The 72,089-nt window shown below is 41.9% G+C and overlaps 1 long non-coding RNA gene across 1 annotated transcript; it reads right to left on the bottom strand.

Annotated features, from left to right (window-relative positions):
• Positions 1-38,627: 38,627 nt before the first annotated feature.
• On the bottom strand, positions 38,628-42,882 carry LOC140855578 (uncharacterized). The gene is made up of 2 exons (XR_012138530.1): positions 38,984-42,882; positions 38,628-38,797 (listed from the first exon to the last, which is right to left on the bottom strand). It is a non-coding gene; the product is annotated as an uncharacterized lncRNA (long non-coding RNA).
• Between the last annotated feature and the right edge of the window lie 29,207 nt (positions 42,883-72,089).

The raw sequence follows: 72,089 nt of genomic DNA, 5'->3' as shown, positions 1-72,089 counted from the left end.
CTATTTAAAAGGATATCTGAAAAGAAGAATCGAACTTTGTTAGACATGGTTCGATCCACTATGGGGTTTGCTAGTCTATCTGAGATTATATTTTAGAGACTACTTGATATGTGCTCAAGAATGTTTCAAGCAAATCAATCATCAAATCTCCATATGAGATATAGACTTGGGTAATTTGATATTCTCTTATTTTAGAATTTGAGGTATCAGACTTATGTAAAATGTTCACAAATCGACTAGCTTGGATCTTAATCTGATAAATATTATATTAGGGATATTCCTTTTACCTTTCTAATGGATATGAGATGTTCATGAATCTTAAGACATTTTTTTTGAAAAAAAAATTTCTTGATGAAGAAACTGATGCCGTTAAGAATAAGCTTGGTGAAGCTTGATAGATAAAGGAACCGACTCTAACATAAACTAATAGAATCGAAGTTGATTAGATCAAATCTGAAGCCCGATGTAAAGACATCCTTGAGAAGATACGATAGAATTCCGTGTCAGTCAGATAGATACTTTGGTTTTTAGTTTTGGAATGAAGATTTGATCTCTCATATGGATGGCATACAGGGATCTAACTTTGAGAAGTGGCTTGGAGCCATTAAATCTGAAATGAAGTTCATGAAGATCGATGATGTATGGACATTCGTTGATTCACCTGAAGGAATAAGATCCATAGGATGTAAGTGGATTTTAGATGGATAAGAGGCATAGACAGAAAGGTGGAGACCTATTAATTCTGTCGGTTGCTAAGATATTTCATCAAAGTTAATAGTGTTGACTATGATAAGATATTTTTTTTCTGATGGCAATCCTCAAGTCCACTCGGATTGAATCAAACTTCTCGAAGTTGGAACATATATTTTGAATGTATGGATTCATTAAGAACAAAGCAGAATCCTACATATACAAATAGACTAATAGTTATGTAATAGTATTCTTTGTATTGTTTGGGATAAAATTTTTTTAATCGAAAATGACATCCCTATATTACAGGGAATAAAAGCTTGGTTGTCATCTCTGTTCTCCATAAAGATTTGAAAGGTTATGAGAACCATCCTTAAGTATTTATGAAATACTAAGGATCAATGAGTCGTTTATGGAGAATCTGACTTAAAATCTATAGAATATTAATTCCAGTTTCTAGTCGGATCAAAATGATAAAATTGTGTTAGATTATATTTTTACTCTAAAAAGAGGAACAACATGTTGGAAAGATTCCATGCTGTATTCAATAGCCAATTTTATTTGCGATATAGAGTTCTTTGCGGTATTTGATACTGGTAAAGAAGTTGTTTGGTTATGAAAATTTATTAGCATGATTGGAGTGGCACCATTCATTGATGGTCCAGTCCTTCTATATTGATAGCAGTACTAGAGCCATAGCTCAAGCTGAAGAACTGATGTTTTGTCTAAGAACTAAACAGTTTCTGCATTGCAATCACTTTATCTAAAAAGATTGAGGTAAAATCGATCTTAGGAAGATCCACTGAAAGGAGAACTTAGCCGATCCATTGACTAGAACAATCAGATCAAAGGAGTTCAATGATCACAAATGAAAGATGAATATTTGATATCGATCTGATTGGCTTTAGTTCAAGTGAAAGTTATTGAAAAATACGTCCTAAAGTCAATCATCTAGGTTGTAGATGAATATGCTCCATGCATGTATATGAATTATAAAATGATAAATATTATCTGGCAGATTCATCATAAAGAACATATCTTCTTAAATAGAACTTATATGTTATGATGAAATCTTTAGAGCTATTTTCAAAATAATAAAGGAAGATTTATCATATGGTTCTTAAATTCTACTCGCGATCAAATGATATAATTATTACAAAGACGATAATCGTATCGAATGTTGGTCATTGTGTGCCATATTAGTTAATTGTTCTCTTAACCAAGGCATGTGGTGACATGGGTATGGCATATGGATAAAATATAGGAGTATATTTTACTGAACGTAACCAACTCTAGAGCACTCTGCTATCAAGAGTTACTTTGATGGTGTTGGTGCAAAAATCCGCCTGCGCCGGAGAAGCTGGAGTTGAGGAAGCTGCGGTCGCCGCCGGGACCTGCAAGGGAAGTCTAAACCGGAGGTGGGGTTGCTCCGGCAAGACCCTCCGACGCTCAAGTCAGTTCTCTGCCTCAACAAGAATGGAGTGCTCGAATGGAGAGTTTAGCAGAGTTTTGAGATAAGGCAAAAGAGCTTAAAGAATAACGTATCTGAGTCCCCCTTTTATAGGCGGGAGAGGCAACGGACTGATGGCGACGTTTGTAACCGCCCGGTAGTGGGCCGCCCATGGTCAGGGGAATTGATTGCGAAAGATAATGGAGCAGACACGTGGCCATCATCACAGCCCGCCACATAGGGCCTGTTGCAGGTAGTGGAGCGGCGTCCGTTACTGCTAATTGTCAGCGAGTAGTGGGATCGTGCAGCACCTGCCGCAGGGAGCGGAGCAGCATCATAGCTGTTGACACAGCCTGTCAGTGAGTAGTGGGATCGTGCAGCACCTGTCGCAGGGGGAGGTGGAGCCGCGTGGAATCCGCTACAGGAAGTGGAACAGGATCATGGCAGTTATTGTTATCTGCCAAGGGACACAGATCTGTTGATCAAGGCTCGGCAGTGGTCGGAGTTCGGCCTTTGTAGGAGTCCGGGAGGAGTCCCCCTTTCGGTCGAGGTCGTGGGTGGAGTCCGGCTCCAGCAGCTGATACTGAAGTCGGAGACTGAGGACGGAGCTTGGCTCCCAAAGGGATCCGGGCGGAGCCACCCTGCTGTCGATGGAGGAGCCCGGCTCCCGTAGGAGTCCGAGCGGAGCCGTTCTGCTGTTGAAGGAGGAGCCCGGCTCCCGTAGGAGTTCAGGCGGAGCCGTTCTGCTGTTGAAGGAGGAGCCCGGCTCCCGTAGGAGTCCGGGCGGAGCCGTTCTGCTGTTGAAGGAGGAGCCCGGCTCCCGTAGGAGTCCGGGCGGAGCCATTCTGCTGTTGAAGGAGGAGCCCGGCTCCCGTAGGACTCCGGGCGGAGCCGTTCTGCTGTCGATTTCGGCTGCGGGTAATTTATACCCAACACCAGTCCCCCTACTTTCGAGTTTGAATTTCAAGCGAAGGAAGTATACAGAGAGAGATGTGCGCAGCCGAAATTGTCCCTTCGAACCCTGCGCACTGCCGCCCCTATTTAATGCACGCACGTCAGAGTCCGTTTTTCGGTGAAGGTGACTTGAAAAGTCTTTTCGGAACCCCCGCTGAAATGCGATCCCAATCGTCGCTTTGCGGGAATGGTGAGCGGTCAACCCTCGATGGTGGTGAAGGGGATAAGCGCGCCACGCGGCACACATCAGTTGGCCCAGGAATACCCTCCGCCATAACTGCGCCAGGATCCATCGGCTATTTAAACCCCTTGGCCCCTTCGTAGCTTCATTCTGGCGTTGTTCTTTCACCTGAGAGCCCTGCTTCTCTCGCCCCAGTCCCTGTTTCCCTCCCTTATACCATGTTATCTACTCGGGAGGCTGTCCTCGAGGGAATTCTTAGGGTTTGGAGGAAGGAGAGAAGGAGAATGGCGGCCGGTGAGAATCTCCTTCGCTCTAGAGGGAGCCCAAGGAAGAATTCCTTCAACAACAGGGGTTTAATAACGGGGGCTGTCGGGGAAGCTATTCCGCCCGCGAATCTCGGGGCAGCAAGGCGGGGTGATACCGGTCAAGAGGACAGAATAGGCGTCATAAGCCATGACGGGATCCTTGACGCCGTCGGGGCCGAGAGACCAGAGGCGGTCGGTGTTGACGGTGGGGCAGTAGAACTTGTTGCGGGGGCGGTGGAAGTAACGCATGCCGACCTTGCCGGAGCGTCTCGGGTGGCGGCCGTCGTTGCCCCCTCTGCCTCCGGGGATCTACCCCACCCCTTTCCTGCCAAGGTTGGGACCTCGGGAACAGAATGAGGCGAGATGGGCGAGAGCTGTTACACGCACTGGAGAATGCGATTGAGAAGGATAGAGATGGAGTTCGTAGCTCGGAGCGGTTCTCGGTTCGTCCTGCCCGAACCGTACCCGCGATACTTGCGATGACGTGTATCTTCTTTTTTCCTGACCCATCGGGTCCTGTAATGTGTACTTCTGTTAAATGAAAAAGTGATTTCAGTACCTTGCTTGCATCTTGTGTTAAATAGTTGTCTGCCGGACTTCTTTGTTTTCCTTTCCTTCTCTTTGTCTGTGTTACGTTGTTCCAAGGTCGTCGGTGACTTTTTCAGTTCACGTGGGGTCGTCATTTGCCGAGCTCCTTTTCGTCTTTTGTGCCGTTCGGGGATACCCACTTGTCAGGTTCGCCCGGATTCTTCTCCGCTGAAGTCGGGGCTAAGGTCGGCTCCCTTGATAGTCCGAACGGAGAAGCCCTCCGGGAGTTGGAGTAGCTCGATTCTCGTAAGAGCCAGGGCAAAGTTTTTCTGCAATCAAAGTCATAAGTAAAGTCCGGCTTCCGTAGAAGTCCGGGCGGAGTTGTCCTGTAGCTGTCGTTGGCGGTGGAGCCCGGCTCCCATAGGAGTCCGGGCGAAGCCTTTGTTGCTGTCGATGGCGGGGCCCGGCTCCTGTTGGAGTCCGGGCGAAGCCTTCTTAGCGGCGGAACCCAGCTCCTGTAGGAGTCCGGGTGAAGTCTTCTTTGTGGCGGAACCCGGCTCCCGCAGGAGTCCGGGTGAAGTCTTCTTTGTGGCGGAACCCGGCTCCCGTAGGAGTCCGGATGAAGTCTTCTTGGCGTAGGGACCCGATTCCCGTAGGAGTCCGGGCGAAATCTTTTTTGCGGCGGAACCCGGCTCCCGTAGGAGTCCGGGCGAAGTTTTCTTTGTGGCGGAACCCGGCTCCCGTAGGAGTCCGGGTGAAGTCTTCTTGGCGTAGGGACCCGGTTCCCGTAGGAGTCCGGGCGAAATCTTTTTTGCGGCGGAACCCGGCTCCCGTAGGAGTCCGGGCGAAGTTTTCTTTGTGGCGGAACCCGGCTCCCGTAGGAGTCCGGGTGAAGTCTTCTTGGCGTAGGGATCCGGTTCCCGTAGGAGTCTGGGTCTTCCACTTTGCTCATGTCAGGACGAGGTTCTCCTCCTGTTCCTGACAGGGCTGCGGGGGCACATATGGGCGTTGCAAGGCCTCTCCCCCCATCCGGTCTAAAAGAACCGGACCTTCGACTTTGCTCAAGTTAGGGCGAGGTTCTCCTCCTGTCCCTAACAGGGCTGTGGGGGCACATATGGGCGTTGCAAGGCCTCTCCCCCCATCCGGTCTAAAAGAACCGGGCCTTCGACTTTGCTCAAGTTAGGGCGAGGTTCTCCTCCTGTCCCTAACAGGGCTGTGGGGGCACATATGGGCGTTGCAAGGCCTCTCCCCCCATCCGGTCTAAAAGAACCGGGCCTTCGACTTTGCTCAAGTTAGGGCGAGGTTCTCCTCCTGTCCCTAACAGGGCTGTGGGGGCACATACAGGCGTTGCAAGGCCTCTCCCCCCATCCGGTCTAAAAGAACCGGGCCTTCGACTTTGCTCAAGTTAGGGCGAGGTTCTCCTCCTGTCCCTAACAGGGCTGTGGGGGCACATATGGGCGTTGCAAGGCCTCTCCCCCCATCCGGTCTAAAAGAACCGGGCCTTCGACTTTGCTCAAGTTAGGGCGAGGTTCTCCTCCTGTCCCTAACAGGGCTGTGGGGGCACATATGGGCGTTGCAAGGCCTCTCCCCCCATTCGGTCTAAAAGAACCGGGCCTTCGACTTTTATAAGGTTGCCCTCTCGTTTTTGATACCGCCCGCTTGAATTGTCCCAAGACAAATGGGCACGCATTTTTTGATTAGGACGAAATCACTGGTAGTACATCCGCAAGTTTTCTGAGCTCCACGGTCGCGGGAGGTCAGCTCCCCCGAGTTTCCTGAGATAATAAGTTCCAGATCGGACTACTTCCTTGACCTCATAAGGTCCCTCCCAGTTTGGGGCAAGCTTCCCCTGGTCCTGAGGTTGTGAGACCGCAGCTCGTCGGAGCACTAGATCCCCTGCTTTGAATGCCTTGTTCTTCACTCGGGCGTTTTAATATCGGACAACTTTCTGTCTGTAGGCTGCCATTCGAACCTGAGCAATCTCCCATCTTTCTTCCAGTAGGTCGAGGTTGGCTCTGAGACTTTGCGCGTTTTGGGGTTCGTCGAATGCCACGACTCGTGCCGACGGGAGTTTAAGCTCGATCAGGATGACGGCTTCCGTACCAAAGGCTAGAGCAAAGGGAGTCTATCCTGTAGGCAACCTCTGGGTGGTCCGATAAGCCCATAGTACATGATAAAGTTCGTCCGCCCAAGTCCCTTTTGCTCTTTCGAGCCTGGTCTTAATCCCCTGTAAAAGGGTTCTGTTTGTTACCTCGGCTTCGCCGTTCGCCTGGGGATGGGCCACTGATGTGAATTTGTGGGAGATGTTTAGGTCTTCACAGAATTCAGCAAATCTGGCTCCCGCGAATTGCCGTCCATTATCAGTGATGAGAGTTCTAGGCAAACCGAACCTGCACACAATCGATTTCCAGATGAAATCCTGCACTTTCGCTTCAGTGATTTTGGCTAGTGGCTCGGCTTCGACCCATTTGGTGAAGTAGTCGATCGCTACAAAGAGGAATTTCCTTTGACCAGACGCCATGGGAAAGGGGCCAAGAATATCCATTCCCCATTGCGCAAAAGGCCATGGGGCGCTCAAGGGTGTAAGCTCGGTAGCAGGTTGTCTCTGGACGTTGGCGTACCTCTGGCATCGATCACACTTTTTGACATATCCAATTGAATCATTGTGCATTGTTGGCCAGTAATACCCTTGGCGGAGTAGCTTGTGGGATAGAGACCTGGCACCTAAATGGCTTCCGCAAGCTCCCTCGTGCACTTCCGATAAAGCGTAGTCAGCTTCTGAGGGTCGGAGGCATCTCAAGAGAGACAAGGAGTACGATCTTTTGTATAATTTGTCCTCATAAAGGATGTACTGGGAGGCTTGATTTCGGAGTTTCCAGGCTTCTTTCGCATCCTGGGGGAGAATCCCATCTCTAAGATAGGTTATTAGCGGGTCGACCCAGCTGGGCTCGTTGTCGATCTTCATTACGAGTCGTGGTTCTTCCGTACTCGGTTGTTTTAAAACTTCAAAGAGGACGCCCTTTGGCAATTCGGCCGGAACCGATGTCGCCAGTTTGGAGAGAAGATCGGCTCTGATGTTCTCCGACCTTGGAATTTGCCTGATGTCGAAATTGCCAAAGGCAGGGATGAACTCCTTCACCTTTTCGAGATATTTGGCCATACTGTCCTCCCGTGCTTCAAAGCTCCCGTTGACCTGCCCCACAACAAGCTGGGAATCGCTGTGCACCCGGAGTTGACCTATTCCAAGCTCCTTAGCGATCCTCAATCCTGCGATCAGAGCTTCATACTCCGCTCCATTGTTCGTTGCGGGGAATTCGAAACGCAGAGCATACTCCACAACGACTCCCTCCGGGCTGGTCAGGATCAGACCTGCACCCGCGCCTGCCATGTTGGACGATCCGTCCACATGGAGGGTCCAAAAGTTATCGGACGAACTGGCTTCTTCGTCGGGGGAGTTCGGTTGAGTCCTCAAGTCGTCAATTTTGTTTTGCTCAGGTTCGGCCTCCTCGGGGATGGTGCATTCTACTATGAAATCCGCCAACACTTGGACTTTTATCGCCGGTCTAGGCTTGTTGATGTCGAATTCTGTGACCTCGATGGCCCATTTCGCCATTCTTCCGGAGATATCAGCTCGGTGTAAAACCGCCTTGATCGGTTGGTCGGTGAGTAACGTCACCGTGTGCCCTTGAAAGTAAGGTTGGAGTCTCCGAGCTGCAATCAACAAGGCGTAGGTCAGTTTTTCTAATTTAGTATACCTGGTCTCGGCGTCCCTCAACACGCGACTAATGTAGTAGACCGGTCGCTGGACTTTCATTTCCTCCTTAACAAGGACGGCTGCAAGGGCTGTGGGAGAGACTGCCAGGTACAAAAATAATTCCTCCTTGGGCTCGGGCTTTGCCAGCAGTGGGGGTGAGCCAAGATAGCTTTTCAACTCTTCGAATGCCTGCTGGCATTCAGGGGTCCAACAGAAGTTTTTCGGCTACTTGAGAGTTTGAAAGAAGGGCAGACATCGCTCGACCGACCTTGCGACAAAGCGATTGAGAGCCGCAACTCTTCCTGTGAGGCACTGAACCTCTTTGATCGATCTTGGGGCAATCATATTTTGGATGGCGCGGATTTTCTCCGGATTGGCCTCGATCCCGCGCCCTGATACCATGAAGCCCAGGAACTTTCCCGAGGTTACCCCAAAGGCGCATTTGGTCGGGTTCAGCTTCATTCTATACTTTCGAAGAGCCCCAAAGGTTTCTTCAAGGTCGGCGACATGATTCCCGGAAGACCTGCTTTTCACGAGCATATCGTCCACATAAACTTCCATATTTCGGTCGATCTGCTCCTTGAAGATTTTGTTCACCAGTCGTTGATAGGTTGCGCCCGCGTTCTTGAGACCGAACGGCATAACCCTGTAGCAGTAAAGGCCGCGATTAGTGATAAAAGCAGTCTTTTCTTCATCTTCCGATGCCATCCTAATCTGGTTATAGCCGGAGAATGCATCCATGAAAGTGAGAAGCTCATGGCCCGAGGTAGCATCCACCAGTTGGTCGATCCTGGGAAGGGGGTAGCTGTCCTTTGGGCAAGCTTTATTCAGCTTTTTGAAGTCGATACACATCCTCCACTTACCGTTTGCTTTCTTGACCAAGACAACATTGGAGATCTACTCTGGATAATTGACCTCCTTGATGAATCCGGCCTTGAGAAGTTTATCCACTTCCTCGGCTATCGCTTTCTACCTCTCCGGGGCATGACTCCGGATTTTTTCTTTTGTTGGCCGATGTTTAGGGTCGACCGCCAGATGATGTTCCATGACTTCCGTCTCAATCCCCGACATATCCGTCGGGACCCATGCGAAAACGTCCGCATTCCTTCGGAGAAAGTCCACGAGATGCGTCCGCACCTCCTCCTCCAGGTTGGAGCCAATTAACACCACATGCTCCGCATTCCCATCATTCAAAGGAATTGGTATTAGATCCTCGATCGGGCCGCCCCTATCTTCAGTGAGGTCGTCGCGCGCATCCAACCCGTCGACTGGACAGAGGTCCGCTTGATCGCTTCTTTGCAGAGCAATATTGTAGCAGTGCCTGGCCAGCGCTTGGTCTCCCCGAACTTCTCCAATCCCCTTGTCAGTGGGGAACTTCAACTTCAAATGGTAGGTTGAAACAACGGCCTTAAGGGCATTGAGGCCGGGTCGGCCAAGAATTGCATTGTAGGCAGACGGCGCCTTTACCACCAGGAAATTCATCAGGGCTCTGGACTGCTTTGGATGCTGACCAGCGGTCACAGTTAGAGCTATTATTCCTTCTGTCGGAACGGCGTCACCAGTAAACCCTATCAAGGGAGAGCACATCGGCCTTAGATGACCGCCAAGAGTGGCCATTCTCGAATAGGCGCTGTAGAATAAGATGTCGGCCGAACTTCCATTGTCGACGAGAATGCGACGGACATCATAATTTGCTATGTTCAAGGAAACTATGACCGCATCGTTATGAGAAAATTGGACTCCCTGGGCGTCTTCTTCAGTGAAGGCTATGGGCTCTTCAACCTTTTGCCGCTTGAGGAGTGCAGCAGATGTGCTGGTTGCCTTCGGCCGGGATTCTCCCGAGATGACGTTGACGGAATCCGGCGAAGGCTGGTCATCCGGCCACCCTTTATCATCAACCATAGCCGGAGGTAGCTGTGAGGAAACCTCACGGGAGGGCATCGGATGGGGAAAAGAGGATAGGATGCCGAAAAAGATGGCCGGAAGTGGGTCCGTTGAGCGCTCCTTCAAGAACAAGGGTGCTGCGAAGGTTCAAGCCCTTCTTCTAGCGCCAATCCTGTTGGTGCAAAAATCCGCCTGCGCCGAAGAAGCTGGAGTTGAGGAAGCCGCGGTCGCCGCCGGGACCTGCAAGGGAAGTCTAAACCGGAGGTGGGGTTGCTCCGGCAAGATCCTCCGACGCTCAAGTCAGTTCTCTGCCTCAACAAGAATGGAGTGCTCGAACGGAGAGTTTAGCAGAGTTTTGAGATAAGGCAAAAGAGCTTAAAGAATAACGTATCTGAGTCCTCCTTTTATAGGCGGGGGAGGCAACGGACTGATGGCGACGTTTGTAACCGCCTTGTAGTGGGCCGCCCATGGTCAGGGGAATTGATTGCGAAAGATAATGGAGCAGACACGTGGCCATCATCACAGCCCGCCACATAGGGCCTGTTGCAGGTAGTGGAGCGGCGTCCGTTATTGCTAATTGTCAGCGAGTAGTGGGATCGTGCAGCACCTGCCGCAGGGAGCGGAGCAGCATCATAGCTGTTGACACAGCCTGTCAGTGAGTAGTGGGATCGTGCAGCACCTGTCGCAGGGGGAGGTGGAGCCGCGTGGAATCCGCTACAGGAAGTGGAACAGGATCATGGCAGTTATTGTTATCTGCCAAGGGACACAGATCTGTTGATCAAGGCTCGGCAGTGGTCGGAGTTCGGCCTTTGTAGGAGTCCGGGAGGAGTCCCCCTTTCGATCGAGGTCGTGGGTGGAGTCCGGCTCCAGCAGCTGATACTGAAGTCGGAGACTGAGGACGGAGCTTGGCTCCCAAAGGGATCCGGGCGGAGCCACCCTGCTGTCGATGGAGGAGCCCGGCTCCCGTAGGAGTCCGGGCGGAGCCGTTCTGCTGTTGAAGGAGGAGTCCGGCTCCCGTAGGAGTTCGGGCGGAGCCGTTCTGCTGTTTAAGGAGGAGCCCGGCTCCCGTAGGAGTCCGGGCGGAGCCGTTCTGCTGTTGAAGGAGGAGCCCGGCTCCCGTAGGAGTCCGGGCGGAGCCGTTCTGCTGTCGATTTCGGCTGCGAGTAATTTATACCCAACAGATGGGATATGGGTATAAGTGTCCTTTTGACCTGAGACTACCTCGATGACTTGCAAGCAACTCACTGTACTTTGATGTCGGACTATCTGAATTTTTAATTTTATGACTGAAGATTTCTGGGTATAGTCAAGTACTTGTGAAGTCTGAGTGCAAGTCGAGATGGAATTGGCCAGTCCAGATAAAATTGAAGATGATGCATCATTGTGTTTCAATTCAGTAAAACTTTGACTAAAGTAGTCTTAGTGAGGAGTTACAGAATTTTTGAGATTGAGACATAATGTGGACTACTCATCCAGGGTTGACAGTTTAATCTTAAGTCATCTTTAAGCATCGAGAGTCAAGTAGATGAATTATGCAGTAACTATATCCACATAGGTTCTTAAGTGTTGCTGAGCATACATTCGGCCTATCTAGGTGTCGGGTCCCATTGCTAGATGATTATATCGATTGGTATAGAAATTATTCTTATACTACCGACTTAGATTCGAACCTATGGGGTCACACACATAGAAGTACCTGTCTAATTAAATGGCTGATCGATGATTATGAATCGTTGAAAGGTTTAATTATCAATGTGATTGATGATTAATCCTATGTAAAGATTACAATAAATTATTTACTAATGATTGATAAATTAAAAAAATAATTAACTAATAATTTGATTATTAATGGACTCAATTTGATTGAGTAATGAGGATTGGATCAGATCTAATTGAATTGGATTCAATTAGATTTTCTTTGGATTGATTGGATGTAGCTCTAATGGATTACAGGGCTTGTTCCAATTGATCTTAGGAATGTAAATCAGATTTAATTGGATAGAGTTTAGTTTAATTTGATTTAGGTTTGATTGGATCAAATTTTATTTGATAATAGGCTTGATTGGATCAAGTCCTATTAATTAAAAACCTTCATGATATCTAATAAGATGAGAAGAATAAATCTCTGGATTGATGGAGTTTTAATCTAACTAATTTTCAAATTGGATTAGGATCTAATTGGTTTCCTAATTGGGCTATGATCTAAATAGTTAGTTTGTTATAACTAATTCCTAAGTTGGTTAGGATTGGATCCAAGAATTTGTTAGAGTTTGATTAAGAATCATGAGTCCTATTTGGAATAGGACTTAACCAATCCAAAACCCCATCTACTTAAAGTTTTTCCATGCCTCCTCTCCTCTCTACCATGGAATAACCCATGCCCCAAAGGATGCTGCACCCCTTGCTCTCTTCCGTAAGAAAACAAGGCATCCCTCCCCTCTTCTTGTCGCCTAAAAAGGAGGGGGCATCCAAAAATTGGACGCCCCAAATCTCACACGCCAAGTTCTCATCTCATACCTCTTTGGAAGGAATTTTTGGGAGCTTTGCTTGCTGGTTCTTAGGCATCAAAGAGATTCCCTCTTGCTAGTTTTACAGCAGAAAATTGGAGAAGAAAGATTCTTCCCAATGAGAGGAAGAGAAGGAAGAAGAAATGTCTCCTTTCTAGTACGCAGCCTTAGAGAAGAAGGTATTCTTCTCTTATTTTTTTTATTTTTTTAGTATAAAAATTAGATTAGATCTGATTTTTAACATGAGAATTTAGAAAAAAAATATTAAAAAAATTTGGTTGGATGTTTGGGGCTTCCTAGGGCTCTAGATCAAAGATAAAAAGGGAGAAGAAAATAGAAGAACGGTTCTTCTCTTGGATCTTTCCTTTTAGTTTTTCTAAGGTATGAAAATCTATATTATTTTTTGCATGAAAGATCAGATTAGATCTGATTGTCATCATAAAAAATCAAAGAAGAAAAATTCTTCTTAAAGATACAAAAGGAAGAGAGAAAGGTTCTCTCTTATGCATGAGAGAATTGAGAAGAATGGATTCTTCTCTTGATCTCTATCATAGAGATTTGATACGTGGATCTAGAAAAAAAAAAGAATTTTTTTTTATTCTTCATTTTCTTCATGTTCTTCTTAGATCAGCCAACAGTATGGTGTCTTCATGAGCTAGCACTCTTGGAGAGATCGATCAGCACAAGAGCTTCGTATGGATATCCATAGAGGCTGGACGTGTGTGCGGCTGCTGAGCATCATGAAGAACCAACTATCATGAATTTTGGATGGATGTTCTGCTACCTGCACTTGGGTATGGAGTTTGAAACTCAATTTATAATTTAGATATGATCTAATTTGATATAGATGTGATCTATATTTGCTGAATATTAGATTTCAGATTTATATACATGCATGTTAGTTCATGTCATAGATTCTGTATGGTAGTTTTAGATTTGATCTATGCATGCATTGTAGATTAAATTATTTAATATATGTATGTTTTACTGAAAAATTTTAAAAATGCATGCACAAAGCTGCCATGTTTCCCTTCACCATCCACATTCAGGGATAGATGATTGGAGGTCTCTCCACAAACTCCTCTTGGGCAGAAATAAACTCATGGGCTGCATATATTTTAAATATAGTTACAAAATCCAAATCTCTAATGCCTTATGGATATTGGGCTCATAGAAAATTGAGGTTTGTCTAATTTTCGAGTCTAGGGATATGCAAAGCTTATGTGTTAATATATAGAACATATAGAGATAAGTTGTGTAGTAAAATTTATGAATATAAATTCATAGGATAAACAGATAATATAATTGGATATAAATTCAATTATCCAGAGAAGGGTCTGATAGAAAGTCGAGATGTTGTCTTAATTGAGAATGTCACTCAAGTGATGCTCATTAAAAAATTGATGATCTTAGACCAACATGAGCAATCCCTAAAAAACATTGATAAAGGACAAGAAAATTTGACTAACAATCCACCTTAACTCAAATCCGAGGTAGAAAAATTGTAGGGCATTAGGTCATGAATATTCTTGGAGGGATCATCTATATGAGGGTCGTCATAAAAATCAAAAATAGATATTTGGACTAACCTAACAAATTGATTTACGTAATTGAAAGTAACCAATTAGGTTTACGATGAAACCTAGAAATCGATCACTGATTCAATTTGAGTATCTCTATGAATAGATCTCAACAGAAAATTATTGAGTAACGACATCAAGTGATTGAATTCAGTAGTTCTTCATAGAAAGTTATTAACTCTAGAGATATGATATTCTCATAAAAATCAAAGTATTAAGGGCAAGGCCACTGTTTGTATTAAAATTCAATCGAATCAGACTGTGGGTTATATATAAAAAATCTATGCTTGGTTAAAAATTATCTAATCCATTATAACTTTTTCAAATGGATATGGTTAGCATAAGTGGGATTCAAGTCTATTGGAGACCTGACCTATTATATATTATAAGTTGCTTAAAATTTCTTCTTTATGATTCTAGTAACTTTAAAAGTTTAAATGTTTTTCGAGATTATATTGTTTGAAGTTTTAATTTTATATTTTGAAAAGGTTTAAATTTTGAAATACTCAAGTTTTAAAAATCCCATATTGGATATTCAAATGAGTAGATTAGTATTTTAATGAAGTCCAAGAGTTCTATGTCTAGTTGAACCTTTTAGATCTTGGGCTCATGAAAACATACATGTGCTCCCCTAGCTTGCTAGTTGCTGTGCATGAAGCAAGATCCTATTTGCATGCATAATTGCATGAGCTCTTTTTAGGTGCACATTGTAATGTAGGTGCTATATGTAGAGTTTTAGTGCATGTATTGTCAAGCTTTAATAAGGCAAGAGTATAGGTAGGCTTTGCCGTTATGAGATAGTCATTAAGGCTATTATGTTAGTGTTTGATGATCCAAATAGGATCACCACAGTGATCTAAAATCATTGGTGATCTGAATTCTATAATGATCTAATAATCGATGATTTAAAATCACTATATTTGGTAGGTCATGGTCTAATAATTAAAAATTTTTTGATATCCACAAGTGATCTATTTGGTATTCTATAGAAATCTAAGACACTAATTATATAAAACCAAAATTACCTCTAATATATTCTATAAAAATATATTTATTAATCATATATAATATATTATAAATAAGATATTAATATATTTATTAATATATTAATAATTAATAGATTCTATAAAATATATTTATTGATCTTATAAATTATTAATCCTATTAAAATATATTAATTATTATTATGTAATTAATACTTTTATTTGTACTTATAATATATTATTTATTAATACAAATATTTATTTTGATTAGAAAATAAGGAAATAGAAGTGATATATTAAATATTCTATTATATAAATATAAGGTATAATAAGATTTTTATTATAATTTAAAATTATCATTGAATCATAGTATGACCATAATATAATTAATAATATATTATAATGTAATATATATCATAAATATAATATATAATATAATATACAGTATAATGTTAAATATATAATACTGATATAATATATTGACCATATATTGATATACTAATTTTTTGCTAGACTGAGGGTATTTTTATACTTATATTTTAGTTCAAGGTCACTGTCCGAGTGTGATCATGAATTTTCGATATCAAGGACATATATCCCATCATTGAGTTGAAGGGGTGATTTGCGGAGTGGGAGTGATTTGAGATCCCTGCTATATAGGATCTATTGGAAAATATGTCCCAAAAGTTAATCGTCAAGTTGTTGACGGTTGAGCAATCAAGTATTGTAATTGATTTGTTAATAAATAAAATATATTTTTGATATTTTCATCATAAGCTTTCATCTTCTAATGAACTCTGTTGTTATGATGAAGTCCTTAGGACTATTTAAGTTCGATAAAGTGAGGATTTATCGATTAGTCCTTAAAACTATTCACGACCAAATGATAGGCTGTTAATAAGGATGATAGCTTCTATCGAGCATAGGTCACTGTAGATCATATGGGTTGATTGTCCTCTTAAACAAAAATTGTGGAGACACTGGTATGGCATACAGATGAGATATAAGGGTACATCATCATTGAACGTGATCAACTCCAGAGCATTCTACTGTCGAGAATGTCTCTGATGGGATATAGGTATAAGTGTCCCTTAGACTTGAGATCGTCTCAGTGACTTGCAAGCAACTCACTGTGCTTTGGTACTAGACTAACTGAATTTCTAATTCAGTGACGGAAGGCTTCTGGGCATAGTCAAGTACTTGTGAAGTCAGAGTGTGATCAAGATGGGATTGACCACTCCAAGAGTTGGAGAAGAATGAGTCACTGTATTTCAATTTAGCAAAATCTTGGCCAGGATAATTCATCAGATGGATTTGATATTTTGAAATACAATGTGGACAACCTGATCAGAGTTGATAGTTGAACTCTGAGGTGTCCTATGATCATTTTGGTCAAGAGGATGAATTATATGGAAACTATATCCGCATGGATTCTAAGGATGTTGTTCTACACATTCGACCTATCCGATCGTCGGGTACTATTGCTAGATGGTCACTTCGATTGGTATAAAAATTTATTCCTATACTACTGACTTAAGTTTAGACCTATGAGGTCACACATATTAGAGTTCATGATCCGATCGGATGGTTGATCAATGATTAAGATTCGTTCTAGGGTTAAATAATCAATACGATTGACATTTAACCTAGTGCAAGTGTTGCAGGAGGATCGATTAGCAATTCGATTGCTAATTGACTTAATTTGATTAAGCCAATAGACTGAGATTAAGTCTAATTGAATATGATTTAATTAGATTTGATTTGGATTTGATTGAATTAAGTCCAATTAGTTTATTGGATAAGCCAAGTGCAAGAAAAAAACTAGTCCTAGTTCAATTAGGACTTGGATCAACCTAATTTTTAATTTAATTAAAAAATTAAATCAGATTTAAATCTAATTTAATCTGATTAAATTAGATTCTTAATTGGGTTAAGACTTATTTTAATTGGGTTGATCTAATTTTGGTTTGATTAGGTTTGAGAAATCAAATTAAAATAAGTCATAAGATAGAATCCTAGTAAGACTAGGATTCCACCTTGCACCACATAAGCCCCCCCACGCCCTCTCTCTTATTCCACGCCAATCTCCTCTTATTTTATGTGACAAAAGTCCTCTCCCAGGTCTTTCCCACGTCCAAAAGGTTTCCTCTCTTCTTTCATACGTGAAAAATTATTGTGGATCAAATCAAAGTAGGAATATGTTTGGATTTCAAATTCTATGAGATAGAGTTTTAAAAATCCAAAACTCTTTCCTTTTTGCACCGAATTATCCAAAATTTTTTTAGAATTTTTGTGGCTTTTAGGGCACATATTGTGCACCCTTTTCTGATGGTCCATGCACAAAAATAAGGAGGAGAAGCCCAAGAGTTGGGCGCCCCTTATCTTGCCATGTTTGGATAAGCCTTGACTAGGTATTTGACCTAGACAAGGACTCTATCATATCTCTCTCTATAAAATAAGTTTCTTCATGAAATTTTTGGAGAACACAGAGATTTGAGAGACCTTTGGAGCATCCAAAAATCAGAGAGAAAAATTTTTGGATCGTGGAAATATAATAGATATAAGACAGGGTATCTAGGAGAGAAAAAAGAGAAGAAGAAGAGGGTCTTCTTCTAGGGTTGTTAGTTTTATCTCTTCCCTTCTTCCATCTTGAGTTTTCTGAGAGCATCTCAGATCTGAAAACTCCTCCTCCTACTTCTCATCTTTGGAAGAGTCCAAATCAAGAAGAAGGAGGTACCTGATCAACCATCGAAGAAGGATCAGCGCAGTACTAGCATACTGTGCTGATTTCCTAAAGCAGGACTTTTGGTCGAGATTCATAGGCTCGTATGGATGACTTCTAGAGACCGGACGTGTGTACGATTTGCAATATCATCCTCAAGCCTGGATCAGCAAGGTTAGAACGTCTAACTTGCAAGGTAATAGATCTGATCTATTGTTTAATACATACATTAGATGTAGTATAGAAACATGTTGATATGATCAACATGTAGTTCATGCTCTATATATTTAAATTTTTGATTTAATGCTATATAATAATCATGTAATATAATCTTAGATCTAGAGAATCTTTGGTTTTAAAAAATAAATTTTGATTTATTTTAGTCTTTCACTGCCTGATCTTGAAAAAGTTTCAAGATCTAACCCTGAAACCCTAGATCTGGTTCCTACAATTGGTATCAGCGCCCAGATTGTTTGTTACATGATTATTTATATATGCTTAGATTATTTTTTAGATTAGATCTAATTTATAATCTGATTATTAAATCTGAAAATTAAAATTTTAGATCAATCACGAACTGCAAGGTTGTCCTGCTGTTGGTGCAAAAATTCGCCTGCGTCGGAGAAGCTGGAGTCGAGGGAGTCACGGTCGCCGTCGAGACCTGCAAAAGAAGTCTAAACCGGAGGTGGGGTTGCTCCGAAAAGACCCTCTGACGCTCAAGTCAGTTCTCTGCCTCAACAAGAATGGAGTGCTCGAACGAAAATTTTAGCAGAGTTTTGGGATAGAAAATAGAGCTTAGAGAATAATGTATCTGGGGTCCCCTTTTTTATAGGCGGAGGGAGCAACAGACTGATAGCGATGTTTGTAACCGTCCGGCAGTGGGCTGCCCATGGTCAGGAGGAGTTTGTTGCGAAGAGTAGTGAGTGAAATCGTGGCTATCACCGGGGCATGCCACGTGGAGTCTGTCGTGGGGGGTGGAGCGGCGTCCGTTGTCGTGACTTGCCAGAGGATGGAGGAATCGCGTGGTATCCATCACAGGAAGTGGAGCAGGATCGTGGCCATTATTGCAGTCTGCCAGGGAGTGATGGAGCCGCGCAAAATCTGTCATAGGAAGTGGAGCAGAGTCGTGACCGTTGCTGTGGCCTGCTAGAGGGTCCGGGTCTGTCGGTCGAAGTCCGGTTGGAGTGTCTGACGGAGAGGGGTGGCTAGTTGCCCGTCTGAGAGGAGCTCGGAGTCCGGCTTTCGTGGGAGTTCGGACGAAGTCTTCCTTCAGTTGAAGTCGGGGATTTGGTTCGGCTCCCATGGGAGTCTGGATGGAGTCTTCCCGCAGCTGGAGTCGAAGACGAGATCTGGCTCCCGTAGGAGCCCGGGCGAAGTCTACCTGCAATCAAAGTCAGGGGCGAAGTCCGGCTCCCTTAGGAGTCCGGACGAAGTTTACCAACAGTCGGGGTCGAGGATGGAGCCCAACTCTCTTAGGAGTCCGGGCGAAGTCTTCGAGCAGTCGAGGTCGGAGACGAAGTCCAGACGGAGTCTTCCTTCGGCCGGAGTCGAAGACGAGATCCGGCTCCCGTAGGAGTCCGGGCTGAGTCTTCCTGCAATGGGTGTTATGGGTGAAGTCCGGCTCCCATAGGAGTCCGGATGAAGTTTATCTGTAAGTGAAATCGTGGGCGGAGCCCGGCTCCCATAGGAGTTCGGACGAAGTCCGCTTGCAGCCAGAGTCAGGAACGAGGTCCGACTCTCGTGGGAGTCCGGGCGGAGCCCTCCCGCAGTTGGAGCTGGAGACGAGATCTGGCCCCTGTAGGAGCCCGGGCGAAGTCCACCTGCAATCAAAGTCAGGGACGAAGTCCGGCTCCCTTAGGAGTTCGGATGAAGTTTACCAGCAGTCGGGGTCGAGGGCGGAGCCCGGCTCCCGTAGGAGTCCGGACGAAGCCTTCTCGCAGTCAAGGTCGGGGACGAAGTCCGGACGGAGTCTTCCTCCGATCGGAGTCGGAGACGAGATCCGGCTCCCATAGGAGTCCGAGCTGAGTCTTCCTGCACTGGGAGTTGTGGGTGAAGTCCGGCTCCCGTAGGAGTTCGGACGAAGTTTACATGTAAGTGAAGTTGTGGGTGGAGCCCGGCTCCCGTAGGAGTCCGGGTGAAGTCCGCTTGCAGCCGGAGTCGGGAACGAGGTCCGGCTCCCGTAGGAGTCCAGATAAAATCTGGTAGTTGTAGGAATCTACCGTTGGAGAAGTTCAGCCATTGACGAAGTCTGGGGTAGTTCGGATTGGAGTTGAACCTGGCTGGAAGAAGTCTGGAAGGGATTCGGGGAACAGCTGATAGTCGTAGAAAGTCGGCGGGCGGCGGAGCTCAGTGAGCACTTGGGGCGGCTTAATAGATGACTGGGGGAACTCATGTTGAAGGAGCTCGGGTGGTGCAGTGGGAGTTCGTCCGTCGGGGAAATTCAGTCAGCACTGTGGAAATCCGACTGTTGGAGAAGTCCGAAGAGATACCATCTGCGGTCGAAAGTCGGAGGAGTCCTGGGAGGGTCAATCCTGTCAAGAACTTCGGCTGAGGGTATTTTATACCCAACACCAGTCCCCCTACTTTCGAGTTCGAATTTTGAATGAAGGAAGTACAGAGAGATTGTCACAGCCGAAGTTGCTCCCTTGATGTCTGCGCACAATCGTCCTCAGATATTTTAGCATTTAATGCACATGCACTGGAGTCTTTTCAAATCGAGGCGATCCGAAGAGGCTCTTTTGAAACCTGCAGCGGAACGGTGCTCAAGGCGTGATGCAATAATGGCTCTGTCAGTCGTTTGCCACTTTTCAACCGCCCACTGTGGTGAGTGGGACATGCGGCGAAAAGAGACCGGTTAGAGGAGATTCGCAATCGTCATTATGTCGGATCTCGGGGCCTATTTAAACCCGCACTCCTCCTCCAAGAGTCCCGCTCCATCCGACGGTCTCGTTCTGGCACCCTTCTTCTCTCTGAGAACTTTGATTTTTCTCAGTGCCCTTTCCAGCCTTAGGCGCTCCTCGAGCCGTCCCCATTTCCGCACCTTCGCACCTCTCCGAGTCGCTTAGGTTAGTCTCGAAACTCCCTCCTCTTTTTGTTCTTCCTCTTGCCGCTCGATCTTTCTTCCTCTTGCTCTGCACATCAGTCCCCCGAGACCTTGTCCATGATTTTCCCCGATTTTTAGGGATTTCGCCTCTGTAAGTGGTCTTCGTGCGATTCTAGATGTCTTCCAGGGCTTCTTCTTCTAGCGGCTCTAGGAGTTCGTCTGTCTCGGTCTCCCAGAGTCCTCAGACGGTAGATGAACCGATAGCTAGAGCTGAATCTCGTCCGGTTTTTGCACCGGATGCCATTCCTTATTCTCTGACTCCGGACGAACTCCAACTGATAAGAGTTCAGTATGGGGTTCCTCCGGAGTACGAACTGGAACTTCCTGGCCCGTCTGACTGGGCTAGTGCCCCTCCCCCCGGCTGCCTCTGCCTGTACCAGGAGGCCTTCCATGCCGGACTTCGGTTTCCTCTTCCGTCTTTTGTCATTGCTCTTTTTTAATTTCTGGACATTTCTCTGGCTTCGGTTGCATCGAACTCCTTTAGGTTTTTTATAGGGTTCCTCTCTCTTTGTCATGTAGTTGAAGTCCAGCCCACCCTTTCCTTGTTTAGGTACTTCTACACCTTCAAACGTCATCCCACGGTGAAGGATTGGTGGTACTTCTCCCTACAGTTCGGTAGAAAGGGGTTGCTGAAAGGTGTCCCCTCTTCTATCCATAACTGGAAGGGGAAGTTTCTTTATGTTTGATGTCCGACCTTGAGGCTAGAGTTGCCCCCTTGGGGCTCCCTGAGGGACTCCGTCTACCAGGCGCCCAGCCTGGGGGGGGACGATCATCAAGCCTCCCAGAAACTCCTCAAATATCCAGTTCTTTCTCTCCCCAACCTCCTGAAGGAGCAGTTTCTGTTCAACATCGGCTTGAGCCCCTGGATCCCACCAGTATTTCATCTCTCCTTTTCTTTTCTTTCTTTCCTCTCCTTCTCCTACTTCTCTTCTTTTCTTCTTTTTCACGTCCTCTTTCTCTTTTCTCTCTTTTTTTTTTTTTTTTTTAGGCGTGGATGCCGAAGAAGCACAGATGCTTGCCAGGGGCCTGAAGGCTCTCAAAAGAAAGGGCACCGCGACCTCCGGGCCGGCGAAGAGGACCAGAGTGGAGGGGACGAGTTCGGTCGCACCCGCCCAAGCGACCTCAGCCACCGACGTCCTTGCAGACACTGAGCTTCCAGCCGCCCGAGCTTCCCCGAGGGGTTTGAGTTCTCCTACCGAGGTCCCCGCTTTGGAGATCCGTCCTGAGGAGGTGCCAGGGGGCGAGAGGAGGAAGACCCTGGCCCACAGGGTCGGCAGTCGCCGGGCTGCCACTGAAGAATCCCGCGGCTCTGAAGAGGAGCAGGGGGATGATCCCTTTAGTGACAGGGACCTAATAAAAAAGCTGGTAGACGGGTGCTCACTGCCCGAAGTCATCCAGAGGATCGTCCGCGTCGATCCCACACAATGAGTCTGGGACTCGCTGGGGGCCTTCCTCGAGGAAAGCAGATTCATCCTCCTTTCTTCCTTTCGCTTCTTCATTTAATTAACTTCTCAACTCCCATTCTGACCCTCCGGTCATCCTTGCAGCTCGGGCACCAACTCCTCTCCAACATCGAGATGATAAATAAGGCAGTGGAAGGTCAGCAGGCCGAGGCTGCCCACCTTAAGAAAATGGCCCTTGAGGTGGCCGGTCTCTGAGAGGCGCTTGAGAGAGAGAGACAGACCTCGACGGAACAGAAGGCCGTCTTGGAGGAGATGGTGAGGAGGGCGGAGGCCGAAGTTGCCAACATGGCGGAACAGATCCCGACCCTGGTCTCGGAGGCCAGGGGTCAAGCGGTGGAGGAGTTCAAGGCTTCCACCGAAATGAAGAAATTGAAGGTTGAGTTCGGCCAAGCCGCATTTAATAAAGGGTTCGAGCTCTGCCAGAAGAAGATGATCGTGAAATTCTTCGAGCTCGACCTCAGCTTCTTGGACGAGATGTCCGAGGATGAAGCCGGACCCTCCACCGCCATCGCAGCCACCGCGGACCACCCCCCAGAGGTGCCGAGTCCCCTCGTTGATCCAGAGGTCCAAGACCTCTAAACTTGTATTCTTCCTTTTATTGCCATTTTTCTTCTTTCTTTTGTCTTCAAGAAACGTTCAGTCAATAAAATTGGTCTCCTCATTGTGGGGGACTTTTCTTCTCTTCTCCTTTTTTTTTCTTTCTTTCTACTTCTTTGTAATGAGCTGCATCTTAACGCGTTGACCTCCCGATGGCAGCGTCCTGTCGAAGCGCTTCCCTTACCTCAGGGGATCCGCTGAAGTCCACAATCCAGTGCCTGAAAAAGGAGGTTCTTCATTTGACGAAAAGGTCGAAGAAGATGGAAGGCGAACTCCGCAGGTTGAGGGAGGGCCATTCTGAAGCCACCGCGGAGGCCACCCGCTTTCAGAATCTTCACGTGAAGGGGATCATGGAGTACAGCCGAAGGAAGGAGAACTTTGAGAAGGAGCTCGAGGAGCACAAGAAGCGCGCCAGCGATCAAATTTGGGCCCAAGCTGTCAAGATCAGTTCTCTCAGGGTGAAATTGTCGGCTGTCCAGGAGAGGATTGGCCAGCTGGAGGGAAGTTCATCCCGATTTTTGACCCGGACCGACAGCAATCGGGAGTGGTCGAAGAAGGTCTCCGACCTCCAGCAACAGCTCCAGGATGCCGAGGCGAGCTATGATGCGTACCGGGTCGGCTGGCGCAAGCAGGTGGACGAATACAAGGGGAGGCTCCAGATGGCGACCGACGAGGTTGCCCGCCTTTGAAGGCAGCTAACTGAGGGGGCTCAATCTGCCTCCGCTCGGGATTCCGACGAACTTCAATCTCTGAGGAGGACCACAGAAGAACTATCCATCACTCTTGGGGAGGGGAAGATCGAGCTGCAGCAATTGAAGATCCAGCTGGTATGCGAGCAGCAGGCCGTCAAGGATGCGGAGGCAGAATCCGAGGTCCTGAGAAAAAAGCATCGAGAGGCAGAGAACGAAAGCTAGTGATTTCATCGAAGATACATAGAGATATTAATGATAGAGAGGGAATTGGAAGCAGAAGTCGAACGTTTAAGGGGTTCCCTGGCGAGGGTCGAAGCCGAAAGTCCAAGGTCGGAGGAAGTCGGGTCCCCTTAGGGCTCTTTTTGTCCTTCCGTCTTCCCATGTATATATTTTTTCTTTTGTTGTTTTGTCTTGTTCTTGTTGTTTTGCTTTTCTTCCTTTAGCCTGCTGGGTTTTGTAGTGTATATTTTGTGAATGAAATGGAAAGGGGGTTTTGTGTTACCTCATCCACGTATTGCATTAAATCGTCATCCGCCGAACTTCTTTTGTCTCTTGACTTGTTCGATGTCGGTATCGTTCGGAGGTGCCCAGTCGTCGCCACGTTGATTTGCTTTTCTTGTCGTCCATGGCCGTAGGCTCGAGCTCGTGGTCTAAACTTCGCATTACCTTGAAGGAGTCGTTATTTTCTTGACCCATGTCGAGAGCCTCCTTAGAGATCGGAGATGTTCGGTAGGAGCTCCCGTCTTTGTTGAGATGAAGTTCCCTACATTTTTGGTGTAGTTTGTTTCTCATCTGTTGCCGATGTAGTTCGTCGCTTTTCTTTTTAATTTTTCTCCTCTTTTATGAGTGAGGGTCATCCCTTTGCTTTTCACGGGGTCGCGTAGAGGTGTAGAGGTACTGTTGAGGAGATTTTTCCCTTTACCCGATCATGTTGGGCGATCGGGTTTTTGTCATCGTCGGGATGAGGTTCTCCTTCTGTCCTCGACGTAGTCGATCTTAGCTCAGGTTAGGACGAGGTTCTCCTTCTGTTCCCAACGGGGCTGTGGGGGCACATAAAGGTCGTTGCGAGGACCTCCCCCCCATCCGGTCTAAAAGAACCGGATCTTCGACTTTGCTCATGTCAGGACAAGGTATTCCTCCTGTTCCTAACATGACTGTGGGGGCACATTAGGGCGTTGTAGGGCCTCTCCCTCCATCCGGTCTAAAAGAACCGGGCCTTCGACTTTGCTCATGTCAGGACGAGATTTTTCTCCTGTTTCTAACATGGCTGTGGGGGCACATTAGGGTGTTGTAGGGCCTCTCCCCCCATCTGATCTAAAAGAACCGGGCCTTCAACTTTGCTCATGTTAGGGTGAGGTTCTCCTCCTGTCCCTAACATGGCTGTGGGGGCGCATAAGGGCGTTAAAGGGCCTCTCCCCCCATCCGATCTAAAAGAATCGGGCCTTTGACTTTGCTCATGTTAGGGCGAGGTTCTCCTCCTGTCCCTAACATGGCTGTGGGGGTGCATAAGGGCGTTGTAGGGCCTCTCTCCCCATCCGGTCTAAAAGAATCGGGCCTTTGACTTTGCCTATGTTAGGGCGAGGTCTTCCTCCTGTCCCTAACATGGCCATGGGGGCACTTAAGGGCTGTTACATGGGCCTCTCCCCCGATCCGATCTTAAAACAATCGAACTTTCATTTTGCTCATATTAGGACGAGATTCTCCTCCTGTTCCTAACATGACCATGGGGGCACTCAAGGGCCGTTATATGGGCCTCTCCCTCGATCTGACTTTAAAATAATCGGACTTTCATTTTACTCATGTTAGGACGAGATTCTCCTCCTGTTCCTAACATGAGCTTGTTTTAATTGTTTGAAGGGGTTATCCCCAGTCGTAACAAATCCATGCCAAAAGGGAAAGACATGCCAAGTCGAAAGGAATTTTGATTCAAAATAAAATCATTAGTAGTACATTTACAGATTTCTCGAGTCCCAAGGTCGTGGAAGGTCTGCTCCTCCTTGAGGTCCTCCGGTGATGGAGTCGATGGTCCCGATTGGAGGCCGATCTCTGGGCTGCTCCTCCCTCCTCGACGGCTCGGGCTGCGGCAGGGCCCTTGGCCGATCTTCTCTACCCTCTGGCCGGCGTCGAATGAACCTATCGAGTCGACCTCGTCGGATGAGCTCCGAGATGAGAGCTAGATGCATTCCTCCGTGTCGTGACCGTGGTCGCGATGGTAGAGGCAGAACTTGTTGGGATTGTGCTTTCCGGGGTGTGTGCGCATCCTCTCTGGCCTAGGGAGTTGCTCTCTGACCTCCATCAGTACTTGGATTTTCGAGGCATTGAGGGGGGCATAGTTGTAGAATCTTTCCGATGGAGAACCCCGCCGAACTTCGCGGTCCGGACTTCTCTGCCTACGTACCCGGAGAGGAGTATGGACATGCTTGTGCCCGGGAGGAGTTCGAGAACGTGGTCGAGCTTCTCTCTACCCTTTTTCGACTGTGGGCTTACTCGAGTCTCCCGCCTGCCGCTCTCTCGCAGTCTCCTCATCCTTCATTTTGAAGGCTTCTTCCGTTCGGGCGTACCCTTCGGCCCGAGCCAACAGATCAGCAAAATTTTTGGGGTACTTCTTTTCCAGGGAGAACAAAAGGTCATTCTTCTGAAGGCCGCCCTTCAGAGCGGCCATTGCTACTGACTGATCCAAGTTCCGGACCTCCAGTGCGGCGACATTGAAACGATTGATGTAGGCCCGAATGGACTCACCCTCCCTCTGCTTGATATTGATGAGGGACTCTGAATCCTTCTGGGGGCGCCGGCTGCTGACAAAGTGGGCCACAAATTGGTGGCTCTTCTGATCGAAGGAAAAGATGGTACCCGACTTCAGTGCCGAGTACCAGTTTCTCACCGCTCCCTTCAAGGTGGATGGGAAGGCTCGGCATAGAATGGCGTCGAATGCGAAAATGAAGCAGCATCATCGTCCGGAAGGCCTCCAGATGATCAACCGGATCCGAAGTCCCATCGTAGCTTTCAAACTGGGGGAGTTTGACGTTTGGCGGGATCGATTCCTGCATGATCATTTGAGAAAAGGGAGGGTCAGTGCAAATATCCTCACCATAAGCGGGGGGAGCGTGGTGGAGTTCTTCAATCCGCTGGTTCATCTCCTGGAGCCTCCGGTCTAGAAAATCCTCTCGACTACGGGTCTCGAGGGTCCTCTGACAGAATGGGGGTAGAGATCTTCCAGGGGTGGAATCGTGATCCGACTGAGGGCTCTCCACCCTCGGATTCGTCTTTCCGGGAAAGACGGGGCGGCTGGCCCAAGTGGCCCACCCTACTGCTGGATTCTGGTGTTCCGGTAACGCTCTTTCCAGGCGCACTGATGCCTGCGGCTACTGCTGCTGCTGTATGGCCTGCACGGCTTCAGTGAGGCCTCTGACCTGCTGCGCCAGCAGGTCAAATTGCTCCACGCCAACCGCCGTTGCCGGAGGAGGAGGAGGTTGGGAAGCTGGAGGTGAGGTCGGAGCCTGAGATCTGGCCACGGAGGTCGTGGATCGTCGCGTGGACGCCTTGCGGGGAGGCATCGAGCAAAGACCTAGTGGAGGAAGGAGGAGAGGACATCGGAAAAGATGCCTGGGGATGGTCCCGTTGAGCGCTCCTTTAAGAACAAGGGTACTGCGAAGACACAGCCCCTTCCTCTAGCGCCAATCCTATTGGTGCAAAAATCCACCTGCATTGGAGAAGCTGGAGTCGAGGGAGTCGTGGTCGCCGTCGAAACCTGCAAAAGAAGTCTAAACCGGAGGTGGGGTTGCTCCGGCAAGACCCTCCGATGCTCAAGTCAGTTCTCTGCCTCAACAAGAATGGAGTGCTTGAACGAAAATTTTAGCAGAGTTTTGGGATAGAAAATAGAGCTTAGAGAATAACGTATCTGGGGTTCCCCTTTTTATAGGCGGAGGGAGCAATAGACTGATAGCGATGTTTGTAACCGTCCGGCAGTGGGCTGCCCACGGTCAGGAGGAGTTTGTTGCGAAGAGTAGTGGAGTGAAATCATGGATATCACCGGGGCATGCCACGTGGAGTCTGTCGTGGGGGGTGGAGCGGCGTCCATTGTCGCAACTTGCCAGAGGATGGAAAAATCGCGTGGTATCCATCGCAGGAAGTGGAGCAGGATCGTGGCCATTATTGCGGTCTGCCAGGGAGTGATGGAGCCACGCAAAATCCATCACAGGAAGTGGAGCAGAGTCGTGGCCGTTGCTGTGGCCTGCTAAAGGGTCCGGGTCTGTCGGTCGAAGTCCGACTGGAGTGTCTGGCGGAGAGGGGTGGCTAGTTGCTCGTCTAAGAGGAGCTCGAAGCTCGGCTCTCGTGGGAGTTCGGACGAAGTCTTCCTTCAATTGAAGTCGGGGACGAGGTTCGGCTCCCACGGGAGTCCGGACGGAGTCTTTCTGCAGTTGGAGTCGAAGACGAGATCTGGCTCCCGTAGGAGCCCAGGCGAAGTCTACCTGCAATCAAAGTCAGGGGCGAAGTCTGGCTCCTTTAGGAGTCCGGATGAAGTTTACCAGCAGTCGGGGTCGAGGATGGAGCCCGGCTCTCGTAGGAGTCCGGGCGAAGTCTTCGAGCAGTCGAGGTCGGGGACGAAGTCCGGACGGAGTCTTCCTTCGGTCGGAGTCGAAGACGAGATCCAGCTCCCGTAGGAGTCCGGGCTGAGTCTTCCTGCAATGGAAGTTATGGGTGAAGTCTGGCTCCCGTAGGAGTCCGGACGAAGTTTACCTGTAAGTGAAGTTGTGGGTGGAGCTCGACTCTCGTAGGAGTTCGGGCGAAGTCCGCTTGCAGCCGGAGTCGAGAACGAGGTCCGGCTCTCGTAGGAGTCCGGGTGGAGCCCTCCCGCAGCTGGAGCTGGAGATGAGATCTGGCGCTCGTAGGAGCCCGGGCGAAGTCCACCTGCAATCAAAGTCAGGGATGAAGTTCGGCTCCCTTAGGAGTCCGTATGAAGTTTACCAGCAGTCGGGGTCGAGGGCTGAGCCCGGCTCCCGTAGGAGTCCGGGCGAAGCCTTCTCGCAGTCAAGGTCGGGGATGAAGTCTGGACGGAGTCTTCCTTCGGTCGGAGTCGGAGACGAGATCCGGCTCCCGTAGGAGTCCGGGCTGAGTCTTCCTGCAATGGGAGTTGTGGGTGAAGTCCGACTCCCGTAGGAGTTCGGACGAAGTTTACCTGTAAGTGAAGTCATGGGTGGAGCCCGGCTCCCATAGGAGTCCGGGCGAAGTCCGCTTGCAGCCGGAGTCGGGAACGAGGTCCAGCTCCCGTAGGAGTCCGGATGAAATCTGGTAGTTGTAGGAATCTACCGTTGGAGAAATTCAGCCGTTGACGAAGTCCGAGGTAGTTCGGATTGGAGTTGAACCTGGCTGGAAGAAGTCTGGAAGGAATTCGGGGAATAGCTGATAGTCGTAGAAAGTCGGCGGGCGGCGGAGCTCAGTGAGCACTTGGGGCGGCTTAATAGATAACTGGGGGAACTCATGTTGAAGGAGCTCGGGTGGTGCAGTGGGAGTTCGTCCGTTGGGAAAATTCGATCAGCACTGTGGAAATCCGACTGTTGGAGAAGTCCGAAGAGATACCATCTGCGATCGAAAGTCGGAGGAGTCCTGGGAGGGTCAATCCTGTCAAGAACTTCGGCTAAGGGTATTTTATACCCAACACCTGCTGTAAGGTTTACCCCTTACAGTACAAAGGTTGTCCTAGTTCGTGTAGATCTATCTTTAATCATAAATTTGTTAGATGTGATCTAGATTAAATTTATGATTTATTAAATTTAAAAGATGTTTAAATCTAAAATAAAATCTCTTTGTTAATAATTTTTATGCAAAAAAATTATTTAAAGTTGAAATTGTTTCAATTACATGAATCTGTTTAGATTTGATCTAAAGTAGTTTCATGTTTATTTCACTTGCATCTTGATTATGAATCAAACATGCGATATGGTTGGTAGAACTATATTATAAAATTATTTTATAAATATAAAAATTATTTTTGTAAAGCCGAACCCAACTCTCAGCCCAAAACTTAATTAAGAATTAAGAAGTTGTTTAATTAGGTTCTAGGATTGTGAATTGAAGAACCTAAGACACAAACCATAACACATTGGGTTAATGTGTTGGTGGGAATTAGGTCCATTAATTGGGTTAGACCTATGGTTAGATTAAAGATGGACTTAATTGGAGAATTGACTAAATCTAATCAATTGTTGTCTTAGATTAGGTCAAGGATTCTCTATAGATCAATTACAATAGTTGTAGTTGGTCAAGTCCATGTCTTTAACGAGAACCAAATGGACTTGATTCTTGGCTAAGCGATCTAGCACGAACTGTTAGGTTGATCTAATCAAAACTAATTAAACCAATTGGTGTCTAAGGTAAACCAGACCGGTGGTTTTTAATTGGGAGTCCGCTTATCTGGCCATTTTTGATGGTGTCTAAGGTAAGCTTTGGCCGATCCTCCCACTGATCGAACTTACTTGGCCTTTTGGTGAAATTATATTTTGATCGGATCACTTGACTATTCGAGCTGACCCATGTCAGCTAGGTAAATCAGTGTGACTGATTCAGGTGCTCCTAGACCAGCCCTTTTAATGGTCTCCCTTAAGCTGACTTGGTGAAGCCAGTGGGAGGATCATGATAAGCTGGTTCATCTGACCTCATCCTCTAAATCATTTAAATTTTCTAAAATTATTAGGTCCTTAAAATGATAAAGTTATGAAAATAACTGAGTCATAGCCTCCCATTAAGGTGTTTGATAATGAGTCTATTAACTCAATAATCATTGCGGACCCAAAGGCTTGGTGTTTGTTGACTAATGAAATTATCACTCATCATATGACGACTTGAAAGTGTCTCTCTAATGGTGGTTAGGTGAGCCAACCAAAGTTGGGCTTAATCATTTGTTGGTTAGATGCACCAAGTATGGTCATGTTAATGGTTGGACCTAACCAGATCCTTACAGTGGAGGCCAAAGTCTACTGATTAGGTTTCTGGGATAAAATTAAAATTACTAAAAATTATTTAGAGAAATAATTGGTTATGAACCTACCCTTAGATGTACATGGGTTAGCCAACTAAAGTTGGGCTTGTGTGCAGTCTAAGTGGATTCTAGTACCCATTAAGGAATTAGGGTAATTCCTCGAATTGGAGGTAGAGGCTACCAATTTGAATAAAATAGTGGGAGAAATTTTTTGATTAAAGTCCAAATCTTTAAGTTTAATGAATCAATTACTAATTAGGTTATAATTTTCTTTTGAGCAGATATAGCCACTTCCCTATCGCTCCGATCATTGTTGGATAATGATAAGTTGGTGGGACCCAACTTCGATAGCGGGTACTGAAAGTTGAAGATAGTCCTGGAGCATGAATGGATCCTATATGTGATAATGGATTCTGCACCTGAGGAGCCAGCTATCAATGTACGTGGAACAGTCAGAGACACTTACCAGAAGCGGCTCAGTGACCGGACCATGATTGCTGTATCATGCTGGCTGCCATGAGCGATGAGTTCAGTCGCAGATTCAAGATGGCTCAGCCAAAGGACATGCTTCAAGTGTTGGAGGATGCCTTTGGCACACCTGATGACGTGGAGAGGCACAAGACTAGTTGTGCCATCTTCAACGCCAAAATGCGGGATGGTGCCTATGTCACTGATCATGTATTGTACATGATTGAGCTGATGGAACAATTGAGCAAGCTCGGCTTTCTCTTGCATGAGCAGCTTGAGAAAGATGCAATACTAAACTCGCTGCCCAAGACTTATCTCCCATTCCTCACTCATTATAGAATGACAAAGCTTGAAGTAAACTACCACGGGTTACTGGGTTGCTTCAGAACTTTGAGAAGGATCACCAACTCCACAAGGAGTCGGTGAACTTAGTGGGAGGTTCGTCTTCTAGTTCTCGACCCTTTAAGAAAGGGAAGAAGAACCAGAAGAAAAAAGTGAAGAAGGTACAAGTTCAGGCTGGGACATCAGTGTAGGGCCAGACCAAAAAGATCAAGCCCGATAAGAGTCTATTCTACTGGCAAGCACCCTAGATTAGATACTGTGTCAGATATCTACTTATGGCACAAGAGGCTGGGTCATATAAACAAGAACAAAATAAATAGGTTGACTCAAGAGGGAATCCTTGAAGTCAGTGATTGTGAATCACTTCCAACCTGTGAGTCCTGTCTTCTTGGTAAAATGATCAAGTCACCTTTTACTGAAAAAGGTGAGAGAGCTACTGAGCTCTTGGACCTAATACATACTGATGTATGTAGGCCCATGAGCATAAGTGCTAGAGATGGATATTTCTACTTCATAACTTTCACGGATGATCTATCCAGATATGGATATGTCTATCTGATGAAACATAAGTCAGATTCATTTGAAATGTTCAAACGATTTCGAAGTGAAGTAGAAAAATAAACTAGAAAGAGTATTAAAACTCTTCGATCTGACCGAAGAGGGGAATATCTTTCTAGTGAGTTTCTCACATATCTAGGAGAGAATGGGATTCTCTTCCAATGGACTCCTCCAGGAACATCACAGCATAATGGTGTGTCTGAAAGGAGAAATCGGACTCTGTTAGACATGGTCCGATCCATGATGGGTTTTGCCAGCTTGCCGATATCCTTCTGAGGATATGCACTCGAATCGGCCTGTTATCTGTTAAATACGGTTCCAAGTAAGTTTGTAATTAAGACTCCATATGAGATATGGACAGGACGTAAGCCAGCACTTTCACACCTTAGGGTCTGGGGGTGCCCGGCCTATGTCAAACAATTAGTCACAGACAAACTTGGACCTAGGTCTGACAAATGCACATTCATCGGGTACCCCAAAGAGACTAAAGAATATTTTTTCTACCATGCTGATGAATAAAAGGTGTTCATCAGTCTTAAGGCAATCTTTTTAGAAAAAAAATTTCTTGGTGAAGGAATCGTTGCATCTAAGGTTGAACTTGATAAAGTTCAATAGGTAGAAGGACCGACACCAATAGCTGAACCTGAGTCGGATTTGATTAGATCAAATTCGGAGCCCAATGTACCTGCACCATTAAGGCGATCTGGTAGAGTACTGCATCAGTCGGACAGATACTATGATTTTTTGGTTCGGGACGGTGATCCCATCGAACTCGATGAGAACGATGAGAATCCGATCACCTATATGGATGCAATGCAGAAATCTGATTCCGAGAAATGGCTTGAAGCCATGAAATCCGAAATGGAGTCCATGAAGATCAACGATGTATGGACATTGGTTGACCCACCTGAAGAGGTTAAACCCATCGGGTGTAAATAGGTGTTCAAAAGGAAAAGGAGCGCAAACGGAAAGGTGGAGACCTATAAAGCCCGTCTGGTTGTCAAGGGGTATCGTCAACGTTATGGTATTGACTATGACGAGATATTTTTTCCTGTGACAATACTCAAATCCATTCGGATAATGCTTGCAATAGCTGTCCATCTGGATTATAAGATCTGACAAATGGATGTAAAGACAGCTTTCTTGAATGGAGAGCTGATCGAAAAGGTGTATATGATACAACCTGAGGGGTTTACATCCACAGATGAGTCCAAGGTGTGCAAGCTTCAGAGATCCATTTATGGATTGAAGCAAGCTTCTCGGAGTTGAAACAGCGTTTTGATAAGGTGATCAAAATGTATGGCTTCGTTAAGAATGGAGAAGAGTCCTGCATCTATAAATGGGCAAATGATCCAGTTGTGGCATTTCTTGTCTTGTACGTGGATGACATTCTCTTAATCGAGAATGATATCCCCGCACTACAAGGAATAAGAGTTTGGTTGTCATCGCAGTTCTCCATGAAGGACTTGGGTGAAGCATCCTACATCCTCGGGATGAAGATCTATAGGGATAGATCTAAAAAGATGCTTGGGTTATCCCAGTCCACGTACATAGACACTGTGCTGAAGAGGTTCAGCATGGAGAATTCCAAGAAGGGCTATCTACCGATAGGCCATGAAATTTCTCTCTCTAAGAAGGATTGTCCGACAACTCCTGAAGAGAGAAAGCGTATGAGTAGAGTCTCATATGCTTTGGCCGTGGGATCTATCTTGTATGCCATGACATGTACAAGACCAGATGTGGCATACCCACTAGGAGTAGTGAGTAGATACCAATCTGATCCTGGAGAAAATCACTGGAAAGTGGTTAAAGCCAGTTAAGTATTTGAGAAATACTAAGTGCCAATGGTTGGTTTATGGCGAGTCAGATCTGAAACTTGTGGGGTTCACATACTCCAGCTTTCAATCTGACCATTATGACAGCAGAAGTGTGTCGGGTTATATCTTTACTCTGAATGGTGGAGCTATCTGCTGGAAGAGTTTCAAACAGCAAATAGTGGCAGACTCTGTTTGTGAAGTAAAGTACATCGCAGCATCGGATGCCGCGAAGGAAGCTGTGTGGCTGAGAAAATTCATCACCGAGCTCGGAGTAGTAGCCTCCCTCGATGGTCCGGTCCTGCTCTACTGCGACAGCACTAGTGCCATAGCTCAGGCGAAGGAATCCAAAGCACACCAGCAGACGAAGCACATTTTGCGCCGCTTCCACCCGATCCGAGAGATCATGGATCGAGGTGACGTCGACCTTCAGAAGATCGACGGAAAGGAGAATCTGACCGACCCCTTCACTAAAGCCCTGACAATATAGGAGTTCGATAATCACAAGTCGAAGATAGATATTAGATACTGTGTTGAGTGACTTTAGGACAAGTGAGAGTTGTTGGAAAATGTCTCAAAAGTTAATCGTCAAGCTGTTGACGGTTGAGCAACCAAGTATTGTAATTGATTTATTAATAAATAAAATATTTTTTTGACATTTTCATCATAAGCTTTCATCTTCTAATGAACTCCATTGTTATGATGAAGTCCTTAGGACTATTTAAGTTCGATAAAGAGAGGATTTATCGATTAGTCCTTAAAACTGTTCACGATCAAATGATAGGCTGTTAATAAGGACGATAGCTTCTATCGAGCATAGGTCGCTGTAGGCTATATGGGTTGGTTGTCCTCTTAACCAAGGAGTGTGGAGACACTGATATGGCATACAGATGAGATATAAAGATACATCGTCATTGAATGTGACCAACTCCAGAGCATTCTACTGTCGAGAATATCTCTGATGGGATATAGGTATAAGTATCCCTTAGACCTGAGATCGCCTCAATGACTTGCATGCAACTCACTGTGCTTTGGTACTGGACTAACTGAATTTCTAATTCAGTGATGGAAGACTTTTGGGCATAGTCAAGTACTTACGAAGTCAGAGTGTGATCGAGATGGGATTGACCACTCCAAGAGTTGGAGAAGAATGAGTCATTATATTTCAATTTAGCAAAACCTTGGCCAGGGTAATCCATCAGATGGATTTGATATTTTGAAATACAATGTGGACAACCTGATCAGAGTTGACAGTGGAACTTTGAGGTGTCCTATGATCATTTTGGTCAAAGGGATGAATTATATAGAAACTATATCCGCATGGGTTCTAAGGATGTTGTTCTATACATTCGATCTATCCGGTCGTCGGGTACCATTGTTAGATGATCACTTCGATTGGTACAGAAATTTATCTTTGTACTACCGGCTTAGGTTCGGACCTATGAGGTCATACACATTAGAGTTCATGATCCGATCGGAAGGTGGATCAACGATTAAGATTCGTTCTAGGGGTAAATGATCAATATGATTGACATTTAACCTAGTGCAAGTGTTGCAGGAGGATCGATTAGCAATTCGATTGCTAATTGGCTTAATTTGATTAAGCTAATGGGTTGAGATTAAGTCTAATTGAATATGATTTTATTAAATTTGATTTGGGCTTGATTGGATCAAGTCCAATTGGTTTATTGGATAAGCCAAATGCAAGAAAAAAATTAGTCCTAGTTCAATTAGGACTTGGGTCAACCAATTTCTAATTTGATTAGAAAGTTAAATCAGATTTAAATCTAATTTAATCTAATTAAATTAAGTTTTTAATTAGATTAAAATTTATTTTAATTGGATTGATCTAATTTTGGTTTGATTTGATTTGAGAAACCAAATTAAAACAAGTCATAAGATAGACTCCTAGTAAGACTAGGATTCCACCTTGCGCCACATAAGCCCCCCCACGCCCTCTCTCTTATTCCACGTCAATCCCCTCTTATTTTGTGCGACAAAAGCCCTCTCCTAGGTCTTTCCCATGTCCAAAAGGTTTTCTCTCTTCTTTTATACATGGAAAGTGGTTGTGGATCAAATCAAAGTAGGAATATGTTTGGATTTCAAATTCTATGAGATAGAGTTTTAGAAATCTAGAACTCTTTCCTTTTTGCACCGAATTTATCCAATTTTTTTTTAAAATTTTTATGGCTTTTAGGGCACACATTGTGCACCCTTTGCTGGTGGTCCATGCACGAAAATAAGGAGGAGCCCAAGAGTTGGGTGCCCCTTATCTTGCCATGTTTGGATAAGCCTTGACTAGGTATTTGACCTAGACAAGGACTCTATCATATCTCTCTCTATAAAATGAGTTTCTTTATAAAATTTTTGGAGAACACATAGATTTGAGAGATCTTTGGGACATCAAAAAATTAGAGAGAAAGACCTTTGGGTCGTGGAGATATAATAGACATAAGACAAGGTGTCTAGGAGAGAGAAAAGAGAAGAAGAAGAGGGTCTTCTTCTAGGGTTGTTAGTTTCATCTCTTTCCTTCCTCCATCTTGAGTTTTCTGAGAGCATCTCAGATCTAAAACTCCTCCTCCTACTTCTCATCTTTGGAAGAGTCCAAATCAAGAAGAAGGAGGCACCTGATCAACCATCGAAGAAGGATCAGCGCAGTACTAGCATACTGTGCTGATTTTCTGAAGCAGGACTTCTGATCGAGATTCGTAGGCTCGTGTGGATGACTCCTAGAGATTGGACGTGTGTGCAGTTTGCAACATCATCCTCAAGTTCGGATCAACAAGGTTAGAATGTTTAACTTGCAAGATAATAGATCTGATCTATTGTTTAATACATACATTAGATGTAGTATAGAAACATGTTGATATGATCAACATGTAGTTCATGCTCTATATATTTTAATTTCTGATTTAATGCTATGTAATTATCATGTAATAGAATCTTAGATCTAGGGATTCTTTGATTTTAGAAAATAAATTTTGATTTATTTTAGTCTTCCGCTGCCTAATCTTGAAAAAGTTTCAAGATCTAATTCTGAAATCCTAGATCTGATTTTTACAGAATCATCATGATGCAATCAAATGTGGTGATCTCATCACCTCCATCTACATCATTCTTGATTTTAGATCAATTATCTTGTATCAAATGCTCCGTATAGATCTCTCGAGAGGTTACTTAGACCAATCTATATATAGGCTTGATGTCCAAGATTTCATAGACAGATCCCTACTCTGTTACTATTTTGTTTCTTCTCAGCTGACATTCCTCTATTTTCATTGTTTTCACACTCTCTCTACTCTCCATCTTCTTAACAACTGAAGGGAGCTATTAGCTCAGATGTCTTGCCGAGTTTGCAGTACCTTGGGAACGGTTTTGTCGGATTCTTGCATAAGGTGGTAAGCACCTCTTTCCATTTCATTTATTTTATCATTTTTATTATTTTAATTAGTTATCAATATAAGCAAGTTTTTTGCATAATTATTCATTTACAACAATCTCCTCGAGAAGACCACAACTTCAGCTCTCTTTTTTTTTTATCATAAATCAAGTAGAGAGAGAATATCGAAGGAGAGAGAAATTAATCAAAGTAAAATATAATCGATCTGACATCCCGATCGACCAGATCAAGATGAATTAATCAAATCATAAATGAACTAATATATATATATATGGTTCAATAGAAATCATGGATAATTGAAGCCAGAGGAATTTAATCTGGCCAAGATGGGTGTCGGCACCCTATTCGACTGCCGTGAATCAAGATTTTTCACTAAATTCGATCAAAATCATCAAAAAATCCTTTACTCGATCAATTTTAGACAGATAAATTTTATAGTGAGAGAAATAATTTTAGAAAGAGAAAATTTATAGATAGAGAAAGTAGAGAGAGAAAGTCATAGAGAGAACTAAGAGAGAAAAGTGAAAAGAGAGAAGAGGGAGAGAGGAGAGAGCGACTCTCTTCTCTTTTTTCTTTCCTTTATTTTATTTTATTTTATTTTATTTTTTTTTGTCTTTCTTCTTCCTCTTTCTTTCTTCTCATAGGTCCTTTGGCACAATTGGGGATCTTATGGTCCCTCGTTGATCCTCAGATTGGAAGCCATGGTTGGTGCAATTGGGATTGCTATGGTGCAATATAGAGAATCTAGACTGGCGGTCGGTGGTGATCATTAGCATCAAAAAATCAAAAAGAGAGATAGAACCAAAGAGAAAAAAATAAGAGATTTTTCGAGCTTTTTTTTTTTCGATAAAATCCCGATTGTTGGGCTGCCAAAATCCATGCTCCTTGGGCTAGGGGGAATGGGAAGAAGATTTTCAAAAGATCAAGAGGGCCTTATCTTATTCTCCCAGCAACGATAGGCGACGGTGGTAAAGGAGGTACCTGTGATATTCGACAGCCAACTCTTATGAACGCCGACGAGGACGAGGATCCGATGGCCAATGATAGGGGTTTTCACAAGGATTCGTCTCTTTAAATAGAGATAGAGGAGGGAGGAGTTAGACTCTCTCCCGCCTCCTGAAGTCGATCTCTGTTTTCTTTTCTTTTCCTTTAACATTCGTGTGGGGTATTGCACTTCCTATTGGGCAAAAGACACAACCTCTGTCCGTCTCCAAATTGCATAGACATGGTATCGGGGTTTTGCCGTTGCCTTGGACCATCACCTATCATCAAAAAAAAAAAAGAAAAAAAAAAAAGGAAAAAAAAGAAAAGAAAAGCCCATGAGTTATTTTGTAGAATCTCTCTCTCTCTCTCTCTATCTGTGGCTGGTCATTCGTTGAGTGTCAAGACCATATAATAACACCCACTTCTCCATCCCACAGGCATCACCAAAACACACTCTCCTGCTCTAATCCTCAGCCCCTTTTTTTTTTTTGGTAGAATCCTCTGCCCTTTTTCTCTATCATCATCAACCTTCTAAAGCGTATCTCTTACCCACAGGCCAAAATGAATAAGAATCAGGTTATCAGGCAAGCAACTCCAATGGACAGGACTCCTCTTACTTCCTAGGTTGGCAGGAGTAATAGGGTGACATGGCAAGCAACCCCACTGTTCAGATGGCCTTGCAGAGAACCAGGTTAGCACGGTAATAGTAATTCTCTTTTTTTATACAATAAACATAATATTCCATATCGTTACAATTATTATTATCTACAAGACCCCGAAATTTAAGGAGAAAACAAAAGAGAAAATTGGAAACTGGTCCGTCTCTTAGCCTTCCGAGACGGTTCTCCTCTTGTCGACATCCCTGTGTAACACAAAACGCTAAATAAATCAGAGTTTCCGTTAAAAATAATTTTTTTTGGAAAGAAAAGTAAAAACAGAGAACTAAGGAGGAAAAATGAAACGGAGAAAATGTAAACCAGAATCATAAGAAACCGGGCTAACTAATTAATAAATAGAAAGAATAGAGAAGAGATCAGCTGTTCGTTACTTGGGACTTGGTCTTCGGACAATCTTCTGGAGACGTCCATGCTCCTTGGCCGCCAGCGACACACCCCAGAACAGAGCACGGTAGAAGTTTTTTATTTTTTCCTAACAATTACATTTAAGAGGGAACAAAGTAAAGTTCGAACCCGACAACCTTGTCCTCACGGCGTGTGCCACTCCGGCTAACGAGACTCTGATGCTTTGTCTTGCCGACCATAAATGCTTCGCTGGGTTAGGCAAGACAAAACATCCGAGTCTCGTCGGCCGGAGTGGCACGCGCTGTGAGGACTAGGTTGTCGGGTTCGAACCTTACCCCTTCTCAACAATAAAAGATATTAAAGAAGATTTCGTGAAAGAAGGAAAATGCATTCATCAACTCCAAAACGAAGGTAGAGGAGAAAGAGCAGGAGAAGTAGGTGTTATTATACAGTCTCGATGCGACCGGCTACAGAGAGAGAAAGTAGAAACCCCTCTGTGTGGCTGCTGGGAGCCTTATCCCACTTTAGATCAAATACCGCACTTTTTGACTTCCTGTTTAATGAAGGGTTGATCCGGTACAAAAAGATCATGCTGCTTGGGGTTTGCATGATGCCTCCGTCTTGCATGCTCCGGGTGCAATGGGACGCGTCAAATCCCACGGTGGATAACAGGCCACTCTATCCCGATTGCGCTCTATCGACCGTGCATATCCTCCCGGATCTGCCCTGGTTCACTTGTGGTGCATGCATGGTGTTGTCATGGACAGCTGGCTGATGGCAAAGTACATTGGCGTGTTCCTTGCATGCATTTGGACAAACTGGCTAAAACATGCCAGAAGTCGCAACGTTGTGGCACCCATAGACGGGAAGTCTTCCGTTTCGTAATCTATGTGCGGTGCACGGATTGGTCTTGAAACAATGTTCCGTGAGGGAGCCATCCAGCCGATCCTTTTCCACTAAAATATTTGATGGTGCTGATCTGGTTCTCTCCAAGGCCCATCTGAATGATTTCGGCCAGTTGGGTTGGTGATTGGGTAACGAGGGTTCTTCTTGTGCTCCGGTCATGGGTACTGCCCATCATCAGACCCAACATCTTCTTCTTGGATCACAGTTAAGCATCTATTAGTAGCCCAACAAGATGAGATCATTGATGCGGTTGAAATCCATGTTGGGCCAGGATGGCCGGAGTCGGATGAGGATCGCGAGTCAACGGCTACGTGACCTAGAAAAAAAATTCCCTAAGAGTCAGAATAAGCTCCGACAGAGATCCTTCGATGCTCAAATCAAATTTTCATCACAAGAGAAAAAGAGCAAGCACTTTTTAGAGAGAGAGGGAGATGGTTTCCCCTTAGGATCCCTGGATTATCTCTTTTTATATATAGATGAGGTTGGAGCCATGAGAAGGGAAGAGGCCGTCAGAGATCTTTTGTCCCCCATTGAGTATGTTCTTAAAAATTATGTCAGATCCTTTGACTTCTTTGGATTTGATGGGTGTTGTCACCCCATCTGACAAGTGGCGAGCCACTTCTATCAATGGCCTGAGTTACAATTAGAGGTCCTGAAATTGATGTGACCTCACCCAACTTATGGCCATCCACATATCTTAATGAGATAATATGATCGAGCTATAGAGGGATCTTGTGGTTATCATTACAAGTCACTATTTTTAAAACTCGATTGACGATCGTACGGGGGCTTCTAGTTGACGCCATGAATGCGGTGATCGAACAAAGGAGCAAGAGAAATGGGCAACAGGGATCGGAGCAAATTGGGAGCTCATAGGCCAAGGTGGATAGTCAGCTCATCTGGGATTCACTTGTATTTTTAGACCGGATACTAGAGTTATATCCATAACATATGCCTCTTACTCTCTGACTTGAGCTGGGATTAGATCCAAAGAGTATGAATCAACATGCAGCTCTCAAAGATACGTGTCAAGTCTTGATTTTTTGATCAACATGGCATGCCATCACATGGCCAGCTATTTTTTTATTAAATAGCTTCGATCTGTTACCTTTGAATTTGATAGTTGATGCGACCTCATTTGGTCCGCGGTTTGTTGCTTTCATGAGTGGCCCAAGTCTTGACTCCTTGGGTTTTGATGGCTTATTTTGAAAGGACTGTATACGAGTCTCCTCTTAAACTTCCTAAATATGATGGCTAAAATAGAGGTCGGCTGAAGTAAAGGTTGGCATTCGCCAATGCATAAGTCGGACCAGATCCGATCTTCTTAGCCCCAGCCATTTTTTGAGTTTGCCAGGCACTCATCGGGGATCTCATCAACGGAACGACCACGAGGTCTCCACACCATCTTGAACCTCTCATTAGCGGCCCGCACATTCATTCGGGTCACGTCGGGTGCTAACACGATGAAGGCATGGAGGCAGTCGAGGCCAAGGTGGCAGAGCCCACCATACTCTTTGGCGAGCTTGGGGAGGCTATTGTGGGTTAGCTAATCTATTACCTGCAGGTTGCCGATGATCGACGGCAGACTCAGTCGTGGCAGATGCAGGGCGCCAACGCCACAAAGAAAATACAAAGAAGGAAGAGTGGCAGGGGAAAAATGCTGTAAAGCATAAGATAGTGGGACTTCGGAGTCCTTGAGCAGGAGTTTGGCCTTGAGCTTCTTAGTGGTGGTCTGGTGTGCATCAAGGAGGCTATGCCGCTCCAGGATTCGGATCATCCAGGGGGCGACTGGGAAGGCGGAGGGGTGTTTGTTCACGAGGTAGGAGCTTGGATCCTTCTGCACCGAAGCAAGGGGTGGCCCCCCATCCGCCTTTCTTCTGAAGGGGAAGCTTGGATCCGAGGCTCCCATTCATGCCGGCTTCAAATCCGAACGTCGCCATGGTGCCGCACCACGTGGCCCGAGGGGGTTCATCAGGATCTGCCCCGATTGACATACAGGCGAACTCGCTGATGCTGTGGATTTGGACCCATCTGTGGGCGAGATCGGCGTTGACGAGCTTGCAGTGGCCGCTGGAGGCAGAAGGAATTGGGGGAGGCTTCGGATTGAGGGGGTACCTTGGATCAACTTCCTCGATGCTGTCGAAGATGAGGTAAAAGTAGGGGGACTTCGGATCCACCCACAAGCGACCTCAGAATCTCAGGTCTGGGTGAGGTCGGCGCCATCAGAGGTGAGGTAAGGAGGGAGCTCAGAGCTACTCACGGGCGAGTCCAGTGCCGATGGGGGTGAGGCACAGGCTGGGCAACCTCGAAGCCTAGGATCTGGGCAAGATAGGCATCGTCGGAGGTGAAGCACGAGCGGGGGGAGCTCGGAAGCCTAGATCTGGGCGAGATCGGTGCCTCGGAGGTGAAGCATGAGCGGGGGGAGCTCGAAGCACGGATCTGGGCGAGATCGGCACCATCGAAGGTGAAGCACGAGCGGAGGGAGCTCGGAAGCCCGGATCTGGACGAAATCGGTGCCCTTGGAGGTGAAGCGTGAGCGGGGGGAGCTCGGATGCCCGAATTTGGGCGAGATTGGCGTCGGCTCTAGTTTCTGAAGCACGATCTCCACCATGACCATGATTGTGGCACCACCATGGAGGGTGGTTGTGCTCGTGTGGAGGCACCGCGCTCTAGCTCTTCCTCCCTTCGAGGGGTCAGGATCCAGTCCAGTGCCCTCGACAGGCGGGAAATGCCCAGTCTCCCATCTCCTTTCTTATTTCCTTTCTCTTTCCTCAAATTGTGCCATTCATGGGGAATGGGACAAGAGGAACAAAAGTGAAGCATTATTGCATGCGCCAGGTGCAAGGGAACCAAGAGAGTTCTCGAAGCATATGCACGGTGAATAGCTCACAATCGGGGTAAGGTGGCGTATTGTGCACTGGAGACCCCCTGGCATGTGCGGTACAGAGGTGACAAAGGGGCTGAGACATTTCATATCGGGAGCAAATCTCATGGCACTGAGAGAAGCAATCCAACGACTCTAGTGGCCTTCTGCTTCCCTAAGGAAAAGATATTGGTTAGAAGCTCCTTGAAGAGCTCATTCTACTTTCCTTTATGCCTGTTTCATCCGAGAAGGGAGTCTCCCAAACTCTAGCAGCTGAGATCTTCTTTGCCAATTATTTTGGTTTGCCTTGTGACAATTCTTGCTCGGAAATGAGGTGCTTGGCACCAGGACACGATGTCCGAAAACCATCGTATCCACCTCAGGGAGGTGCTTTGGGGGTTGCTTGGGCGACTCCCCCGTACACTCCCTCATATCGTGATGATGCTCGTGAGGGAGACAAGGCACCCGGCATGTGAATGGGTCACACGGACAAGGTGCTTCTTTGTGCAAATGCTGGGGGGAAATGCCAGGACACACGGATGGGGCTCGTAGCCCCATCATTTTTGGGTGATGAAGCGTCCGATATCATGACTATTTCATCTGGACGATAAAGTATCTGGCATCATGACTATTTTATCATTTTTTATGATTATATTTATTTGGAGATGAAATATTTTTAAGAAACTTCTGATTATATTTATATTCATAAATGAAGTATCTTTTTCGTGATTATATACATCCGAAGATGAAGTATCTTCGAGGAACATCTGGCTATACTCGTATTGGTAAATGATATTAGAAAATATGTCTTAAAATTAATTATCTAGATTTGTAGACGATTGTGCTTCATATATGTATATGAATTATAAAATGATAAATATTATCTCGCAGATTCATCATAAGGAATACATCTTCCTAAATAGAACTCATATGTTATGATGAAGTCCTTAGAACTACTTCCAAAACGATAAAGGAGGATTTATCATGTGGTTCTTAAATTCTTCTCATGACCAAATGATACAATTATTACAAAGACGATAATTGTATCGAGTGTAGTTCGTTGTATACCATATTAGTGGTTGTTCTCTTAACCAAGACGTGTGGTGATATGGATATGGCATACGGATGATATGTAGGAGTACATTTTACTGAACATGACCACCTTCAAAGAATTCTGCTGTCAAAGGTTGCTCTAATGGGATATGGGTATATGTGTCCCTATGATCTGAGGCTGCTTCGGTGACTTGCAGGCAACTTATTGTGCTTTGATACCAGACTATCCGAATTTTTAATTCGATGATGGAAGATTTTTGGATATAGTCAAATACTTATGAAGTTTGAATGCAAGTCAAGATGGGATTGACTGCTCCAAATAAAATTAGAGATAATGCATCACTACGTTTCAATTCAGCAAAACTTTGACCAAAGTAGTCCTAATGAGGAGTCACAGAATTTTTGAGATTAAGACACAATATGGACCACTCATACTGGATTGACAGTTTAACTCTAAGTTGTCCTTGAGCATTGAGAGTCAAAGGGATGAATTATACAGTAACTATATCCACATGGGTTCTAGAGTATTGCTGGGCATATATTCGGCCTATCCGGATGTCGAAAATCATTGTTAGATAGGAACATCGATTAGTACAGAAATTATTCTTGTGCTACCGGCTTAGGTTCGAACCTATAGGGTCACACACATAAAAGTATCTGTCTGATCAAATGGCTGATCGACGATTATGAATCGTTGAAGGATTTAATTATCAATATGATTGATGATTAAACTTTTACAAAGATTGTAATAAATTATTTACTAATGATTGATAAATTAAAAAAATAATTAATTAATAATATAGTTATTAATTGACTCAATTTGATTGAGCAATAGAGATTGGATCAGATCTAATTGAATTAGATTCAATTAGGTTGGCTTTGGATTAATTGGATGCATTCCTGTTGGATAACAGAGCTTGTTCTAATTGATCTCAGGAATGCAAATCAAATTTTAAGTTTAATAGGATTCAATTAGTTTTATATAGGTTTTGATTGGATCAAATTTTGTTGGATAATAGGCTTAATTGGATCAAGTTCTATTATCAAATAACTTTCCAGATATCCATTAAGAATCAATTTTTGGATTAATAGAGTTTTTAATCTAACTAATTTTCAATTAGATTGGGGCCTAATTAGTTTCATAATTGGGCTAGGACCTAATTAGTTAGTTTGTTATAACTAATTCTTAAATTGGTTAGGATTAGATCCAAGGGTTAGTTTGAGTTAACCAATCCAAACCCTATGTGATATTTAATCCTCACGCCCCACACCTTTCACTGTGAGATCTCATCCCAAAAAAAAGGCCGCACCCCCTCTTATATTCCATGAAAGAAAAGAGGAGCTCTCCCTCTCTTGTTGTTGCCCAAAAAAGGAAAAAAGTGAGGGGCGTCCAAGAGTTGGATGCCCCACAACCCCATGCGCGAAGCCTCTCATCTCTTCCCCTCTTTGGAAGAGATTTTTTAGAGCTTTTGCTGTTGGTTCTTAAGTATCAAAGAGAAGCTTCTCTGCTGGTTTTATAATAGAAAATTGGAAAAGAAATTAAGATTCTTCCCAACGAGAGAAAGAGAAGGAAGAAGAAGGATTTTCTTTCTTGTGCGCAGCCTTAAAGAAGGAGTTCTTTCAGATTTTTTTTTCTATTTTTTTAGAATAAAAATAAGATTAGATATAATTTTTAATATAAAAATTTAGAGAAAAAATATCAAAAAAATCCGATTGGGTGTTTAGGGCTTCTTAGAGTTCTAGATCAAAGAGAAAAAGGAGAGAAGAAGAGAGAAGAACGGTTATTCTCTTGGGTCTCTCTTTTGAATTTTTCTAGAACATAGAAATTTATATTATTTTCAGCATAAAAAATTAGATTACATCTGATTTTTATCATAAAAAATTAGAGAAGAAAAATTTTTCTTAAAGGCATGAAAGGAAGAGAGAGGTTCTCTCTTATGCGTGGGAGAATTAAAAAGAAAAGATTTTTCTCTTGATCTCTATCGTAGAGATTTGATGCATCGATCTAGAAAAAAAAGAGAATCTCCTTGTTCTTCATCTTCTTCATAATTTTTTTTAAATCAGCCAAAGCATGGTGTCTTTGTGAGCTAGCACTCTTGGAAAGATCAATCAGTACAAGGACTTCGTGTGGATACCTGTAAAGGTCGGATATGTGTACGGCTGTTGAGCATCATGAAGAATCAACTACTATGAATTTTGGATGCAGTGATCTGTTATCCGCACTCAGGTATGAAGTTTTGAACTCAATTTATATTTAGATATGATCTAAATATAATTTAGATAGATGTGATCTATACTTGTTGAATTTTAGATTTCAGATTTACATACATGCATATTAGTTCATGTCATAGTATTTTTATGGTAGTTTTAGATTTGATCTATGCATGCATTGTAGATTAAATTATTTAATCTATGTATGTTTCGCTATAAAATTTTAAAAATACATGTACAAAACCACCACATTTTCCTTCAAATGGAATCAGAGCAAAAGTTCATTATGATATGAACATATATGCATGTAGAGTTAAAATCTAGATTTTGTAATACATGAGATGTGTTATGATCTGATTTTAAATATGATCTAATATAAAATTAGATCTAATATAATTTAGTTTAGATCTAAATTTTTGTATATATGATATGTGAATTAGATTAGATATTCTGAGTAGCAAAGTACTTGGATTGGATAATCACCAGACCATCCAATCATAAGAGTAATTAAGATTACATAACCCTCTTTTTTCATTCAATGGGGTGCTCTTATAGTGTGTAGGGGTGCCACTATGAGGTTCCATGAAGAAGAAAGTAAAAAGAGAAAACTTACTTTCTTGCAAAATTCTAGATCTTGAAACCCTAAGTGTTGTTGTATGTGATGCAAGTTACGAAAAAATTAGTTATATCTAATATTGATTAATCAAAATTATTTTGATTTAAAATCATAAAAGTTTAGATCTGATCTAAAAGATTTTATGATTTAATATAAAAAATTTACATAAAAAATTGTTTCAAATCCTTAACCATGTCGATGCAAAAACTTAATTAAAAATTAAGTATTGAACTGAATAGATTTAGAATTATGATTCGAGATCTAATAACATTGCATAAAACATGGGATATGAGTTAGCTCAAATTAGGTCCTTCTCTTTAATTGGGTTAGACTTAAGGTTAGAATCAAATATTTGATTGACCATGTAGAGAAATTGATTAATACTAATCAAATATTGAATTAGATTAATCAAGATTTTTTTAATACAATAGTTGTAGATGGTCAAGTCTATGTCTTTGATTAGATCAGATGATCCTTGATTGTGGCTCAGTGGTTGAACTCGAATTCTTAAGTTGATCAAATCGAAACTAGTTAACCAATTGATGTCTAAGATTAGTTTGGCATGTCGATCGATAGTTTTTAATTGGAAGCAGCCTATTTGGTCATTTTAATGGTATCTAAGGCAAGCTTAGCAGACCCTCCCACTGATCTCACTTATCTGATCAATTTGGTGAATTAGATTTTGATTAGATCGTTAAGTAATTTGAGTTAGCCTACACCATTAAGGTTGATTAGTGTGACTGATCTAGATGCCAGTTCAATCGACATGATCTAATCCGATTTAGTGACTTGGTGAAGTCAGTGGGAGGATTGTAGTCTACTGATTGATCTTTTCTTCTCTCTTCTCAAAATTGATTAAATTCTCTAAATTATTAGGTCCCTAAAATGAGTTGGTTATGGTGATAACTAGATCATAGCCTTCCATTAAGGTGAATGATAATGGATCTATTATTTCTATATGACATTGCAGACGCCATCCATCTGGTGTTCTCTCTGAATGATGAAATTATCATTTATCATATGATAACTCTGTTGCACTATCTGATGAATGGTTGGATTGATCGAGCCATCCTCAGATCTGATTATTCTTTGACTAGAATCATTGAGTAGGTTCATGTTAATGGTTTGACCTAACCAAAACTTTCAGTGAAGGCCCATCGCCTACTGAAACGAAATATTAGGCTAAATTAAATACTAAAAATTATTAAAAAAAATAATTAGTTGAGAACCTATCGATAAGTGCATATCGATTAATCGAGCCATCCTCGAACTTATATGCAGTCTGTGTGGATTCTAGTATCCACTAAGAAATTAAAGTAATTCTTTGAATTGATGGTAGAGGCTACCAATTCGTATAAAATAGTGAAAGAACCTTTAGATTAAAGTTCAAATCTTTAGACTTAAAATAGTTCATATACTAATAGGTCAATTATTCTCTTTTTAGAAATGGCTAGAATATTGTTGCTCTGTTCACTGTTAGACAGTGAAATATTATCAGACCTAACTTTGATAGCCAGTATTAGAAGTTGAGTATAGTTTTTGAGCGAATTGATCAAAAAATCTCAGGCTAACCCAAACAGACTTAAAAAAAAATCAGCAAATGATTGCTGGTCAAGATAGTTATATGATAACTCCTTGAAGTTTCTCTATTGGTAATACTACTACCTGGATATAGGATACTGACAGTATAAGTCATGTTTACAAATAGTTGCAAAAGACTTCAGGATAGTAGAAAGTTTGAAAACGGTAAGAGAACTTCTAAATATAAGAGATGAAAATCTGTTCTAGTCTTAACATTAAGAATCATCGAGCTTGTTCTCAATTCTGAAGATGTCATTTTAAGTAATTGTCACTATTGTCCAATCTTATTGATGGTGTCAATAAGAATGATTATTATGATATCATTGTGAATGATACTGCAATAATGAGTGAATAATTGAAAATGACATAAATTTAGTACCATAGTCTGTGAGTGTAAAGTATACGTCTAACTAGCATCCTAAATTAGATAATGTCACTGAAGCCTATCTTTAGCATAATTGACTTAGTTATCTTTTATTGGAAAGGATGAATGAGCCAGCGATGTTCTGAGTTTGATACATATTGATGTATTTATACTCATGAACATAAGTGCCAGAAGAAAGCTTACCACTTCATTAAAATCTCTGATGGCCTATGTTGGCATGGGTGCATCTTGCTTATGAAGCATAAGTTCGAATCAGTTAAAATGTTCAAATGATTTCATAATGAGGTAGAAAAATAAATTGTAAAGAGTATTAGAACTCATTAGTTAAACTGATGAAGTGAATACCTTTACAGTAAATTTTTGATATGTCTTGAAGAAAATTTAATTCTCTCTTAATGGACCTCTCCTAGGACATCACTATTTAAAAAGGATGTTTGAAAGGAGGAATCAAACTTTGTTAGATATAGTTCGATCCACTGTGGGTTTGCTGGTCTGCTTGAGATTATATTTTAGAGACTACTTGATATGTGCTTAAGAACATTCCGAACAAATTGGTTACCAAATCTCCATATCAGATATGGACTTGGATAATTCGATACTCCTTTATTTAGAGTGTCAGACTTATGTGAAATGTTTACAAATCGACTAGTTTAGATTTTGATCTGATAAATATAATATTAGGGACATTCCTTTTACCTTTCTAATGGACATAAGATGTTCATGAATCTTAAGGCATTCTTTTTGAAAAAGAAGTTTCTTAGTGAAGAAACTAATACCGTTAAGAGCAAGCTTGGTGAAGCTTAATAGGTAGAAGAACTGACTCTGATACAAACCAACGAAACTGAAGTTGATTAGATCAATTTCGGAGCCCAATGTAAAGGCATTCTTGAGTAGATACAGTAAAGTATCGTATCAGTCGAATATATACTTCGATTTCTAGATTCGAGATAGAGATTTGATCTTTCATATGGATGCCATATAGGGATCTAATTGTGAGAAGTGGCTTAGAGCCATTAAATCTGAAATAAAGTCCATAAAGATCGATGATGTATGGACATTCATTGATTACATGAAAGAATGAGACCCATAGGGTGTATGTGAATTTTAGATGGATAAGAGGAGCAGACGGAAAGGTGGAGACCTATTAATTCTGTCTGGTTACCAAAAGATTTCATCAAAGTTATAGTGTTAACTATGATGAGAAGTTTTTCTTGTGGCAATCCTCAAGTCCATTCAGATTGAATCAAGCTTCTCAAAGTTGGAATATATATTTTGAATGTATGACTTCGTTGAGAATGATGCAGAATCCTGTATGTACAAATGGACTAATAGTTTTGTAAAAATATTCTTTATGTTATTTGGATGAAATTCTCTTAATAGAGAATGACATTTCTACATTACAGAGAATAAATGCTTGATTGTCATATCTGTTCTCCATAAAAGTTTAGAAGGTTATGAGAACCATCCTTAAGTATTTATGAAATACTAAGGACCAATGGCTCATTTATGGAGAGTCTAACTTAAAACCTATGGAATTTTGATTTCAATTTCTAATTGAATTGAAATGATAAAGTTGTGTCAAGTTATAGTTTTATCCTTAAAAAAAAAAGAGCAATATGCTGAAAATATTCTATGCAGTATTTATTAGCCAGTTTTATTTACGATACGAAGTTCTTTGCAGCATTTGATGCTAGTAAAAAAATTATTTGGTTATGAAAGTTCATTAGCGAGCTTGGAGTGGCACCCTCCGTTGATGGTCCAGTCCTTTTGTATTGATAGCAGTACTGAAGCCATAGCTCAAGCTAAAGAATCAATGTTCCATCTGAGAACCAAACACTTTCTGCATCGCTATCAACTTATGCGATAAGATCGAAATAAAGTCAACCTTAGAAAGATCGACTAAAAAGAAAACTTGACCTACTCATTGACTAGAGCAATCGAATCTAAAGAGTTCGATAATGTAAAATGAAAGATGGGTATTTGATATCGATCTGATTGGCTTTAGTCCAAGTGAGAGTTGTTAAAAAATATGTCCTAAAGTCAATCATCTAGATTATAGATGATTGTACTCCATACATGTATATGAATTATAAAATGATAAATATTATCTGACAGATTCATCATAAGAAATACATCTTCTTAAATAGAACTCACATGTTATGATGAAGTCCTTAGAGGTACTTTCAAAATGATGAAAGAGGATTTATCATGTGGTTCTTAAATCTTGCTCGCAACCAAATGATACAATTGTTACAAAGATGATAATTGTATCGAGTGTAAGTCATTGTGTGTCATATTAGTTGATTGTCCTCTTAACCAAGACGTGTGGTGACACAGATATGGCATACGTGTGATATGTAGGAGTATATTTTGCTGAGCGTGACTATCTCTGGAGAACTCTGCTATCAAAGATTGCTCTGATAGGATATGGGTATATGTGTCCTTCTGATCTGAAGCTGTCTCGATGACTTACAAGCAACTCACTATGCTTTGATACCGAACTATCCGAATTTTTAATTCAATGATGGAAGATTTTTGGATATAGTCAAGTACTTGTGAAGTCTGAATGCGAGTCAAGATGGGATTGATCGCTTCAAGTAAAATTGAAGATGATGCATCCTGTATTTCAATGGATCACTCATTCTGGCTTGACTGTTTAACCCTAAGTCATCCTTGAGCATCGAGAGTCAAAGGGATAAATTATACGGTAACTATATCCACATGGGTTCTAGAGTATTGCTGGACATACATTTGGCCTATTTGGATATCAAAAATCATTACTAGACGGCAATATCAATTAGTACAGAAATTATTCTTGTGCTACTGGTTTAGGTTTGAATCTATAGGGTCACACACATAGAAGTACTTGTCTAATCAAATAGTTGATTGACGATTATGAATCTTTGAAAGGTTTAATTATCAATGTGATTGATAATTAAATATTTATAAAGATTATAATAAATTATTACTAATTATTGATAAATTAAAAAAATAATTAATTAATAATATGATTGTTATTGGCTCAATTTGATTGGGCAATGGAGATTGAATCAGATCTAATTGAATTAGATTCAATTAGGTTGGCTTTGGATTAATTAGATGCATCTCTGTTGGATAACAAGGTTTGTTTCAATTGATCTCAGGGAAGCAAATTAAATTTTAAGTTGAATAGGATTTAATTAATTTTATATAGATTTTGATTGGATCAAATCTTATTGGATAATAGGCTTGATTGGATCAAGCCCTATTATCAAATAGCTTTCCTGATATCTATTAAGAATCAATCTCTGGATCAATAGGATTTTTAATGTAACCAATTCCCAATTGGATTGAGGTCTAATTAGTTTCATAATTGGACTAGGACCTAATTAGTTAGTTTGTTATAATTAATTCCTAAATTGGTTAGAATTGGATCCAAGGGTTAGTTAGAGTTAGAACAAGATTCTTGAATCCTATTTGGAATAAGACTTAACCAACCCAAATCCTATATGATATTTAATCCTCACGCCCCACACCTTTCACTGTGAGATCTCATGCCCAAAGAAAAGGCCATGCCTTCTCTTATGTTCGGTGAAAGAAAAGAGGAGCTCTCCCTCTCTTGTTGTCGCCCAAAAGAGAAAAAAATTATGGGGCACCCAAGAGTTAGACGCCCCACAACCCCATGCGCAAAGCCTCTCATCTCTTCCTCTCTTTGGAAGATATTTTTTAGAGCTTTTGCTATTGGTTCTTAGGCATCAAAGAGAGGCTTCTCTGCTAGTTTTACACCAGTAAATTGGAGAAGAAAGATTCTTCCCAACGAGAGAAAGAGAAGGAAGAAGAAGAGTCTTCTTTCTTGTGCTCAGCCTTGGAGAAGGAGTTCTTCTTTCAAATTTTTTTTCTATTTTTTTCAGATAAAAATTAGATTAGATCTAATTTTTAATATAAAAATTTAGAGAAAAAATATCAAAAAAAATTGATTGGATGTTTGGGGCTTCCTAGAGTTCTAGATCAAGAAGAAAAAGGAGAGAAGAAGAGAGAAGAATGGTTCTTCTCTTGATCTTTCTTTTGAATTTTTCTAGAATATAAAAATTTATATTATTTTTAGTATAAAAAATTAGATTAGATCTAATTTTTATCATAAAAAAATAGAGAAAAAAAATTCTTCTTAAAGGTATGAGAGGAAGAGAGAGAGGTTCTCTCTTATGCGTGAGAGAATTGAGAAGAAAGAATTCTTCTCTTGATCTCTATCGTATAGATTTGATGCATGGATGCAGAAAGAAAAGAGAGAATCTTCTTGTTCTTCATCTTCTTCATGTTCTTCATCTTCTTCATGTTCCTCTTAGATCAATCAAAGCATGGTGACTTCACGAGCTAACACTCTTGGAGAGATCAATCAGCACAAGAGCTTCGTGTGGATATCTGTAGAGGTCGGATATGTGTGCGGCTGTCGAGCATCATGAAGAATTAACTATTACGAATTTCAGATGTGATCTAAATATAAATAGATCTACTATTCGCACTCAGGTATGGAGTTTTAAACTTAATTCATATTTAGATATGATCTAATTACATATAGATGTGATCTATACTTGTTGAATTTTAAATTTCAGGCTTACATATATGTATATTAGTTCATGTCATAGTTCTTGTATGGTAGTTTTAGATTTGATCTATGCATGTATTGTAGATTAAATTATTTAATCTATGTATGTTCTACTGTAAAATTTTAAAAATATATGTACAAACCACCATATTTCTCTTCAAATGAAGTATCCTTCTTATGGCTATATTCATCAAGAGATGAAGTACCTTTGAGAAACTCCTAGCTATATTCATGTTCATAAATGAAGTATCCTTCTCGTGGCTATATTCATTTGGAGATAAAGCACCTTCGAGAAACTCTTGGCTATATTCGTGTTCGTAAATGGAGCATCCTTTTTATGGCTATATTCATCCAAAGATAAAGCACCTTCGAGAAACTTCTGGCTACATTCATGTTCATAAACGAAGCATCCTTCTTGTGGCTATATTTATTCAGAGATGAAGTACCTTTGAAGAACTCTTGGCTATATTCATATTCGTAAACAAAGTATCCTTCTCATGAATATATTCATCCAGAAATAAAGTGCTTTCGAGGAACTTCTAGCTATATTTATATTCATAAATGAAGTACCCTTCTCGTGGCTATATTTGTCCAAAGATGAAGCACCTTCGAGGAACTCCTATAGCTTGGCCAAGGTCTTGTTTATCTCGGATGGTTGGAGTTTGTGGGGATGCCTTTGATAGTTAATACGAAGCATGATTTTCGATCGGAGCTTCCATCGGCTGATGTGCCTGAAGTGAAAATTCAGTGCAGGGGCAAAATGATAATTTTAAATTTTTTTCAAAATTATTATTTTACAGTAAAATTATTAATTAATCTTATTAATTAATACTAATTAATCCTACACTAGGATCTAAATATGATACAACAGCATGCATTTAAATTTGAATTTCAAATTTGAAACAGTAAACTTTTTACTGTACTGTGTTCAAAACACATCACCTTTTGCGGGTAGTCGATCACCGTAATTTGATCACCGTCGGGGGGCTCTGATCATTACGTCACAGCCACACTAGTGTCTGGCCTCTACGGATCGTCTACATGAAGCTTCCGTCTGATCGGCTCCTCACGAATGCTAGTTCGTGATTTCATCCTTTTGATGGCTGATGTTGATCGAACTCCTTTGATCGATGTGTGCCGACTCCTTGGATGCTCCAGATCATCTGCACGATTGGTTGAGAGGCTGATGGATCTCTTCCTAAAATTTGATGGACTCACGACACTCGTGGCACACCAATCTCACTTCCCGAACCTTAGGTAGAAACCCTAGGGTACACACCAAAAATTCTGTGCCCAATTTTCTTTCTTTTCTTTCTTTTTCTCTCGGAAGGTTTTGGACCTTCACCTCATGCACAAGGCTTCCTCACGCCCCACTTTCTTTCTCAGAATTTTTCTCCGCATGCCCCAGCTCCCTATCTCTTTTAAAATAGTTCAAAACGTGTCTTATCCGCGTGAGAGGATAAAGACAAATGGTTACACATTTGAATTCAAATCAAATTTGAATTCAAACTAAAACCAACTCATCCCTATCCACTTGGGTGTGAGAAGAGAAGGTGCGAGTCTACTTTGTGCATGAAAAGGTTTCACGAGAAACTCTTTCTCGTGTGAGATGTGGGGCGCTAAAGTGGATAATGTCATGTATGCGCAAGAGATAAGTTATCCATTCAAATTCAAACACGCTTTGAATTTGAATGGCTAACTAATCATCTTTATCCAAATATTGGCGCACAAGAGTGGGCGTGAGAAGGACTTTGCGTGAGAAAAAATTCATGAGAAGTTTCTTCTCGTGAATTCAAATGGGCACAGAGATTTAAGGTGGTGCAGGGATTCAAATTCAAATGGTGGTTTGATCTTAATTGAACCAACCTAATCAAAATAGGTTAAGTACAATTAGACTAAATTAAATCCAACTTAATTAGGCTTAATTAGGCTCAATAAAATCTTAATCAAATCAAAAATTGACTAAGCCCAACCCCTGATCAAATCAGGGACCAAACCATCTCGATGATTAGGTCAACTCAACCTAATCGGGTCAAACCCAACTGAATCCAATTCAATTGGACTTGATCCAAAAATAATTACTCAATCAAATTGAGTTAATTAGCGATCAAATCATTAATAAAATCTCTCATAATTATTGAGTCCAAATTCGATGGGCAATTAGGCATCAGAGACCATCGATATGAAATCCTGATCAAAGAGTTCAAATTTCAAATTCAAAATTTGAAATTCAAAATTGTGACCCCGATACCCAAAATGTGTGGAACTCATGATCAGAGAATCTTAATTCTCAATCATAGAGTCCCAGACACATAAGACTCATAATCAGCCATCAGATCAGAAAGGAACCTCTAATGTGTGTGACCCCGTAGGTTCGAACCTAAGCCGGTAGCACAGGAACCAATTCCTGTACTAATCGAAGTGATCATCTAGCAATGGTACCCGACGTCCAGATAAGTCGAATAGTCACAATTGCAATATTCAGAACCTACGTGAATATGGTTACCGTATAATTCATCCCTTTTGACCCCTGTGTTTAGGATGACTCAAGGTTAAACTGTCAACCCTGATTATGTCATCCAAGTCGTGTTCAACTCAAACAGTCCTGTGACTCCTCACTAGGACTATCCTGGCCAAGGTTTTGCTAAATTGAAACACGACTGTACACAGCTCCTGAACTGGAGTGGTCAATCCCATCTTGACACACGCACCGACAAGTCAAGTACTTGACTACACCCAGCAGCCTTCCGTCACTGAATTAGAAATTCAGATAGTCCAGTGCCTAAGTGCAGTGAGTTGCCTGCAAGTCACCGTGGCGGTCTCAGGTCGGAGGGACAGTTATACCCATATCCCATCGGTGCAAATTTTGACAGCAGAAATAGCTCTGGAGTCGGTCACATTCAGTGCAGATGTACCATTACATCTCACCTGTATGCCATACCAGTGTCTCCACACTCCTTGGTTATGAGGACAACCAACCCATATGACACACAACGACCTATGCTCGATAAACGTTGTCGTCCTTGGTAACAACGTATCATTTGGTCGTGAACAGGTTTAAGGACTAAGCGACAAATCTTCCTTTGTCGAGTCTAAATAGTCTTAAGGACTTCACCACAACACAGGAGTTCATTAGAAGATGAAATATTTGTGATGAAAAAAAATACCAAAATAATTTTTATTTATTTATAATTCATGTACTAATACAAAAGGAGCACAACCGTCAACAGGCTGACGATTGGCTTTGGGACACTATTCCCAACAGTGCCATGGCATTAGGATGTCTCGAGGATGCTCTTTGTAGTGGCATAGTAATGGATTGCGCACTCTTTCTCAAAAGTAGGCAAAGGCCCTTCCTCTAGCGTCAATCTATTACGATAGAAATCCATCCTGAGCCGAGATGACTGGAGTCAGGTGAGGATAGCGAGTCGATGGCCACGTGACCTATAAGAAAAGTCTCCAAAAGTCAGAGTGGATTCTGGTGGGGGCCCTCCGATGCTCAAGTCAGATTTTCGCAATAGGAGAAAAAGGGTGAGCTCTTTTTGGAGAGAGAGAGAGATGGCCTTTCATTGGGGTCCCTAGATTATTTCTTTATATAGGTGAGGTTGGAGCAATGAGAAAGGGAGAGGCCGTCGAGACCTTTTTACCTCCCATTGAGTATGTTCTTGAAAATCATGTCGGATCCTCTGACTTTTTTGAATTTGATGGGTGTTGTTATTCCATCTTACAGGTGGCCAGCTACTTTTATTAATGGCTTAGGACTCAATTAGGGATCATGAGATTAACCTGACCTCACCCTACTCATGGCCACTTACACATTTTAATGAGATGGATTCTACCGGATGTGGTGATCAGACAAAGGAGTAAGAGGAATGGACCATAGGGATTGAGGCCAATTGAGAGCTCGTAGGCCGAGGTGGGTAGTCAGCTCATCTGAGATTCACTCGATTTTGGATAGTCGGCCATCCCATCGGATAGTTGACATCGAGTCCTACAAAACCATCCTTCTTTTTTTGGTCATGATTAACCCTAAATATGACCCTTTCTTTCTTTGAAAAGGCGTGGACACATCATTTCAGCTGAGACAGGGGCGTGTCTTCGATAGCCATAGATCAATGTACTTCCTTCATTCGAACCCTCTATGATTCGAACTCGGGAGTAGGAGGCATGTGTTCAGAGAGTGATATGTCACCCATGTCGAAGACACGTGCTAGGAGGAGATCTGTGATGAAGTATGCAAGGTTGTCGTCATAACATCAATCGAAGATAAATGAGTACAATCCTAGTGGTAGATACGTCATCTTAAAATCATGAAAAAGCTACACTAAAGTGAGTCATTTATGTTGCTCCTTGAATTGATTTTGATGATTACAAAGCATTTGAGGGGAATACTAATGATTTTGGCTTGAAAAAAGACTTATTGCATTTCAGGGGCAAAATCATAATTTTATTAAGACCTGATTCAGAAGCCTCAAGAGCAAGAACAAAAGACGTGCAACCTATTGAAAAAAATTTCAACATTTTTGGAAGTGTATTTTGTAAGAAAATCAGGTTTCTATTTTTGAGTCGATCCCATGAGTCGACTCATGGCTTAAAGGGCTGAACAGCATGCGAAAATTTTGGCTGGCACACTCTGTGAGTCGATCCCATGGGTCGATCCCTTGGCATGAGTCGACCCTATGAGTCGACCTCTGCTGCTTCGCAGGCCAAAATTACAGAACAGTCATTTTTTGTTCTGTTCTACAGAAGTCAACCCCATGAGCATGAGTCGACCCCTGTGACGAAAAAATTCTGCAACGACTATTTTTTAACCCATTTTAATTGCATTTAATGCTCATTTAATGTACTCTAACGGCTCTATTTCAGCCCAGATTACTCTCCACTATTATTTAAAGTTATATAAAGGGACTTAAAGGAGGGAATCAAAAAAAAAATAGAGAGAGATTTGAAAAAGATTCTTCAAGCATTCATTTCAACCCTAAGCAAGAGCCCACTAAAAGAGTTTAAGAAGCTTTTATTTTAAGTCCATCAACTCCTCAAAAGCTCATTCAAGTCTCCAACTACCTTGAGAAAATCTGAAAGAGCTTCCTTCTAATTGTGTAAAGTGTATTTAAAGCTTTATTCGCTCATTAAAGGAGCTTCATCTGTATTTCTGTGCAATTAACTGTAATACTCTTTTTGAGTTGTTATTTGTGTTTTGAAAAGGTTCCAAAACATGGGAAGATTGATCCGAACCTTGAATCGGATTATATTGGGTTGGCTTGTACCCGAGAAATAAGTGATCTAGCTTGGGATAGCTAGAGTTGGAGGTTCCGACGAGTGTATTCAGGTTGAATACAATTTAGTGGATTAAAATTCTCAAGTAGGAGCTTGAGGAGTGGATGTAGGTGCAAGATTAGCACCGAACCACTATAAATCTTTTTGTTTGTGTTGTGCTTAATTGCTCTCCTTTCAAACTTCTCCATTCTCTTGTATTCTAGCATCCAACTATTATCCTTGCATAAATTACACTCTCTATACTTATCTTGCTCACTGTTAAATAATCTTCATAGTTGTAAGTTAAGTTTAAATTTTTAGAAACCCAATTCACCCCCCCTCTTGGGTTGCATAGCTGGACAACAAGTGATATCAGAGCCCGGTGCTCTAGCCCTACTTTGATTTAATCAATCAAAGAGCTAAAGATCTATGACTACTCAAGTTGGCACTTTTCTAGCCGAGGGGCAGTCCACTAACCGACCTCTACTTTTCAATGGGTCAAACTATACCTATTGGAAAGCTCGGATAAAAATCTTCATTCAAGCACTTGACTATGATATGTGGAGTATCATAGTAAACGGACCACACACACCCACTAAAATTATTGACGGTATGGAATCAACCAAATCCGAAAAAAAATGGGATGAGGTTGATAAGAAAATGGCTCAACTAAATGCTAAAACCATGATTGTCTTGTATTGTGCCCTAGATGCTAATGAATTCAATCGTATTTCAACATGCATGTCTGCTAAGAAAATATGGGATAGATTAGAAGTAACTCATGAAGGAACTAATCAAGTAAAAGAATCCAAAATTAACATGCTCGTGCATAAATATGAACTTTTTAAAATGGAGCATGATGAATCTATAATTAAAATATTTACTCATTTTACTGATATTATAAATGGTTTAAAAAGTCTTGGTAAGTCTTATTCTAACAGTGACCTCGTGAGAAAGATTCTTAGGTCCTTACCAAGAACTTGGGAAGCCAAGGTGACCGCTATCCAAAAAGCCAAGGATCTGAACATCCTACCCTTGGAAGAACTTCTAGGATCACTGATGACACATGAGCTGAGCATGAAACAACATCAAGAAGAAGAAGTCAAAAAGAAGAGGACAATCGCCCTCAAATCCATGGCTCAACTTGATGAAGAAACTGATGATACGAAAAATGAAGAGCAGGATGAAGAAATGGCTCTCATTACTAGAAGATTTAAGAAATTTTTGAGGAAAAACAGACAAGGAATGAGGAAGAGACCACCCACAAAAGGAGAATGTTGCTCCTAGATTGATTTTGATGATTACAAAGCAGATTGAAGGGATACAAATAATTTTAAATTGAAAAAGTCCTTATGCTCTTCAAGGGAAAAATCATAATTTCACTAAAATTCTAATTTGATAGTATCATTTGGTAGAACAAATGATTAGTAATCTATTGGTGAAAATTTCATTGTGTTTGGACTTATATTTTTGAAGTTATGAAGGTTTGATGTGCATGAGTCGACTCATGAGTCAACTCATGGCACTATGAGCTGATTGGCACGCAAAAATTCTCCTTGGCATGCTAGTTTTCTGGCTTGGCACGACCTGTGAGTCGACTTATGAGTCGACCCACAAGGCATGAGTCGACTCATGAGTCGACCCCTGCTGATTTGAGCCAAGAATTTTCAAAAACTCATTCTCTGGTCTTTGCAACAGAAGTCGACTCCTGATGCATGAGTCGACTCATGAGTCGACCCTTGCGATGGAAAATGTCAGCAACGGCTATTTTTTTGCCCGTTTTAATTGCCTTTTATGCTTCCTAAAATTGCTCTAACGGCTCTTTATCTGCCTAAATTGTTTTCTCTTGCTTCTATTGCTATAAATTGTTTCAAATGGTGAAAAGAAAACAGATGAAGAAAAAGGAGAGATAAAATTGCAGATCAATCGGCAGATCAAACGAGAGATCAAATTCATTGAGAGGATCCACGATTTTTGAGAGAAAAAGAAAAGAGGATCCAAAATCCACACGAGAGATTGTGAAAGAGATTCAAGAGCTTTCAAAGAGAGGATTTGTCATGCCTATTGTTTCAACCTTGATCTAGAGATCCTTCAAAGCTTTCAAGAGATCTTCAATCAACGATCATCCTCTTCTCAAGCATTCATTCAAGCGTTCATCCATTTTGAGAAAATTCAAAAAGGGGTTCTTCATTTGAGTAAAGTTTTTATTGTTATATTCGCTCATTTAAGGAGCTGTTATTGTATTAATTTGTGCTCTAAATTTTTTTACTCTTGTAAGTAATTGTTCTTGTTTTTGGAGGATTTCCAAAATAAGGAAAGGTTGATCCGAACCTGAAATCGGAGTGTTTTAGATTTATTTGTACCCGGAAAATAAGTGATCTAGCTTGGGATAGCTAGTGTCGGAGTTTTCGATATTTTGTATTCAGGTTGAATACAAGTATAGTGGATTGAAATTCCCAAGTAGGAGCTTGGGGAGTGGATGTAGGTGCAAGGTTGGCACCGAACTACTATAAATCCTTGTGTTTGTGGTGTGCTTTATCGCTTCACTTTATTTCTTTATTATATCCTTGCATTCCTGCTTTAGGTAATTAATATTGAATCTTTGTCTTGTTCATCATAAGTAATTAATTAAGTCCAAAATTTTTAGAAACACAATTCACCCCCCCCTCTTGGGTTGCATAGCTGGGCAACAAGTGGTATCAGAGCCCAGTGCTCTAGCCCTTCTTTGATCTAACAATCAAAGAGCCAAAGATCTATGGCAACCCATGTCGGTACTTCTCTAGCCGAGGGGCAATCTACAAACCGACCTCCACTTTTCAATGGGTCTAATTACACCTATTGGAAAGCTCGGATGAAGATATTCATACAAGCACTTGACTATGATATGTGGAGTATCATAGTGAACGGTCCTCACACACCCACCAAGATTATAGATGGTGAGGAGTCAACCAAACCCGAAAAAGAATGGGATGAGGTTGACAAGAAATTGGCACAATTAAATGCCAAAGCCATGAATGTTCTTTATTGTGCACTAGATGCAAGTGAATTTAATCGCATTTCTACTTGTGCATCTGCTAAAGAAATATGGGATAGGTTAGAAGTAACTCATGAGGGAACAAATCAAGTAAAAGAGTCTAAAATAAACATGCTTGTACATAAATATGAATTGTTTAAAATAGAACATGATGAGTCCATAACTGCTATGTTTACTCATTTTACTGATATAATTAATGGTTTGAAGAGTCTTGGTAAATCTTATACTAACAGTGAACTTGTAAGGAAGATTCTCAGGTCACTGCCAAGAACTTGGGAAGCCAAGGTGACTGCCATCCAAGAAGCAAAGGACTTGAACACTCTACCTCTAGAAGAGCTTCTTGGATCCTTGATGACTTATGAACTTAGCATGAAGCAACATCAAGAGGATGAAGTCAAAAAGAAAAGAATCATTGCCCTCAAATCCACAACTTCGTCTGATTATGAAACGGATGACTCTGAAGATGAAGAACAGGATGAAGAGATGGCACTCATCACCCGAAAATTTAAGAAGTTTCTAAGAAAAAGGAAACAGGGGATGAGAAAGAAATTCACAAAAAGGGAACAAAGCAAAGAAAAAGAGAAAGATCAACCCCTTATATGCTACGAGTGCAAGAAGCCGGGACATTTCAGATCCGAATGTCCACAACTGAAGAAAGGTCCAAAGAAGTCCAAAAAGAAGGCAATGATGGCTACTTGGAGTGCGAGTGATGACTCAAGCTCCGACAAGGAAACCTCAACAGAACAAGCCAACCTGTGCCTGATGGCACACGAAAATGAGGTAACTTCTGAATCCACTAGTGAATTTACTTTTGAAGAATTGCATGAAGCATTCTATGATTCAATTGATGAATTAAAGAAACTAGGAAAGAAAAATAAAGAACTGAAATTGGAAAATCAGTCCTTAGTAAAACAAGCTGAAAACCTTTCAATTGAAAAATTCACATTGATTCAAGAAAATCAAAACTTTAAGGATGAAATTAACAAGCTGAAATCTATAGTAGATAAGTTCACCTTGAGTTCAAACAAACTAAATATGATCCTTGATAATCAGAAAGCTATATATGATAAGGCTGGACTTGGCTATAAACCCCTGAAGAAACAAAAATTTCTGAAGGATATTTATGTAAATTATTCAAGTAACAAGTCTACAAATATTACTTGTTTCAAATGTGGAAGAATAGGACATAAATCATACACATGTCTTATTAACAAATATGCAAACACAAAGAAAATATGGGTTCCAAAAGGAACCATCTTGACTAACCTAAAAGGACCCAAGAAAGCTTGGGTACCTAAGACAGAAACTTGACCTTTGCTTGCAGGTGTGTCTAGCATCCCAAGAAGGAAACAGGAAATGGTATCTTGACAGTGGATGCTCGAGACACATGACTGGTGATGAATCACAATTCATCACGCTTGATGCTAAGGATGGAGGGATAGTCACCTTTGGAGATAATGGCAAAGGAAAGATCATCGGGATAGGTAACATTGGTATCACTCCCTCCAAATACATTGAGAATGTTTTATTAGTTAAAGGTTTAAAGCATAACTTACTTAGCATTAGTCAATTCTGTGATAAAGGGTATAAAGTAGTTTTTGAATCATCTGTTTGCATTGTGACAAGTCCTATTAACGATGGCATTAAATTTATAGGACATAGGCATGGCAATGTTTATATGGTAGATTTGAATGATTTAGCCAAATTAGACATGCAATGCCTAGTATCCTTGAATGCTAAAGTTAATGAAACTAGTTGGCTGTGGCATCGTAGACTTGCACATATTAGCATGCATTCTCTTTCAAAATTAATTAAGAAAGATTTAGTTCTTGGTTTGCCAAAACTGAATTTTAAAAAAGATAGAATTTGTGATGCATGCCAATTAGGTAAACAAACTAGAGTTTCATTTAAATCCAAAAATACTGTTACAACTTCTAGACCTTTAGAGCTCTTACATATGGACTTATTTGGACCAACAAGAACCACTAGTCTAGGAGGAAAACGATATGGATTTGTAATAATAGATGATTACTCTCGTTTTACTTGGGTTTTCTTTTTGACACACAAAAATGAAACTTTTCAGATTTTCACTAAATTTCACCGAAAAGTCACTAATGAAAAAAGGTTTTCAATTCAAAATATTAGAAGTGATCATGGAACTGAATTTGAAAATCAAGATTTTGAAAATTTTTGTGATGAAAAAGGAATAGGCCATAACTTCTCTGCTCCTAGGACACTCCAACAAAATGGGGTAGTTGAAAGGAAAAACAGAACCTTAGAAGAAATGGCCCGTACCATGCTTTGTGAAAGCAACCTTCCAAGATATTTTTGGGCAGAAGCAATTAACACAGCATGTTACATTTTAAATCGTGCTTTAATTAGACAATTTTTAAAGAAAACCCCCTATGAACTTTGGAAAGGAAGAAAACCAAATATTGCATACTTTCATGTTTTTGGTTGCCGATGTTTTGTATTAAATAATGGCAAAGAAAAACTTGGTAAATTTGATGCAAAATCAGATGAAGCAATCTTTCTAGGTTACTCCTCCACTAGTAAAGTATTTAGAGTTTTCAACAAAAGAACTTTAGTAGTTGAGGAGTCCATACATGTTGTTTTTGATGAATCTAACGATCTTCCTTCAAGAAAGAATGAGGGTGTTGATGATGCAGATCCACTAATAGAAGGTATGAAGGAGATCACTCTGAAAGATTCAGCAACTCCAAAAGACAAGGATCAAGGAGACAAACAAAATGAGAGAGGTGAAGAAATTCAAGAACAACCTCAAGGTACAGATAACCTACCCAAGGAATGGAGGTATGTTCACAACCACCCTAAGGAGTTAATTATTGGTGATCCTATGCATGGAGTAAAAACCCATTCTTCACTTAGAGATGTAGTTAATCATTGTGCTTTTGTATCTCATCTTGAACCTAAAACTTTTGAAGAAGCTGAAAAAGATCATAATTGGATTAATGCTATGCAAGAGGAACTTAATCAATTTGAAAGAAATAATGTTTGGACCTTAGTATCAAGACCTAAAGATTTTTCAATAATTGGCACAAAATGGGTCTTTAGAAACAAATTAGATGAGCATGAAAATGTAATTAGAAATAAAGCAAGACTGGTTGCTAAGGGATATAATCAAGAAGAAGGAATTGATTTTGATGAAACCTTTGCACCTGTTGCTAGATTAGAAGCTATTAGACTTCTACTTGCATATGCTTGCTTTATGAAATTCAAGTTATTTTAAATGGATGTTAAAAGTGTATTTTTAAATGGATATATTGCTGAAGAAGTATATGTAGAACAACCCCCTGGATTTGAAAATTATGCTTTTCCTAATCATGTCTTTAGATTAAATAAAGCTTTATATGGATTAAAACAAGCACCTAGAGCATGGTATGAAAGGCTAAGCAAATTTCTACTAAATAATAGTTTTACAAGAGGTAATGTAGATACAACCCTATTTATTAAAAGAAATCAAAATGATATGCTAATTATACAAATTTATGTTGATGACATAATTTTTGGATCTACTAATGAATCCCTTTGTCAAGACTTTGCTAAGCTTATGCAGGGGGAGTTCGAGATGACATGATGGGAGAACTCACCTTCTTTCTCGGACTCCAAATCAAACAATCAAAAGAGAGAATCTCCATCACCCAAAGCAAGTACACCAAGGAACTACTCAAAAGATTTGGAATGGAGAACTGCAAACCAATTGGCACACCAATGAGTCCCTCATGTAAGCTTGACAAGGATGATGAAGGTAAATGTGTAGACTTAAAATACTATAGAGGTATGATTGGCTCATTATTATATCTAACTGCAAGTAGGCCTGATATCATGTTTAGTGTTTGTTTATGTACTAGATATCAAACTAATCCTAAAGAATCTCATTTAAATGCTGTTAAAAGAATCCTTAGATACTTAAATGGTACTCAAACTCTAGGGTTATGGTACTCTAAGGACTCACAAATCAATTTATTAGGATATTCAGATGCTGATTTTGCTGGATGTAAATTAGATAGAAAAAGCACTAGTGGAACTTGCCAATTTCTTGGAGTTAACCTAATCTCATGGTTTAGCAAGAAACAAAATTCGGTGGCACTGTCTACGGCTGAGGCCGAATACATTGCAGCCGGAAGTTGTTGTGCTCAAATCTTGTGGATTAAGCAACAACTCGAAGACTTTGGAATCAAACTTAATGAAACACCAATAAGATGTGACAACACAAGTGCCATAAATCTATCAAAAAATCCAATTCAACACTCAAGATCCAAACATATTGAAATAAGACATCATTTCATAAGAGAACATGTTCAAAACAAAAATATAATTCTTGAATATATTTGCACTAAAAATCAATTAGCTGATATCTTTACAAAGGCCCTTAGTGAGGATAGATTCTGTGAAATTAGGAGAAATCTAGGAATTCTAGATCCATATGCCTAAAATTTTCTCTCAATTGATGTCAAATATTCTTAGAGCTCAATTTCCAACATCTACCCTGATCCCAAAAGCTCAAGTTTTTCATTCTAAAAACTTATCTTTGAGCAAAATTCCTTCTCCCAAAATTTCAAATTTTTCTGGACTTTATTCATATTTTTTCTGATTTTCTGAACTTCATGAGTCGACCCCCATGAGTCGACTCAATGGCAAACTTGTAAATCCCACCAACTTCCATCGGGTTCATTGTTTTTATAAAGAACCCTGTTCGTGAGATGACTCATCATCCTCCTTCCAAAAGCTGTCTTCTCCAACTCTTTTTGCTCCAAATCCAAGGATTAATTTCGAGGCAATTCTCTCTCCTTCTCTCCACCAAAAATCGCCTCCTTGGAAAAAGATTTTCTGTTCTTTCTCGCATTGCTTGGCGCGGTTGGAACGTGCCCTAGCACTTTACCGAACTTTCAAAATCCACTTCTTTTCTCCACCAAAAATCCCTCTTTACTCTCTTGTGATCCCTCCTCCACTCAATTCAAGTCTCCTTGCCTGCTACTATAGTGGATATGGCTCCAAAGATGAAACTTCCCCAAAGAAGAAAATCAATCCGTGAGCCTGAAGAAATTGTCCAAAAGAAAATGCATGCTCAGTCTTCAACTGCTCCCACTCCAGTTTCAGTACCTGCTCAAGGTCCCTCTCAATCCTTCATAAGCCCCAGTGTGAATCCTCTTTCTGATAGAAAAGTAGAAACCGAGAAAAATATAAATTTTCGGTTCTTTGAGAAAGAAGGCTTTTCTTTTGCAAGTAAGATTAAAAACCAAGGATGGGAACTCTACTGCTCCCTTCAGGAAGTCACCTATGTTGACCTAGTTAGAGAATTCTACCAGAACCTACATTATGAAAGTGGGTCAGTGACTTCAACTGTCAAGGGAATTGATATCTGCTTGGATTCTAGGATATTGGGAGAAATACTTCAGTTGCCTAGTGAAGGATACTCACATATGGAACTCCCAGTAAAAGAAGAGGGGATCAGAATTATCTTAGGAGAAACTTATTCAGGAAGTTTAAACAAATTGGAAGCAAAGATTTTGTCTATTGAGATGAGGATCCTGCATCAGATTGTAACAAAGCTCTTCTTTCCTAGGAGTGGTAGGCATGATCTACTGTCTGGCAGAGATGTATGTGTCATGTTTCATGTCATCACTCAGACCCCCCTGAACCTCCCTGCACTTATGATAGAGGCTATGAGAGAAACTTTGAACAGATCCAAGGCACACTTGCCTTATGGTATGGCCCTTACTAGAGTATTTAGGAGGTTTGGAGTTAGCTGTGAGGGGGAGGCACCTACCAAGCTATCTCATGTGGACACTTTCAACCAACACAGCCTGCACCGAATGGGATTTACAAAGACTGATGGTGGTTGGATCAAGGGCTCTGAAGAAAGAGCTGAGGATAGAGCTGAAACAAGAGCTGAAGACAGAACTGAAGGCAGAGTAGAAGAAGGTCCATCTTCTCCTGTACATGACTTCAGGGCAGCATCACCAGATACCCAATTCTTCCCTGATACTGAGGCTGGCCCTTCAGAGTTTACTAGGATGCCCACACCAGTGTATCAGCCAGAGAGTAGAGCACCTCATTCAGAGTTCAGACTGGCTGACGATCAGATCGAGCATATATCACAGCGTGTGGCTTCTTTGCTGTCTAGTCAGTGGGGTAGTATTTCTTTTGCACCTGGAGCCACCTCTTCTGATCAGACCATTACTCCCCACATCTCCACTGTGTTTCAGATGTTATCAGATCAGTCCATCCGGATCTAGCAGCTTGAGGACACAGTCTGGAGACTGACTGGCAGAGTTCTAGACTTGCAGGGGCAAGTCCTTGCTTTGGCCCATCCCAAGCCACAGGAGTCTACTATTGAGGTCACAGACCTCACTGCAGAGGCTGGCAGGCTCAGAGGAGCACTAGAAGGTGGATATGAATTACTGAGGAAAGAGATCCGAGGATCGAGTGAGCATGCTACCACTCAGTTCACTGCTCTACTTCAATCTGTTTCCAGAGCACTGAACGTACTTGATTCTATCAGACTCACCCTTTCTGTTCAGTCCTTAGCATCTCAGCGTTCTCAGCCTCCCAGTTCATCTCGTTCTCCTGCTCGTGCCAGAGGCAGACGGGGTAGAGGACGCACTTCTGATCCATCAGCTTCTCATACCATATCTGATGACTCCGATCCATGACTTGTCTTGATCATTATTAGATCCTAGGTATTAGTGTCTTGTTTTGGATCTGTACTTTGGGGCCATGTATTGATAATTAGCTGGTTGATTATTATAATATGAACTATGTATTGAAACAATTATGATATTAATGGAATCATCTTTTACTTATATTTCTACCTTTTGTAATGGTGTTGATCATATTTTGATTAAATATATATTCTCCTTGTTGAAATATTGTCATCTTTTTGTTGTTGTTTGCTGTTGATAATTGCTATATTAAGGGGGAGCAAACATCTGTGATAAACTCTAAAGGGGGAGAAATTAAAGAATATTTCAGAAAAAGGAGAAGTTAACCATGTCTGATGATGTCAAAAAGGGGGAGAAATTAAACAAAAAGCAAAACCCTAAATTATAAGAAAAAGGGGAGAAATTAAACAAAAAGTAAAACCCTAAATTATAAGAAAAAGAGGGAGAAATTAAACAAAAAGCAACTCATTAAAAGCAAAACCCTAAATTATGAGAAATTTGGCATCAAACAGAAATTAAACAAAAAGCAATTCAATTATGAGCAATTAAAGAAAAAGCAATCCATCAAAAGCAAAATTACAAATTATGAGAAATTAATTGAAGAATTTAAAGAACAATATCAAAAGTACAATGCTAAGTACAATGCAATTATGTAACTTTTAAATTCTTCTTTACATATGCTCTGATTAACTTTAAAAATTTAAATATGCTCTGATATACTTCAAAATTCCAACTTACTCTGATACATCTTAAAATTTTTTTAACTTGCTCTGATACATCATAAAATTTGTTCTGATACATTATAAAATTTTCTCTGATACATTGTAAAATTGTTTTTCTTGCTCCGATACATTGCAAAATTTATTTTTGCTCTGATATATCTTAAACACAAAATGAGCTAATACACTTTCAAAATCAACTCTTAAACATGCTTTGGCACACATAATTATTTTATGTATCAATAGCAATTAAAGCACATAATTAATTTTTGCTCTGATGCTAAAACTAAAATCAAATGAAAATAGGCAAATTTTTAAAATACAACTTGCTCTGATAACAAAAATAAGTTTTCTGCTCTAACACCAAAATCACATATTCCAATGAGCATATCTTCAAATCTTTAAGAAGATGGACAAACTATTTTTGTATATGATCATTTATATTACATGCCAAAAGAATCTTACTCTTTTCAAGCATATAAATGTATAATGCATTCTTTTGAAATTATTGATTCACATAAATGCTTTTGTTCAAATATTTTGTCATCATCAAAAAGGGGAGATTGTTGCTCCTAGATTAATTTTGATGATTACAAAGCAGATTGAAGGGATACAAATAATTTTAAATTGAAAAAGTCCTTATGCTCTTCAAGGGCAAAATCGTAATTTCACTAAAATCCTAATTTGATAGTATCATTTGGTAGAACAAATGATTAGTAATCTATTGGTAAAAATTTATTGTGTTTGGACTTATATTTTTGAAGTTATGAAGGTTTGAGTGCATGAGTCGACTCATGAGTCAACTCATGGCACTATGAGCTGATTGGCACGCAAAAATTCCCCTTGGCACGCTAGTTTTCTGGCTTGGCACGACCTGTGAGTCGACTCATGAGTCGACCCACAAGGCATGAGTCGACTCATGAGTCGACCCCTGCTGATTTGAGCCAAGAATTTCCAAAAACTCATTCTCTGGTCTTTGCAACAGAAGTCGACTCATGAGTCGACTCCTGATGCATGAGTCGACTCATGAGTCGACCCCTGCGACGGAAAATATCAGCAACGACTATTTTTTTGCCCGTTTTAATTGCCTTTTATGCTTCCTAAAATTGCTCTAACGGTCTTTATCTGCCTAAATTATTTTCTCTTGCTTCTATTGCTATAAATTGTTTCAAATGGTGAAAGAAAACAGATGAAGAAAAAGGAGAGATAAAATTGCAGATCAATCGGCAGATCAAACGAGAGATCAAATTCATTGAGAGGATCCACGATTTTTTGAGAGAAAAAGAAAAGAGGATCCAAAATCCACACGAGAGATTGTGAAAGAGATTCAAGAGCTTTCAAAGAGAGGATTTGTCACGCCTATTTTTCAACCTTGATCTAGAGATCCTTCAAAGCTTTCAAGAGATCTTCAATCAACGATCATCCTCTTCTCAAGCATTCGTTCAAGCGTTCATCCATTTTGAGAAAATTCAAAAAGGGGTTCTTCATTTGAGTAAAGTTTTTATTGTTATATTCGCTCATTTAAGGAGCTGTTATTGTATTAATTTGTGCTCTAAATTTTCTTACTCTTGTAAGTAATTGTTCTTGTTTTTGGAGGATTTCCAAAACAAGGAAAGGTTGATCCGAACCTGAAATCGGAGTGTTTTGGGTTTACTTGTACCCGAGAAACAAGTGATCTAGCTTGGGATAGCTAGTGTCGGAGTTTCCGATATTTTGTATTCGGGTTGAATACAAGTATAGTGGATTGAAATTCCCAAGTAGGAGCTTGGGGAGTGGATGTAGGTGCAAGGTTGACACCGAACCACTATAAATCCTTGTGTTTGTGGTGTGCTTTATCGCTTCACTTTATTTCTTTATTATATCCTTGCATTCCTGCTTTAGGTAATTAATATTGAATCTTTGTCTTGTTCATCATAAGTAATTAATTAAGTCCAAAATTTTTAGAAACCCAATTCACCCCCCCTCTTGGGTTGCATAGCTGGGCAACATTAGAGTGGCAATCCCATCTCGATCACACTCTGACTTACATACTTGACTGTGCCAGAAGCCTTCCGTCCCTGAATTAGAATTCAGTAGTCCAATACAAAGCACAGTGAGTTGCTTGCAAGTCACTGAGGCGATCTCAAGTCTAAGGACATTATCCTATATCCCATCAGAGATATTCTCACAGAGAAATGCTCTGGAGTTGGTCACGTTTCAATGATGATGTACCCTTACATCTCACCTGTATGCATACCAGTGTCTCCACACTCCTTGGTTAAGAGGACAACCAACCCATATGGCCTACAGCGACCTATGCTCGATAGAAGCTGTCGTCCTTATTAAAGCATATCATTTGGTCGTGAACAGTTTAAAGGACTAATCGATAAATCCTCTCTTTATCGAATCTAAATAGTCCTAAGGACTTCATCATAATAACGGAGTTCATTAGAAGATGAAAGCTTATGATGAAGATGCAAATATATTTTATTTATTAACAAATCAATTACAATACTTGGTTGCTCAACCGTCAACAGCTTGACGATTGGCTTTTTGGGACACATTTTCCAACAACTCCACTTGTCCTAAAGCACTCGGCACAGTATCTAATACCCATCTTCGACTTGTGGTTGTCGAACTCTTTATTGCCAGGGCTTTAGTGAAGGGGTCGGCTAGGTTCTCTTTCGTCGATCTTCTGAAGGTTGACGTCATCTCGATCCACGATCTCTGGACAGGTGGAAGCGGTGCAAGATATGCTTCGTCCGCTGATGTGCTTTGGGTTCCTTCACCTGAGCTATGGCACACAGTTACTGTCGCAGTAGAGCAGAACCGGAACCATCGAGGGAGGGTGCTACTTCGAGCTCGTTGATGAATTTCCTCAGCCACACAGCTTCCTTCACGGCATCTGATGCTGCGATGTACTCTGCTTCACAAACAGAGTCTGCCATAGTATGCTGCTTGGAACTCTTCCAGCAGATGGCTCCACCATTCAGAGTAAAGATATAACCCGACACACTCCTGCTGTCATCATGGTCAGATTGGAAGCTGGAGTCTGTGAACCCCACAAGTTTCAGATCTGACTCGCCATAAACCAACCATTGGTCCTTAGTATTTCTCAAATACTTAAGGATGGATTTAACCACTTTCCAGTGGTTTTCTCCAGGATCAGATTGGTATCTACTCACTACTCCTAGTGAGTATGCCACATCTGGTCTTGTACATGTCATGACGTACATGATAGATCCCACGGCTAAAGCATAT

This window comes from Elaeis guineensis, chromosome 2, assembly GCF_000442705.2.
Source record: "Elaeis guineensis isolate ETL-2024a chromosome 2, EG11, whole genome shotgun sequence".
Lineage (NCBI taxonomy): Eukaryota > Viridiplantae > Streptophyta > Magnoliopsida > Arecales > Arecaceae > Elaeis > Elaeis guineensis.
Note: the sequence above shows the minus strand (reverse complement) of the source record. Positions and strands in the feature narration are given on the sequence as shown.